This window comes from Clarias gariepinus, chromosome 13 (assembly GCF_024256425.1).
Source record: "Clarias gariepinus isolate MV-2021 ecotype Netherlands chromosome 13, CGAR_prim_01v2, whole genome shotgun sequence".
Taxonomy (NCBI): Eukaryota; Metazoa; Chordata; class Actinopteri; order Siluriformes; family Clariidae; genus Clarias; species Clarias gariepinus.
The window spans coordinates 16,328,696-16,400,784 of record NC_071112.1 but is presented as its reverse complement, the minus strand read 5'-3'; the positions used below and the strand labels follow the sequence as shown (position 1 = coordinate 16,400,784).

At 37.4% G+C, this 72,089-nt stretch overlaps 3 protein-coding genes across 3 annotated transcripts in view; all 3 read left to right on the top strand.

Moving 5' to 3' along the window:
- LOC128536112 (transmembrane protein 87A-like) overlaps positions 1-4,505 on the top strand; it is a 15,495-nt gene extending 10,990 nt beyond the window's left edge. Inside the window, exons 13-20 of the mRNA XM_053510274.1 lie at positions 1-56; positions 145-203; positions 289-392; positions 1,298-1,383; positions 2,400-2,461; positions 2,667-2,728; positions 3,064-3,094; positions 3,222-4,505. The exon at positions 1-56 is cut by the window's left edge and continues 53 nt beyond it. Coding sequence (XP_053366249.1) covers positions 1-56; positions 145-203; positions 289-392; positions 1,298-1,383; positions 2,400-2,461; positions 2,667-2,728; positions 3,064-3,094; positions 3,222-3,263 — 502 coding nt within the window. The 3' untranslated portion in view covers positions 3,264-4,505. The remainder of the gene's footprint in view (positions 57-144; positions 204-288; positions 393-1,297; positions 1,384-2,399; positions 2,462-2,666; positions 2,729-3,063; positions 3,095-3,221) is intronic.
- A 2,175-nt stretch (positions 4,506-6,680) lies between these two features.
- vps39 (VPS39 subunit of HOPS complex) lies at positions 6,681-24,147 on the top strand. The gene is made up of 24 exons (XM_053509822.1): positions 6,681-7,284; positions 7,602-7,667; positions 7,759-7,823; positions 8,055-8,097; positions 8,239-8,333; positions 9,018-9,116; positions 9,216-9,308; positions 9,536-9,719; positions 11,428-11,548; positions 11,726-11,846; positions 12,151-12,280; positions 14,361-14,503; positions 14,620-14,760; positions 14,892-15,033; positions 16,422-16,508; positions 17,211-17,284; positions 18,546-18,762; positions 19,018-19,146; positions 19,250-19,352; positions 19,847-19,892; positions 20,575-20,724; positions 22,328-22,462; positions 22,830-22,921; positions 23,002-24,147. The coding sequence occupies exons 1-24, from the start codon at positions 7,212-7,214 to the stop codon at positions 23,081-23,083; spliced, it is 2,631 nt and encodes an 876-aa protein (XP_053365797.1). The 5' UTR covers positions 6,681-7,211; the 3' UTR covers positions 23,084-24,147.
- Positions 24,148-33,022: 8,875 nt separating this feature from the next.
- On the top strand, positions 33,023-71,767 carry galnt16 (UDP-N-acetyl-alpha-D-galactosamine:polypeptide N-acetylgalactosaminyltransferase 16). The gene is made up of 15 exons (XM_053510386.1): positions 33,023-33,373; positions 39,902-40,083; positions 41,752-41,850; positions 41,971-42,038; positions 46,832-46,897; positions 48,083-48,204; positions 54,700-54,787; positions 55,047-55,131; positions 55,651-55,754; positions 58,124-58,250; positions 58,337-58,429; positions 58,554-58,637; positions 58,756-58,879; positions 61,136-61,252; positions 70,102-71,767. Exons 1-15 carry the CDS (start codon positions 33,164-33,166, stop codon positions 70,243-70,245), a joined length of 1,713 nt encoding a protein of 570 aa, XP_053366361.1. The 5' UTR covers positions 33,023-33,163; the 3' UTR covers positions 70,246-71,767.
- The last annotated feature ends 322 nt before the right edge of the window (positions 71,768-72,089 follow it).

Here is a 72,089-nt window from a genome sequence, read left to right as displayed (position 1 = left end):
GGTGAAGCTCTCATTATACCGGCACTTCACCAACACACTCATCTTCTCTGTTCTGGGTGAGTTGGAATTCTGTATGTCCGAGTTTCATTGAATCTGTATGAGACATCATGTACATTATGCTCTATGTTCTGTTTATATGCGCAGCTTCAATCATATTCCTCATATGGACAACCAGACAATTCAAGTTTGTGGACTGTCAGTCAGTGAGTAGCACACTTGCTTGGCTGTGATATTAAGAGAAACTGTGTCGTTCTGCTGAAAGATCTGAAACCGTTTTTGTTTGATCAGGGCTGGAGAGACCTGTGGGTGGATGATGCTTTCTGGAGGCTGCTCTTCTCCACCATCCTGCTAGTCATCATGGTGCTGCTTCGACCCTCTGTCAATAGTCAAAGGTTAGAAGAATGTATTGAACTTAAGCATTAGAAACTACTAACTCACGTGAGGAAATCTAACAACAGCAAAGAATTTTAAATGATAAAAGCATCACAACATGTGGTTCTGATCAAATGCAAAGCTGAATACAGCGAAACCTTTGATTGCGAGTAACGCGGTTTGCGAGTGTTCCGTAAGATGAGCAAGTCTTAGTTTACGAGTGCCGATTATTATGTATCACGCATATGCTTCTTGTTTTAATGCCGAGCGTCACGTGATCACAACTGAACCAATGATTTTTCTCTCTCATGTGCTGCGGAATTGTGGGTAATCGTCTTCCCTGCTGGGTCTTAGTACGCGTCTCTTAATGGTATAATCAACATCCGTGCACGCATTTTCTCCCTCAGCCTGTCGTTATGTGTGTGCGCTTGTAATTTGACTCTCTCTCTCTCTCTCTCGCCTTTAGTGTGTGGTGTTTGTGAACCGACACAGTGTCAAATCATGCCTGCACACATATAACAATAGGCCCAAACACACACACATACACACACACACACACACACACACACACACACACACAGCGCCTGCATGGATAAACGCAAACACTTATCTGTCGGAATTTATTTTTCCTTTTTTTCATTAGAAGGTTAAAAACCATTTTCTCCCTCAGCCTGACGTTATGTGTGTGTCCATAATTTTATGGGAAAATTTCTCCCTCAGCCTGACGTTATGTGTGTGTGTCCATAATTTTATGGGAAAATTAAATTTGGTTTACGGGTGTTTTGGAATACGAGCCCACTTCCGGAACGAATTATGCTCGTAATCCAAGGTTCCACTGTATCTGGTTTATAACAAGCTTTCTAATTATTTTAATGACTGCGTGATTGTATCTGCTTTTAAATAATTAAATATTTCCTTTACTTAGATTTTCTCATTCTTCACTTATTGATGATGATGATGACGATGATGATGATGAAGAGGCCAAGGAACCTATGCTAGATGAAGCCTTTGGTAGGGTCATTATATTTATAAAGATCTTTATCTAATCACAGTAACAGTTAAAAATTCTAAAAACAACATATGTTTTTTTTTAAGTCTGTGCACATTGTAGTCTCAGGCTGTTCTTGGCATACTTGTAAGGAGTGCAATTTTTTATGTATTTATTTATTTTGCTGTTGTACCCCTTTCTACGGAGCCCCTTAAGGGACATGGTTGGGGGGTGGGGGGGTTATCTGAAAAAAGAAAAAAAAAGAACGGAAATGGGACGCAAAAACGAAAACTGGAAAAAAAAGAAAAAAACGGGACATGGGACAAAAGGGCAAGGGGGTGGAAAAATCTTTTGGGTAAAAAAATCTGGGGGAAAAAAACAGGACATGGGACGCAAAAGAAAAAGAAACTGGAGAATAAATGTAAAAAATCAAGCGTTACTGATTTAGTTCAGCAGGTGGCTAATTAAAGTTACTGTACACGTGCATTGTTAAATAGGCATGGAGAGAATAACTGAGTTTTACTTTCAGCTTGGCCTAAAATATAAAGACATTCAGTTTGTACATTTTTTTTATTTTTTTGGGCAAACTGAGTTGCCTTTGAGCTTACCAAGAGCAGTTTTTTGTCATACAATAACCCTCCTCGAACCAACCTGGCCATTCTCCTCTGACCTCTCTCATCATCTAGGTGTTTCTGCCAAAAAAATAATAAAAATACTCAGTGGATGTTTATGTTTCGTAACATCATTCTGTATATGCTGTGTTGTGTATACTGTTGGGTGTGAAAATCCCAGGAGGTCAGCAGTTTCTAAAATTATCACACCAGCCTGTCTGGTACAAACAGCCATGCCACCTAGAGGTGACATTTTCCCCATTCTTATGCTTGATATAAAAATGAATTATGAGAAGTTTGTTCCCTGAGGGATTTTTCCCCAATTCAAAACAACATAATGACTGCTAACTGATGACTGAATTTAAATTATGGAAATAATTATTTGGAAGTCAGGTTAATTATAATCATGTTATATCTTTCATTTTCAGAGGGAATGAAAATGAGAGGAGCAAAGTCTGATGCAAACAGCAGTCAGAAAGCAAGCAAAGAGGTGAGAATGACATTTAATTTCAGTCAGGGTATAGAGTTGTGTATCCTTTATCAGTATTGTGTTTGTAGAACCCTGACCCAAATTTGGTTTATTATCCACTATCTTCCAAATGACTAGGACACAATTTCATGTTTGAATAGCCTTGGATTTTACCAAACCTTTAAAAGTTATGTGTTGTCATTAAGTCATGATGTATCACCTATAGAGCTGCCAAGATGAAGACCTAAAATGGGTTGAAGAGAACATTCCTACGAGTGTAGTTGATGTGTAAGTAAACATTCATAAATTAGGCTGTGTACAATAAGTAGCCTTCTATATCAAATATAAATGTACAAGAGGAAATGATGCTGCAGGATTTCTTCTCTTCCTAGCAATTTTTTAGTTCTAAAGTAATGTCTTTTTCTACTTTATGTAGAATGTACATAGGATGTACAAGAGGTTTTAAATCTTATATCTTTACCTGTAAATTTAATTTTATGTTTTATTAAGCATTATAGTAGCGTTAACTTCATCATTATGTTGCGTTCCATAGCTTTTTTTGCAGCACAATGCTTTTATTATTTTGTATGCATGTTCATGTTGTACATGTCCCTTTTCTGCAGAGCTTTACCTGTGATGTTGGATGACGAAGAGGTAAAGTGATTAATGTTTTTCCATGTCTCATGATCATGTTTTTTAGCTTATTATCAGACATTTTCCTACTAAATCATTGGTCAAAAGCATGCTGTTTTATTTACATTGTCTTTCTTCCACTTCTCAGGAACTTCTCAAAACCAAGATTGAGAGGTCCAAAATGGAATAGAACAGTAGCAAAAGAAACATTATTGGTATTTCATCAGCATAGCTAAGAACTTTTATCAAAAATATAAAATGTGATTTAATTAAGACCAATGACTATAAACAAATATTTATATTTTATTTATATGAGGGCAAAAAAGTGGAAACAGGTCTTAAACCAAGCTGTGGAACTTAAAATAAAGGTTCTGGAAATTCTGATTAATAATTTGTAATTTTGCCATTTACATTGTGCATCTTTAGACATGCACTGATGGTTTAACTGGGACATTATTAGAAAATTTGTCTTTTACTGATCACCTTTATGCCCATGAGTGCTCAGTTATGAAGGATGCTATTAATAACTGTTGAACCTGCTCCTATGACACTGTCCTCATAGTGAAATATTTTGCTCCTTTTTCATATTTTACCTCTCACTCAGGCATATACATGTACTTCAAAGCTGAAGTGTCGCAGTTAATACAGCTAATGGAAATACTACTGATAGTAACAACAAATTGCAATAATTAATTAGAGATTAAAGAAGTTTATTTGAAAAAATATTTATTATTATTATTATTATTATTATTATTGTAGTAATCTACTAGAGATAGGTTTCCTACATGGGCAAGAATAGCACAAAGTACTTAAAATAATATGACTTCTGTTGGACTCCGTAGCTAGCAACACTCCACTTATATGTTCATAGATGAGTTTAAATCTTGTATGAGTTTAAAAAGTGCACAAGATGCTCACGAATTGCCTTCCATGTTTAGCTGCAGTTCAGGTAATCTGAAATGGCAGCTGATAATGCCGATTAAGCTGGTTATTAATTTAGCAACAAACAAAAAAAAAGCTTATATAGAGATATTTTTTACACAACTGAAGACCATTGTTTTGTGTTATTTGTCTATATGGACTTTTTTATATTTGTATTGCCTTAACTGCAAACAGGTGACAAATGAAAGTACAATAATAAACAACATTATTGGTCTTACCGTTCTTACGTGTGAACATATTGTCCACTAACTTTCTCAGTTATCCAAAGAACAGCTGGAAACCCTATTGGCTGATGTGTTTTAGATACTGTGGATCTAAATGCAGATGTTTGTGACTGTAAGATTGTGTAACCTGTACTTCAATATTGAATCTTCTTAAAATGTCTAAGTTTGACTTTTTTTCTTGCCATGTTGATTTAAACTTAAGGTGAGTTTGGCATACTCAGCACTTTTTACATGCCACAAAGCAGGGTAACATGTAAAAAAAAACATTTGTGTTCATTATGACAGGTTTTCCTTTATTTGGTCAACCATCTGTAGCTTTGCTTTTATTTTTAAATATTAGAGCATAAGTTCCTTGTTTGATGTCATTGTGTGAATTAATGAATGGTATTAAACTATTTCATCTTTTGCCACTTTTTTTCTTGTAATTATTTACATTTCTTTGTTCTAAGGAATTTACATTTAAGTAATAATCCACTTTAAGCATACATCTAACAGCTGCTTTATTAAATATGTGTCCACCTTGTCTCTATGCTTATTGACCATTTAAATCACCTATGCAATGTATGGGTGGTTTTTACAATCTGCATGGGTATAATTACTGACTGTACTGTAGCACTCCTCTGGCACATTCATCAATGTTAAGAGACACCACAGACAAAAGATACTTTTCAGCAAACAAATGACACTGCTGTGGTTTTTTGTGTGTGGTACAATTATATGTAGATGCAAAATTATTTACTGATATTTTAGCTGAGGCAGTCCTTAAGCCTGCAGCCTTCAAAAATACCGGATCTTATCCTCTGTGCTTTCACTGCCATATGTTTACTATCAACATGGTTCTCAAACTAGGGTGCAGGAAGAGTAGACAAGGGGTCTGCATTTTCCTTTAATAAAAAAATAATAATTAGAAGTAACAAATAGTAATTATCTTAGTTGTAAAAGGGTACTTTAAAGAATGGGCCTAATTTTAACATCAAAAATTTGAAAAACAACAAGTATGACACGTTGGCCTCGCACCTCCAGGGTTAAGGGTTCGATTCCCGCCTTGGGTCTGTGTGCGTGGGGTTTACATGTTCTCCCCATGCTTGGTGGGTTTCCTCGAGGTTCTCTGTTCTCCTTCCACAGTCCAAAGACATTCAGACTAGGTTAATTGGCATTCCCAAATTTTCCATAGTGTGTGTGTATACTCTGCGATGCGTTGACACCCTGTTAAGGGTGTACGCTGCGTCATGCCCCAAGTCTCCTGGAATAGGCTCGAGGTCCCTGCAACCATGTACACAGGACAAGCAGAATAGAAGATAAGGATGCAAAAAGTTTGTTTATATGATACAAAGTCTAAAGCTATGCTTGATGACCACTTTAATGGGAACACCTGTATACCTAGTCATGCATTCAGTTATCTAATTAGATAAATAGTGAATGGTGCAATAAAGGAAAAACATCAAATTAGGCACTTTTATGGATGGAAATGTGTTACTGAGTAAAGGGATTAAAGAGAAATAGTCAAACTTGTTTCAGCTGATAAAGGCTACATTAACTCAGATAACCACTCTGTATAATTGTAATGAGCGGAAAAACATTTTGAACTTTGAATGGGCAACATGTCAAATCTCGGGACGGATGGGCTACAAGGGCAGAAGACTGTATCAGGTTCCATATCTGTCAGTCAAAAGCTGACGCAGCTGCTATGAGTACAAGCTCAACATCAGCCTGAGCTGATGAATCTTGAATTTGGAGGTGGTATAATGCTGAGGGTAATGTTATATCGGCATGCTTTGGCCCTGTTCATTCCAATCAATTATCTCTTGAATGCCTACAATTATTATTGCTGACTCCTCTCTCTCAAGGCCACAATTTCCCTATTATTTTAAAATGGCTCGTTCCAGCATCATGATATTTTTTCAACATCTTGTAGAATACAATACATGTTATTGTTGGTAGTCGCCACAGCAGACCACCGTTCTGCATACAACTTGCCAGAGGTTTTACACACGATGCCTGTCTTGGCGCAACCCTCCCATTTTATCCGGGCTTGGGACCGACACCACAACCAGTGGCCACATCAGCTGGGAATCGAAACAGGGCCTTCCGCATGCCAGGTGAGAACACTGCCACTGAGCCACCAATGCCCATCTTGTAGATCACACACCATGAAAAACATTTTTAATGTTGTTTTAAAAGAAAAGTTTTCCTAATAAAGTGTTTAATGTTTAAAAATAAAAAGCACTTATTACCTAAATTTAAAAAAAAACAAAAAACTATAAATTATAATACAGATTTCTATGAATCTGTTTAATTTAAATGCATGTCGCACTGCAAGGTAAGGGCCCTCAGTCTGCGAACAGGAAGGCTTCAGATCCTCTGCACTGCAACACGAAATTCAACCCTCGTGACCGACCACTCAGGTCACGTGTCTGTCACGCTGCGTGAAGCATCCCGGAAGTGCTTTAATATTTTTTTAAGGAAACAGTTGCGCGAGCAGTTAGTTAGGTGGATAAACAAGTGTCAGAACTGCTATTCGTCAGGTTGACAGTTGTTTATTATTAGTATTTGTGGACACGGACAATACTGCCACGAAAATATGGGATGAAATAGGTTAATTCGCGTGAGCAGTGTGTTGTTGACAGACAGCGGGGCTGTGGTATTATGGCAGAGAGAGAGAGAGAGAGACAGTAACGTTAGCTAGCTCGCACTAGCTTGCCTTTATCGACTCCCTGTTCGTGATATATAACTTCTTAAACAATTTGGAAAAGACGGGACAATGGTTTGGACGCTAACTAACGCAACTTACGTCACCGAGTTGTATAATGTATAGGTTATCGAACTACTTTCACTGAGCTGATGAGGATTTAGCCTTAAAGGAAGCAATAGCTTAAGGAAAAAACAGCAAGAGTGCTTCAGAGATTGCTATTTTGTATTTTTTTTTTTTCATTTGTTTAAAGAAACTAAACAGTGTTGTATGAGTCATCACAATGCATGACGCCTACGAGCCCGTGCCTATTTTGGAAAAACTGCCCCTCCAGATCGACTGCCTGGCGGCTTGGGGTAAATATAACTTTGGTTTTTTTATATATATATATATATATATACCCAGTTGTTCATGTTTTTTGCAATTGCTTGATATCTCTAAGGTTTTAAATGACCTCTTTCGACCAGTAGCACAAGCCAACTTCCCCTATTCATACTGGAATGGGTCGTTTTTATTTAGTGCCTGGTGATTTTAAACTCAATATCATCTAAAAGCTTTGCAGTTCAGGATTGCTGTAATTATTTATTCGTTGCAGCGAACAGTATTATCTCATTTGCAAATTCAGTCATATTGGATTAATGTCATTTCACATTTCCAATTGTTGTTTATTCAGAGGACTGGCTTCTGGTGGGGACTAAACCCGGTCATCTCCTCCTCTACAGAATCAAGAAGGATGCAGGTTGGCATTTGGTTTATTTGCATTTGTTCCTGAAACTTTGTGCATGTACTGAATTAATTCCTTTATTTCATGGCCTTTTCACATTTCACAGGCACAAACAGATTTGAAGTGACACTAGAGAAATCCAACAAGAACTTCTCCAAGAAGATCCAGCAGGTATCCACAGTTCTCCGTCTACATGACCATGATAATTTAAATGCATAGTTCTTTCTAGATTGTATTGCACTAAAGCAATGAAAAATCATAAAGTGAAAAAATGTTCATGATACAAGTAATGTCCACTGTGTCATAATGAGTCATTTTCTTGTTGTACAAGTTATTTCATTACTGCTATTGTTGCATAGAAAGTGTGGTGTCTTTAAATTAATCCTTTTTTTCTCCTATCAGCTGTATGTTGTATCCCAGTACAAGATTTTGGTCAGTCTTTTGGGTAAGTTATTTTGCTTGTATTTTTCTTTCCTTTTTTTATCTATAGAGGTTTAACCAGATTCCACCATTTAATTATGAAAAGTGAGTGTGCATGCTCTTAGTAAAGTACCAATGTTATATTTTTGTTTTTTTTTCCCCACAGAAAACAATATCCATGTCCATGACTTGCTCACATTCCAGCAGATAACTGTGGTATCAAAGGCCAAGGGTGCAACACTTTTTGCATGTGACCTGCAGGTATGTAAACAGAAATTGGTTCACTATAACCAACCAGAAGTCTTGAGTCAACCCTCATTTCCACATATTAAATAAAAAGAAAAATGAAGAAAAAAAGCTTCACTTTCACGCACTGCAACATCCCTGAAGATAAAAACAAAAATTGGTTTATAAAAAATCTGTTCCAACCATTCAGCATCACTAGTATACTGTACCAATTAGAGGCTTTTTATGTTTATGAATTATTTATAGTCACTGTGAAGCTTAAACAAAAAGCATACTTCTGAAACTGGATAGGGACTGAACTCAAAATGAGAGCTAAAGACTTGCCAAAAACAAGAGCTAAGAAACTTCAGGATTCCTAAAGACTATAGAAAAATACAAGAAGTCTGGTTTTTTGAAAGTGTAATATGAAGAAAGGGTGTATTGCTCAAGACTTTTGCATAGTACTGCACATTTGAATCCACCCCTTCACTATAATCACCCGTATTACCTTAAGAGCCAGGCATCATATTTATTTTAGTAAAAAGTAGCCTGTAGTTCTGAAGAGTGATATGATCTCATGTAAGAAGGAGTACTGTACTGTTCAATTCCAGAATAATTTATGAGATAATATTTTTTTCCACAATTTTATTGCAGTACACAACAGAAATAAACAAGACATTACTGCTGAGACTAATGTCAAAATTTCTCTGACACTTGTAGCAGTCTAGCTCAGGGGAAGCTAAGTTGCGGATGTGCGTCGCTGTTAAAAAGAAACTTCAGCTTTACTACTGGAAAGACAGGGAGTTTCATGAGTTACAGGTTTGTTGATGAAATTAAATCACTGCACAGTTTAATTGTGGGTTTATGTGTAAAGAGCTGCTTTAATCAAGAACATATACTGTATACTGTGTGTTTCAGGGAGATTTTGCAGTTCCTGATATTCCTAAATCCATGGCTTGGTGTGAAAATTCCATATGTGTTGGTTTTAAGCGTGACTACTATCTGATTCGGGTAGGACTAAAGAGTGAAAGAAATAATTACAAGTTACTAATATGTATAAAATGTAAAATGTCAGCGTAAGCTATCAGAACAGATTTGGTGTTCCTTTACTCTTTAAATTGTAGTCTGCATGTACACAAGTCATACAATTAATTTCCAAAGCTTACCTGGGATGCAGCACAGACAAATTCCATCAAGTCTTACCTGCAATAAATATTTTCATTTTTTATTTTTCCTAGATGGATGGACGTGGCTCAATTAAAGAGCTATTCCCAACAGGGAAGCAACTGGAGCCACTGGTGGCCCCGCTGGCTGATGGGAAAGTAGCTGTGGGTCAGGATGATCTAACTGTTGTCTTAAACGAGGAAGGAACCTGCACACAGAAGTGTGCCCTCAACTGGACTGACATCCCTGTTGCAATGGGTATGATACAGACATGTTCCACCTTTTTCCCTCTTCATTTTTCTGGAAATATTTTTTGTTCTTTGTTTCTAGTCAAGTTATACACATTTCCTCCCATAATACCCAGGAAGTATAGACAGTCAGGTCTAAATGTATTCGGACAGTTACACATTGTTTATATTTTTTGCCTGTATACACCACCACAGTGGAATTGACATGATCCAAGCAATATGTGGTTTAAGTGTAGAATTTCAGCTTTTGTTTAAAGAGTTTACAGACATATTCCATTAACAGTTTTGCATTTATTTAAAGTACCTCAAGTTCCCCGGTCTGAAGATAATTGGACAACTGAATGAAAAATGTTTTAATGACTAGCTGTGGCCTGTTTCTTATTAATTTCATGACAAATTAAGGTGAAAAAGCTCGGCAACAGCAAAATGCTGGAATGGAAAATTCCATCCTGGATGAAGGAAATCCTTTCAAAATATGTAGTGTATCAGGAGACACCTTCATGAATGTAAATACAGAGGGTTTACCTCACACACTGGTGCCACCTGAGATCCAAAAATCCAATAGAGAATGGTTTTCACTTACTGAAGACAAACCGAAGGCAGAAAGATTCAAGTAGCTCAAGAGAGACTTCAAATCAGCATTTGATGTCGTATAAGTGTTCCAAACCTTCTAATGTGATTGACTATAACATTTTTGCATCCAAGCATTAAAAAGCATTATCCTCATATTTATAATTGTTTGTTTGACCAAATACTCCTGAACCTGTGAAAATAAACATCTTCAATTACAGATGAGCGTCTACACCTGAATCTTGATTACATTAATGTAAAATTCATTTTGGTGGTGTTGCTTGCCCAATGAGTCCAAACTACCTTTTGAAATGGAAAAATATTATCCCAGCTTTTGTAAATTTTTGAAGACTACGTCATATTTTATGCCATACTTGTATCCAGGTTGCAGGCTCAAAAGTAATCGGACAACTGAATGATATTTATTATTGGCCAACAAATTGTCATTTTGATTGCTTCATGTAAAAATCATTGTGGTGGTGTTGCTTGTCCAGTGTGATTTTTGTATGTAATTCCATTTTTTTTAAATGGGAAAAAAACTTTTTTTTAAAGATAACTTTGTCCAAAGTATGCTTTTGAAAGTGAATTCACACTGGTTGTGAGTGCCAACAGTGCATGAAGCTACAATGTCATAAAAGCAATATAAAAATACAAAATATAAAACATATTATGAATTAGGGAAAAAATAAACTAGTACTATATATTTAGTGGTTTTTTTTCTACACTGAAATATCGGAAATACAGGAAAGTAAAAAGCCTTCATTTTCTTCTACACAGCATGTACAAAGGCTCTGTTAAAATCTCTGGCTCTCTCTGAAGCAGGCATTATGTTATGGAGACCTGCCCATTCCTGGCTTCAAATGGATTTTCTGCCCCATGGGACCAGGGGAATTTTATATTCACATAATGCCTCCATGTTACTCACAGACATGGACATGTTTCTAAGAGAATTGCAGCCAGGAGTTGTCTTCACAGCCACGCCTTAGACATTTTTTCTGTAGATCATTTGTCAGCTTCAGTTGTTCTTTGTTAAATAAGTCTATCATGGATATTGTGTAATTTTTAATCTGTCAAAATCTGAAAAGCATTTGTCTAATTAATAGTATGTTTGCATTCTCACACATGGTTTTGTTTCTCTGCACTTTCAGAACACCAGCCTCCTTACATTATAGCTGTGCTGCCACGCTATGTGGAGATTCGCACCTTTGAACCAAGATTATTGGTACAGAGTGTGGAGTTGCAGAGGCCACGCTTCATCTCCTCTGCAGGGTGGGACATTCACAATTTAAAATAAATCTCCAACATTTATTTTTGAAGACATTGATAACGAATTTATTCTGAAATAATGGTGGCATCATTTCTGTTGCATTACTAGGAGTTGTGACCAGCCTTAGGGTGACACATTTTTAATGTCTTCTTTATGCTAACATGGCTCTTTGGTTGCAGGCCCAATATTGTGTATGTTGCCAGCAACCATTTTGTCTGGCGACTTGTGCAAGTCTCTATAGCAAGCCAGATTCGGCAGCTCCTACAGGACAAACAGTTTGAGCTGGCACTTCAGCTAGCGGTGAGTTATTCTGTCACAATTATACTGTAAACATCTAGAATAAATATCTAGTAAACAGGACAGGACTGTGACCTTTCAGTGACCATCTCTTTCCTAACCACTTAAGGGTCATTTTAAATATGCCTAAAAGAAATAGTGTTTAGATTTGGCATTTTATGAATGTGTTATTTGAAACATACTGCTGATTTTAAAGAATCAATTTGTCATTCTCCAGCACTTTAGTGCATTTTAAAATATTTTCTTTTAGTGTTAGAATCACATTTAGCAATGCACCTAGTATCATCTCCCTTTTTTTCCTGAGCAGAAGATGAAGGATGATGCAGATGGTGATAAGAAGCAGCAGATTCACCATATTCAGAATTTATACGCCTTCAATCTCTTCTGTCAGAAGCGTTTTGATGATTCTATGCAGGTGTTTGCCAAGCTGGGGACAGGTGAGGAGCAGGTGTATGTCAATGACAATGTCCTCCCAAAAAATTTAACTTACTGTATTTTAGACCCCAACACCAAATCTAGAAACTAAGAGCAATTTCTAAGCATGTTATGAAACATGAATTAAAAATGTTATGAATCAGGCTTTGTTAAAACGTCTTTAAATGTGTGTATTATTTTGCTAATGGCAAGCACAATACTAGTTTTCTTGTCTTTTTTCATAAACCAAGGTTTCCTAAATGTCCTAAAAAATCATTGCATATGAACCATGTTCTATGTTGTTTAACAAATTAACATTTACATGTAAATATTAGAACATAAACGTTAAAATTCCATTGTCTTATATTATTAGGGCCCAAGCATTATGACATCAGCCCTATCTTGTCAAAGTGTATGAAGTGCGCTTTAGTTATCCTAGAATTTTTTTTTTTTTCCCCATTCATTTGGAAAAAAACTTTCACAACTTTCACATTGCATGTTATGGGCTCAACTTAACAGTTATTTTGTCAGTCAGTTATTTTGTGTCGTTTGCAAAATGTACCTGAAGGGCCTATGTGACATTAAAGATGCAAAATTGCGGAGGGATTTTTAATATCTCAAATGGGTCAGCTGTGACAATGCATTAAATTTATGCCATGAAGTGGTTAATAATTAGTAGTTAAAAATAGTGTAGTGCTTTTTTTTATATATATCTTCTGGGGTTTTGTGGAAGTCTAAACATGAAATTCCCCTTTTTCTAAAACTATGTCATAATGGTATTGGGATATCCCAGAAAGACAGCGGGCCCACTGGCCCAGGTGGCGATGGTGCAGTAATACTTTTGGAGAGAGTGTACACCTATCTAGAATTCAAAATATGTTTGTAAGATTGTTTGCAATGTATGCATTTTTCAGAGTCAGAGGTTTTATGGCTCTGATCTAAAGATAAGTTTATGAAAAAATCAGTGCTGTTGTTAATCGCAGATTTATTAAAAAAGAAGAAAAACTGAAATATCACATGGGCCTTAGTTAGTTAGACCCTTTGCTCAGTATTTAGTGGAAGCACCCTTTTGATCTAATACAGCCAGAAGTCTTTTTGGGAAAGATGCAACAAGTTTTTCACTCCTGGATTTGGGGATCCTCTGCTAGTCCTCTTTGCAGATCCTCTCCATTTCTATCAGTTTGTATGGTACAGTAAACGTTGGTGGACAGCCATTTTTAGGTATTTCCAGAGATACTCAATTGGGTTTAAGTCAGGGCTCTGGCTCGGCCATTCAAGAACAGTCACAGAGTTGTTGTGAAGCCTGTGTGCTTAGGGTCAACCTGGAAGGAAGGTAAACCTTTGGCCCAATTTGAGTATGAGGGGGAAAAAATGAACTTAAATGATTTTAGCAAATGGCTGCAATGTAACAAAGAGTAAAACATTTAAGGGGGTCTGAATTTTTTCTTTACCCACTGTGTATATAAACTAAGTAGAAAAATCTATGTTTATACATATATATATATATAATTCTGTCCACACGACCTAGGTGTTAAAGATCTTTTGTCCACATGAAAACGCAAAACGCCCTGTTAGGTGCTGTGAGTAGCAGTCCTAAACAACAGGGGGTCACTCGGAACCCTAGACAAAATATTACCAGTTCCGCTATGTAGAAGTCTGACTCTCGTTCAAAATCACCTTCGTTGTCTGCAGGGCCACTGCAAAAAATACAGTATCCCCATAAACAAAGCTGACGTCAAATCAAGGAAAATTACACAGACAATTCTCAATTTAAAGAGGTCAATTCCGTGACCTTATCGGCACACAAGGTGCCATTACAAGAGGCCAAAATCCTTTTCTCCTGTCCACACAACACCACTGTAAACGGACTTCAGGAAAATCTTCACTTCTGAAGGAGTTTTCCAGAAACTTTGTTTTCAAGGACCAAAACTGCGTTTGCAGGTGGATGGAGGGCCAAAACACCAGACAAAAATCTCCGTTAAAAAAAAAATAACAGCTATGTGTGGATATGGCTTAAGAGATCACTAAAAAGTCTCAAGAGTGCAAGCCCCATAAGCACATTGGTAATGTTGTTGATATGGAATGCCATGTTCTTTATTGCAGACCCAACTCATGTGATCGGGCTGTATCCAGACCTACTGCCCTCTGAATACCGAAAACAGCTGCATTACCCAAATCCTTTGCCCACCCTCTCTGGAGTAGAGTTGGAAAGGGCACACCTGGCTCTCATTGATTACTTAACACAGGTTTGAAAACACAGAGCCCCCCACCGCCCCTCTCCACAGGCATTATGAAATCTTGTTGATGTTTGCATTCCTTGTTAATTTTATTTTATTAACAGTCTTTTATTTTAATCACCCAGAAACGCAGTCATTTGGTGAAACAGCTGAATGACTCAGACCCCTCCACCACATCCCCACTTATGGAGGGCACACCTACAATCAAAAGCCGCAAGAAACTTCTTCAGATTATAGACACCACCCTGCTTAAATGCTACCTCCATGTAAGGGCACCTACACAAACACCACCTGTACAAGGCTGATTTGATCACCTTTGGGGCCAGACTTGTGTGTCCTTGGGTTCCACAAAACAAAGTTAGGTTCTTGTGTGTTTATTACTTTGTTCTGTTTTTAGACCAATGTGGCCTTGGTGTCGCCGCTACTGCGTCTAGAAAACAATCACTGTCATGTGGAGGAGAGTGAGTATGTTCTGAAGAAGGCACACAAGTATAGTGAGCTCATCATCCTCTATGAAAAGAAGGGCCTGCATCAGAAGGGTAAAATTTTTACATTGCACTCACAAATGTATATCTTTAAGCCTAAAGCCTAAATCTTGTATAAGCCTAAACCTACTGTACCCACACTCTGTAGTATCTAAATTTGCCTGTTTTGCTCTGTTAGCCTGATTACATGGCCAATGTACCACTGCCAATAAACATTCACAGGTTGCAGCTTTTATACCCAACCTTGATTTAATTAAGCAGAGCTGAAAACCAATAGCAAAAAAAAAAGTATAAATACCTAAAGATCAGGAAAAACAAAATAAGAGTATGTCAGAAAATTAATTCATTAAGTCTTGTGTATGGTTTCTCTGTATTCATGCAACAGAGCACTTTTTTAGTTCATTTTAGTTCATTGGAGGTAAACAGTCAGGTTGTTCTGTCCTTTGAATTAACTAGGAAAAATAAACAGTCTTATTACCCCTACTCCCACCTGGAGCATCTCATTGCTGTGACACAGTCCTCAGAGTTGATCTCTAGCACTCTAGTCAATGCTTGTGTTTGCACCAGGTGTGCCACGGCTTGGTTTCCCAAAGCATTCCAGAAGTAGCTTTTTTGTCCCCCTTCATTAAAGACACCTAAGCTATTTTTGCCAGAAATCACTTTTGAGACCCACCAATCATGACTCTTTTTAAAACATTTTTTTTACACAATTATAAAAACAGGAATACACACTATAGCACACCTGGTGGAAACACATGCATTTACTCAAATGGAACTAATTGACTCCGACAACCATGGCACAGCTGGAACATGTTGCTTCCACTCTGGGTGGAAATAAGGTTACAGTAAGTGACTATTGCCATGAATTGAGGTCTCTTAAATTTCTGTCACAGCAACTCTTAAGAGACAGTATGATGGTGTAAGCAGGATGTACAGTATGATCCCATGCAGATGCAAATATTTTGTAATAATAAATATAATTTATTATTGTCTTTTTCCTTTGGCAAAAACAGTGTGAAATAAGATTTAGTGGTTTAATTGGATGTGGTTCCACACTGCTGTCCAACCCTGTTTGCTCCACAGATGTTTAACATTTCTACATTACTCATGAAGGCAGAAGCATCTTAAAGTTATTTGGCTGTTATTTGACAGTACTTTGTGATCATTCAGATCAGCTCATGGTTTTAATAATGCTGCTGTAGCAAGTTGTTTTAGTGACTTAATGCACTACAGAGTAGATTGAAAATATTGATCATTGTAACACCCCTTTTTTTTCTTCATTTATTGAAACTAGCCACGTTATTCTGCCTGTCGTACTTAATCTCCTATCAAGTCACTCTTTCTTGTTTGATAAAGCTTTAAAAACTTTGTCATGTCAAGTAGTGATAATGGATGAAGGAGACCTTCAAGAAAGAGGTAGTCTAATTAAAATTGTTATGTAGCTCTGCAGGTCCTGTTGGATCAGTCTACCAAAGCCAACTCCCCTCTAAAGGGTCATGAGAGGACAGTGCAGTATCTCCAGAGACTAGGTAAGTGTTCATCACTCACCACTATACATACTGTTTCATTTAACATTTGTGTTTCACATGTTTGTGATATAGGAAACATTAGCTTAGACTTTGTTGGTTAAGACAGGAACAGGAATTGGTTAAATTTACCTGATTTCCTGACATCCCGACTAGGACAGAGTGACATAAGCCCTGACTGAATTCAAGTAAAAACTGATTCATTGATAAATTTCTATCACTCCTATAAATATGAATAATAAAAATATAAATAATATAATCATAAGTTTTTTTCTTTTGTAAAAAAAAATATATATATATTATATATATATATATATTATATATATATATATATATATATATATATATATATATATATATATATATATATATGTAGATAGTTCCCTTTGAACTTAAAATGTCAATTTGTCTTGGCCCAGCTAGCTGGCAAATTAGGTCTCTAAGTTAGCTAGTTAGTTTTTTGTTAATTTATGTTGTCAATTTATGTTGTATGTAGCACCATGGTCCTGAAGGAATGTTGTTTTGTTTCAATGTGTACTAACTGTATATGGTTGAAGTGACAATAGAATCCAACTTGACTTGAGGTTAATTAATCTTCTGGTTTAGAAAACAGTATGTTCATTTCAGATTCCCTATTTTCTTTCATCTTCCCTACATTCTGGTTATCCATACTCACAGCCTGCTGCACTGTGCTTTCTCTCTCAGGGGCAGAGAATCTCGGCATTATCTTTGAATTTTCCCCATGGGTGCTGAAGTCTTGTCCAGAGGATGGTCTCAAGGTGAGAACTGTATTGGTGTTAACAGTGGAAACTTTGCTCCAAATATGTGGTGGTGTTCTTGCTACCATTTCTTTTTTTTTTTTTTTTTTGATTGATTAATTATCTTGAGTAATATTTTAAGGCAATGTAAAAATTCTTACAAAATGCATTGTGAGTATGTAGTTTGTTTCAAGAGCAAACACTATTGTAATTTATTAGGGTAATAAAACTTGATAGCATAGCGTGAAAATTTTTTTAAAAAGTTGTGGCTTGGCCTTAAGTGCAAGTCAGGTTGTCCAAGTGTCATTACCTGTGTCATGGCATGGATATTCAATTCCATTCAATTTTATTTATATAGCGCTTTTCACAATGCTTATTGTCTCAGAGCAGCTTCACAAACTTAAAAGAAAATTATGGAAATGTGTGGGAGAAAGGAAAAATGTGTATAAATCATAATGCTCAGATTGTCCCTGATGAGCAAGCCAAGGGCGACGGTGGCAAGGAAAAACTCCCTGAGATGGCAATAGGAAGAAACTTTGAGAGGAACCAGACTCAACAGGGAACCCATCCTTATTTGGGTGATGATGGATAGCAGGAATTTTATGCTGACACACTGTGTTAGGCAGCTTGAAGTTCAATATAACAGAAGATGTCCAAGTTAACATGTAGTCCAGTTCAGTTTGACACCAGGATGAGTCAGACAGGTGCATAGGGCAGAGGGGATCTTCATCATCGAGAGCTTGGGAGCAGCATGTGTATCTCCAAACCATCATTAAGCAGAATCCAGCTGGAGGTGGTCCTTCTCTGGATGCCTCAGGATCCTCGCTGGGTTGGCCTCTGTCTACTGGAGCTGTGTAGAATAAGAAGGATGGGTAAAAAAAAAAAAAAAGAACAGGTGAAAAAGAATTAGCATAGTTAAAATTTATTATATTTGGAGCACTAGATTTGCACTAGATTAGAGAGTGTGAATTTAAATGTATTGATATGAATAAATTGTATACTATGGTTTACCATGAATAAAATTGTATAAAATTGATAGTGAATAAATAAAGGCACTTGCTTGTTTTGTCCGTTGTGTTTGAGCTATGAAAATTGCCAGCTTTGCCAAAAGCTTCTGCCAGCGAATAACTAACACTGGTGGCTTTCTGTGGGAGTCCCTCACTTTCCAGTGATAACATGTTGGGGCCGGTGATGCAGATAGTGTATGAACATGGGATGTGATAACAAGGTAAAAGGTCACTGGAGCTGCTTTTTTACTGTCTCTACTATGTTTTTCCAACAGATATTTACAGAGGACCTAACAGAGGTAGAGGTGCTGCCCAGAGACAAGGTGCTCGACTTTCTGAAGGAGGGTTTTAAGGAGCTAGCTGTGCCCTACCTGGAGCACATTATTCATGTGTGGGAGGAAACAGGCCCGGAGTTCCACAACGTGCTGATCGAGCTCTACCTGGAGAGAGTACAAACTCTGATGAAAGAGTATCTCAACTCTCTGCCTGAGGGTGAGAGCTGTTTGTTCGCTGATAGATAGCGTGCTCCTCTAACAGACATGAGATACTGAATGCAGGTGAAACTGTGACTACTTCTGTTTTTTTGCTCAAGTATAAGAGGAAATGCGTTTTAACTTCAGTTACATAAAACCTTTGTTGCGTTACAGTGAAATGAGCATTTTGTATGAGGCCTTCAGGAAGTATGGAAGCCTCTAGCAATGTAAGTTTGTTATTCCCAACATCATCCTCCCTTATAATTGTAAATAGGTGTCCCAGCTGTGGCTGCAGGAAAGGAAGAAGGAGAACTTGGAGAGTTACGAAACAAGCTGTTGGCTTTCCTAGATATTTCAACATGCTATGAGCCAGAGATTCTCATCAGTAACTTTCCATTTGATGGTAATTTAGTGCTTTAGCCTTTGATCTAGAAGTGATCTTTAATGCACTGATAATGAGCCAAATATAATGTGTGTCACTCTTCCGATGTCCCTGTCTATCTCAGGTCTGTTGGAGGAGCGAGCCCTGCTTTTGGGCCGCATGGGAAAACATGAGCAGGCACTCTTCATATACGTGCACATACTGAATAACACATACATGGCTGAGGAGTAAGTATGCCTCAGGGTCAACATACTGTATGTCTGTGGCTGTTTTCCTTCCTAAGCCAAATGAAATTGGTCCTTTTTTTCAACTTTATGGCCAAAAGTACATATGTTGGCTGAGCAAAATTACATAAATATATACCTACCTGTTCAGCTACTCTTATTGTTCTATATTTCTTCATACATTCTTCATATATTTTCTATATTGTGTATTTTTGTTGTACAGTTATTTTATTTTTAACTTTAATTTTTATATTTTATTTTATTCTTTTCTAGTTAAATTTACCCTTTATTTTAATTTTCATATTTATTTCCTATTACTATTCATAGTCTTCTATTTTTAGGTCACGAGCAGTTGTCTTAGCATTTCACTGCATATCGTACTGTGTATGACTGTGTATGTGACAAATAAAATTTGAATTTGAGTAAAATTTGAATTTGAGTAAAATTTAAATTTATCTAGTTTCATGTGACTAACTGTGTGTACATCTCCTTTTTAGGTACTGTCACAAACATTATGACAAATCAGTAGATGGAAATAAAGATGTGAGTGTCTCTCTGTGAAAGCATAGATGCATCACACATTCCACGTACATTCGTGTATATTGCATCTTCTTTACATCTACAGTACATCTTACTGTACATCTATCATAGTACAGCAGAACCTTGGGTTGCGAATAACTTGGTCTGTGATCCGTGTGCGTGCGTGCATGCGTGCGTGTAGGAAAATAGTCCTACACAGTAGCCACCCCTCCTTCTCTCATCTTACACCAATCACAATTCTTTTCAAAGGTAAAAGTACAGGTTAATTTGTTTCATTTTTACTTTATATTTTGTATTAATCATTTTTATATGAATGTTTTGGGTTGTGGAACAAATCATCAGCCTTTCCATTATTTCTTTTGGGGAAATTTGCTTTGATGTATGAGTCCTTTGAATTACAGGCACGCTTCCAGAATGAATTATGCTCGCAAACCAAGGTTTAACTGTACATTTGATCTAATTACAACATCTTTCACACACTTTGGCACATGTGCCTCAGCTATTCTCACACCATAATTAACTGCTGCCACTGATTAATTTGATTTATTATTGTTTAAAAAAACTTTAAAAAGCTTAAAAAATGCTAGACATCAAATACATGATCTCTGTCTGGAAAATAGTCCTAAACATTTTTTCTGCCTCCCATATCTCAGAGTGATTAACTGCTCCTGCCTCCTCTGTGCAGGTGTATCTGTCTCTCTTGCGTATGTACCTGTCTCCTCCAGATGCACACTGTCTGGGTCCTATAAAGATGGAGCTGTCTGAACCCCAGGCTAATCTTCAGGCTGCCCTGCAGGTCCTTGAGCTGCACCACAGCAAGCTCAACACTACTAAGGTGAGAATCCACCTAGCCATTACAGTGACGGATGTTATAGCCAGGCTTTGTCTCATGGAATGTCTTGGAAGTGTGTTTCTGCCCCTCATTAAATATGAAAGCCTTGTGCCTCCGAGTGGCGCAGTGGTAAAGTGCTCGCCCTATCATCCGGAGGTCGCTGGTTCGAACCCCGGGTGATGCTGTTTTCCTCTCACAGCCGGAGGCACAGAGAGAGCTGATTGGCCGAGCTCTCTCAGGGGGGAGGGCTGAGAGGTACTTGCGCTCCCACATTAGTCACGGCGCTACAGCCAATCAGGGGCGTCTGTGAGCTCGCGCACACGGAAGGAGCGGCTAGCGCTTTCCTCCGAGTGTGTTACTCCGCCCCTAACGGTGCGTGAGCGAGCAGTTCGAAAAGATGCGGTCGGCTCGCGTCACGTGGTTCGGAGGAAACACGGGATAGCTTTCGTCCTCCCGACTGAGTGGTTGTAGTAGCCTTGATGTGTGTGGGAGCCACCTAGTGACGGGGAGTAATTGGCCACGACTAGATTGGGGAGAAAATCGGGGAAAAAAGAATTGGACAGGACTAAATTAAAAAAAAAAAAAATATATGAAAGCCTTTTATGGCTCTTCAGCTCTTTATATTTTTTGTGTCTTAGTATACTTCTTCCTGGTCCCTCAGTGCAGTTGGAACTGATGCAGTGATAATTCCAATATCTGATATTTTAATAAGTTATGATCACCCTCTGCACAATAAAAAATCAGAATGATGTGCAACAGAATACGATTGCTAAAGCTCATGAAGTGCATTAGCTCTCAAGTATGTGTAGTTCAAAATACAGAGCATGAATCGGCCTCGAAAGGCGTCCTTGCTCGTTTGTTTTATATGATGTCGCATTTATTTTGTCTGGCTGCTCTACAGAGGCCAGGATCAGCAGGGCCACGTGCAGGGACAAACCGCAACTTTTGATGTCAAATGAGAGAACCAAGTTCTGTACCCAGCTGTGCTCAACATGTGTAGACTGTAGAGCCACAAACAGTTGAGCCTCATCCAGCTAAAATTAAGGAGCACTCCAGTATTTTACAAGCTCATTTATGTGTATAATTTTCAAAGTAAATGTATAGTTAATATGTGAACGATAACTTTGACATCCATTGTTTGGTCAAATTTACACTGTAATAAGTACCACTTTATTAGGAACACCTCCACGTTCATGCTGCAATAGGTCAAAAACTTTACATTCAATTATTAAAATTTGGCGTTAAATTATTATAAATGTATTTTCTTTCTTTTCTTTTTTTCAGTTACCATATCAAAATATTTAATTTCTCCCACTTCGTGTTGTTTTCAGTTTGAAGACTGGACAAGGTGAAGTCATGTGACTACACATGCTGTTTTCTTAAGGGGACAGTACAAAGACACACAATTGTGAAAGTATTAACAGAACTTGAGAAAAGGGGGGGGGGGGGTCTTTTTCTGGTCTTTTTCCAGTCTTTAAGTATCCGGTTGCATGAGCCTGTGCCCTCTTTAGCCTCAGATTCTTTTTTTTATTTATTTTTTTGGCTGACAGCAGTGATACTTTCTGCTGTTGTATTAAATATTATATATTTTTTTGGTTATCATTAGGCGATAAACCTGCTTCCAGCAAACACTCAGATTAAAGAGATCCGTGTGTTTCTGGAGAGTGTGTTGGAGGAGAATGCCCAAAGGAAACGCTTCGACCAGGTGCTCAAGAGTCTGCTGCAGGCTGAGTTCCTCCGGGTAAGTTACTAGAGCAATTGAGAGACACACTACTTAAATAAGACATGGATGGTTCTGTCTTCTGTGTCCCAAATTTTTTTCTTTTTCAGTCAGAAGCTGTTTTGAGCACATTCTGGAAACGGAAATTGTTTTTATATCATAATCTAAATCAGGGATCTTCAACTCCAGTCCTGGAGGGCCAGTGACAGCACAGATTAGTGATTCTTTTGTTCAAACACAGATGATTCTCCTAGTCTGTTAATTACCAGGTTCATTAGGCATGTTTAGGTGTTACAAACTGAGCTAGACACTGGCCCTCTAAGACTGGAGTTGATAAACCCTGATACTATTTTCTCTGCCTCTGTGTTTTTTTTTTTTTTTTTTTAAGGTCCAAGAAGAGCGAATCTTTCATCAGCAGGTGAAGTGCGTCATTACAGAAGAGAAGACCTGCCGAGTGTGCAAGAAGAAGATTGGAAACAGGTATGTTTGACGTCATTTTCTTATTTTTTCCCCAAGTGAATATATTAACAATATTACATATTTGTCTTCCATTTAAACAGTGCCTTTGCCAGGTATCCAAATGGTGTGGTGGTGCATTATTTTTGCTGTAAGGATCGCAGTTTGTGTCCCACAGAGCAGTGAGATTTCTCAGCTGGATATACTCAATGCACACCTTCATCTACTCGAAATGTTTTGTGCTGCACAATGGAAGGAAGTCTCAGTCTGTGTCTTGAAGAAATTAATAAGGATTTTGACACAGGATTGTGGCCTTGGAGAAAAAAAAAGTTACGGTACTTAACTCAACTGATGACTTCTTAGCCCTGCACATGGTTCTGAATTGAGACATTATTACACTGAAGACATAATTGCTATTGCACTCCATTTGTAAAGATAATTAATTAATTAAATAACACATACTGTAGATTTATGCTTTCTTGTTTGATGTTGTGTCTCCCATCCCCTGATATTTTATTTACTTTTATTTTGAAGCTCGTTTCTGTTCAGTGTTGTCACATTGTGTCTAAAAATAAAAGCAACCTGTGTTTTATGTGTTAAATCTGTTACGGTTGTGTTTTAGCTCATTAACATGCAGACTGTCATGCTGAGTCAACGGTCATATTTGCTTTGGGATGTTCTGGTTGTAGAAGGGAAGCCAGACAGATTTTTTTTTCTCATACACTTTTTGTAGTTTTGCTCCAATATACAGAATATTATTAGTTTGTTTTGAACATAATGAAAAAGTGTAGCAGACTATTTTTCCAGTCTCTACGTGAACAGGCCGCCTTTAGTTCGTGATTTCTGAAGCATGGCAGTTTTGGCTTCTACATGGCTTTAATTTATTCTTACTAATGAACAATGCAAGAAAATAAAGCACTAATGATTACAGTGGATTATTACACATTGATGTTGCTATAAATGTTGGTAATCTCACATGCGCAAAAGGAGTCCTTTGGGGGCACCAGCTGTATAGCTTGTTCAAATGTGTGCTTGGAAGTTTTTTATTAAATTTCTTGCCATCTTTCATAAATCTTCTCCTTATTATGATCGACCATGACCTAGACTGTTGTTCTTGAGAGGAAAAGATAATTGTTTTTGGTTCCAAGCAGTGTAAAATTTGAGGTGCGTGAGCATTTAATGTATGCATACTTCAAATATGAACGAGGAGATGCATTACTGCTAATAAACATGTTTCCTGTCATGTGCAATGTGGTGTCACAAATATGCTTTTTTATGCATTTAATTTCGCTTTTTGGTTCCATTTAGGCCCAATCCAACATAAACTTTTTAGGTTTTTGAAATTTATATTACATTGGTTATTAGGGATGGAAATTGCTATGGGCAACCTGATACGATGATATCACGATAGGTATCAATTTATTTTGTAGTGCAAATCTGTAAGAATTACAATGTCAAATTTATTTTAAAAAATATATATATATATATGTATTCCAATATTTGGCAACAAACTTTTTATTTGGCAAATAATTAGCTCCTGCCACACTGATTGCAATGTGTATACTGTAGTTTAGAGCTTACTGCCTGTACGGTTATAAAGGAACTGCAACACGTTTCCATCTCAAATGCATGATACAGGCATAATTTATAAGTTAAGTTTAAAAAATTGATTTTAAAGTGATGATAAATGAATTGACACACAAAATGTCTACTGGTTATTTTATAAAAATGCTCAAATTTATGAAGAAATCCTAAATTCTTTCTAGCTTATGCTTTACACTCATGCAGCTTATCAGTGAAAGTCCCAGAGTGAAGCTTCTCTGGATTTGATTTCCTTTTGAGCAGATATTTCAGCCTGTATGTGTGTGTGCATGCATGTGTATGATGGTTTCCATTACATCATTCTTATTATTTCACCAATGAGATCTTGTAATATAATAGTTCTATCACAACTAGTCATCGCTGACTGTGGCATCCTCAGGTACACCCAGAAGCTTTGCAGCAAATGATGCCATTATGTATTTCATCATATCTACTGAGCACGGACTGCAGACCGCAGTGGAGGTTAGCACATTAGGTACACTCTTCACCGTTATTTATATATGCATATAAATATTTGTATATATATTTATATATGATGCATATTTAGCCAATCACGATACATAACTAAATACCCCCCCCCCCCCATATCTACTGGTTATGTTATGAAAAAGCTAAAACTAAACTTGTCTATTAATGTGTTCAGATAATATTTAATATTATATAAACCATATGGATGGATTCACTGTTCTATTACGTCAATGTTGTATTTGCAAGGACACCTCATTACGCACACCTACTGGCAAAAGAGTTCCCAGGGATAGGATTTTTTTTGTGTGTGTGTGTTTTCTCTTTTCCAAAAGCACTTTTATTTCAAATGCAATTTCCTGTATCATCTGCTCAGTCACTGACTTTAAGCAGCTAAAAATCCTTTTACTCCAAACTGGGTTGTGTTTCCTGAATGAACTTTCTCACTATGAGCTGAACTGAGCAACAGGACCTGGCGATCGTTGCTTGTGTTCCCAAGGCAGAACTCTCTTACATACAATACATGAGTCACAATAAAAAAGAACTACTCAGTCTAGAGAAAAAGCCTCCTCTTTTTTGACCTAGCTCAGATGTTTGTTAGATCAACATCATCTTGGTCAGCTGTTACATTCGATTACATCATTCAGGCCGTCTATAAAAGATGGCTATGTGGCTATGTGATTTTTCCACTCATGAGGTGTGGACCCCCCCACCCCACCCCTCCTGTTGTATATGGTCCTTGAAACCTTCTTGGTCTAGAAGTGTCTTATAAGCAGGGCAGGAGTTGGAAGGACTATACGGTGTTCCAGCTGTCTGGTGGAAAGTTGCTGGGTGGAGCGAAGTGGCCTGCAGATGCTACATTGTTTTTGTGCCTTGTCATAGTGTGCAGAGTTCGTCAGTATTAATCACATATAAAAAGTCCTGTTTTCTTGAAACCTCACTCCTAATAGTTTTCCCACCGCTAAAAAGTTTAATCTTTGACTACATCCACATGAATGTTCAGGGTAGAGGGTATTAATCTGTACTGAGTATACAGTGGTGTGAAAAACTATTTGCCCCCTCTACAAATGGCAAAAACATGGAACAGTGGTGAACCTTCCTAGGAGTGGCCGGCCGACCAAAATTACCCCAAGAGCGCAGAGACAACTCATCCGAGAGGCCACAAAAGACCCCAGGACAACATCTAAAGAACTGCAGGCCTCACTTGTCTCAATTAAGGTCAGTGTTCACGACTCCACCATAAGAAAGAGACTGGGCAAAAACGGCCTGCATGGCAGATTTCCAAGGCGCAAACCACTTTTAAGCAAAAAGAACATTAAGGCTCGTCTCAATTTTGCTAAAAAACATCTCAATGATTGCCAAGACTTTTGGGAAAATACCTTGTGGACCGATGAGACAAAAGTTGAACTTTTTGGAAGGTGCGTGTCCCGTTACATCTGGCGTAAAAGTAACACAGCATTTCAGAAAAAGAACATCATACCAACAGTAAAATATGGTGGTGGTAGTGTGATGGTCTGGGGTTGTTTTGCTGCTTCAGGACCTGGAAGGCTTGCTGTGATAGATGGAACCATCAATTCTACTGTCTACCAAAAAATCCTGAAGGAGAATGTCCGGCCATCTGTTCGTTAACTCAAGCTGAAGCGATCTTGGGTGCTGCTGCAGCACAATGACCCAAAACACACCAGCAAATCCACCTCTGAATGACTGAAGAAAAACAAAATGAAGACTTTGGAGTGGCCTAGTCAAAGTCCTGACCTGAATCCTATTGAGATGTTGTGGCATGACCTTAAAAAGGTGGTTCATGCTAGAAAACCCTCAAATAAAGCTGAATTACAACAATTCTGCAAAGATGAGTGGGCCAAAATTCCTCCAGAGCGCTGTAAAAGACTCATTGCAAGTTATCGCAAACGCTTGATTGCAGTTATTGCTGCTAAGGGTGGCCCAACCAGTTATTAGGTTCAGGGGGCAATTACTTTTTCACACAGGGCCATGTAGGTTTGGGTTTTTTTTCTCCCTAAATAATAAAAACCATCATTTAAAAACTGCATTTTGTGTTTACTTGTGTTATCTTTGACTAATAGTTAAATGTGTTTGATAATCAGAAACATTTTGTGTGACAAACATGCAAAAGAAAAATAAATCAGGAAGAGGGCAAATAGTTTTTTCACACCACTGTATATTCAATAGTCTCATCAAATCTGATTTGATCAGATTCGGTTTAACCAAACCAAAGACTGATTGTGCTACAAAATGAAACAGCTTAGCAAGAGAAAGTATTATTATAATTATCAATGAGCACCCAAGGCTCATCCGAAGGCCAGCCTGTCTGTCGATCCCACAGAAAAGCCAATGCACAGACTAACATGTCCGATCCATGACGGCTGTATGGCCCTGCAACCCACAGCACCCAAAGTCCAGATCCACTGCCAACATCTTGGTCCCAGACACCACAACACACCTCCAGAGACCCCAGAGAGCCACACCTTAAGGGGTCAGAGCCCCCCTGGTGACACAAGGGGAACTCGAGAGTGGCTTTATTGTTAATGGTTAATGGCATGATTAGTGTATGGTCACCATTTACACAAATTATGAGCTCATTAAACAATTTTTTTATTTTTTAAAACTAATCTTAGATTTGAAAATTTTTTGGTTTATCTGCCAGTAGAATAAATAAATGTAAATCTTAAAACAAGCAAAAGTATTAATTCTCTTATGTATAATTTATGTAATTTTATATTAGGAATAGTAGATCGATCTGGCTATTTTCTATATATTTTCATTGTTTCACTGTTTTTTGCATTTTTTCTGCAAATATTGTGCACAATCTTTCATGCATGAATATCATGTTTGATGAAGAAGCCATGCCTGCTCAACAGCCAGGTGTAAATTAGGTCAAAGATCTTAAAATTCTCCTGTGGTATGGTAATCTTGGTTGCTGCCTGAAACATTTACTCAGTTTTTAACTTTACCTTGCTGTTTTCTCAGTACTGGTCTTTTTTCCCCTGTTGTTGTTTCCTGATGCTATAAGATACTGCATAGTTTATGTATTTTATTCATACTAAACCTACTAGTTTCATAGGGTTTGCCCATTTGAAATCCGGTATTAACCTGCGCACTGTAAGATCATGGATTATATGATTATATTGCATAATCGTTTGCAGTGTGACATGCAAAAAAAAAAAAAAAATTATATATATAAGTATAATCCTTATACAGGTACTGATATTGCATGATGGAAAGTAGTCTTTATAATTACTGTATTGGAAATAATTGATTGCATACTGTATATCTGGATACTAACAGTTATAAACTTTATAACGTCGCAGTATTAATTCCTGAGCTGGTATAAACTGGCTAGAAGATCTAAGCTTTCCCCCAGCACAATCATAACAATGGATTTTTGTTAAATCAAACTCTAGGACAAACACACAGCGTGATATAAAGAAATGACCTTAGGGATGAATTCTTTCTAGCTTAGGCTTTAGACTCATGCAGCTTATCAGTGACAGTCACAGAGTGAAGCTCCTCTGGATTTGATTTCCTTTCAAGCAGATATTTCAGCCTGTTTCTGTGTGTATGTGTATATGTGTGAGTGTGTGCATGTGTGTGATGATTTCCATTACATCATTCTTATTATTCCACCAATAAGATCTTGTAATATAATGCATGGCTCAAGCCTATTAGTTCCACTGCCAAGTTAGTGATGGATATTTAGATATTTGCCTCAGTTCTATCACAACTAGTCATCGCTGACACTGTGATATCCTTGGGTACACCTAGAGGCTTTACAGCAAATCATGGTACTACGTATTTCATCATATCTACTGAGCACAGACTGCAGGCCGCAGTGGAGGTTAGCACACTAAGTACACTCTTCTCCGTTATTTATATACAGTATGGTGCATATTCAGCCAGTCTTCACTTTTCTCTATCTACCGCCAAGACTGCAGAGACTCACAATAACCTTTTTGTACTGGCCCAGACATCCTTCACTTCAGTTTCCTTTTGAAATTAAAAACCCCTACATATAATTCTTTTGCGTATTATGACTTTTTCAAATCATGCGTTTCCATTTTTGTGGATGTCCATAAAACTATGGAACTTATCTGTAATAGTAAAAATAGAGAGACGAACATTGTGTACAGTGTTTGTCTTTGCTTCCTGTTTCTTTTTTAAGAGTCTGAAATGTCATGAGTGCTTCCCTAAGGGATTTTGGTGCTAGTGTGATACAGTACATGGTATGTTTGAGCCTCAGAGAAGGCCTTGGTTTGAAAAGAACTGTGACCATGAGTAGCAATGTGGTGTAAAAAATTGTAAAAATCCACACACTCACTCTCCATCATTGTCTTTTATGGCCATTTGATTTTCTGTATGACTTGTCCATAAAAACGTGATTCCAAGATCATGTGTCTGTTAACACCTGACCATTGTGTCTTCATGTATCCTGTGGACTGAATACTGCTTTTTCAATGTAATTGTTTGGCTTACAATAAGACGCTGCTTGACCTTCTCATGTAAGCATTTAGCAAAGCTAATAAGTGCGCTAAATGAACCTGGAATGAAAAAGTACGAGTGTATGATTCAACATAGTAAAATTACTCATTAATTGTGAAATGACTCATGATCTTATAAGACATAGAACCGGTTTCTGTGGAATAGGGATATGTAAATTTTTTATGAGTGTATATTTATTTACATCTTAATATACTGATTGTTTATGAGCTATATATTTATATATATATATTCAATTCAAAGTGCTTTTAACAGTTGACATTGTCACAAAGCAGCTTTACACAATCAAAATAATTATTTAAATTTGTATCAGATGTAAACGTGTATGAATCAAAATGATAAGACTGTCCCTGATGAGGACGACGGCGACAGTGGCACGGAAAAACTCCCTGAGATGGTAATAGGAAGAAACCTTGAGAGGAACCAGACTCATTTGGGTGAAACGGATAGCAGGGTTTGATCTGCATCATTCTGTGTAATACTGGAAGTTCAGTATAACAGGAGATGTGTTTAAGTTAAAATTGAGTCCAGTTTGTTATTGGGGGCTCAGGTAGGCTGTAGGAAATTCCAGTCCTGAACTATCGAGCAGCTGAAGTCACAAGTCCTCAGAGAACAGCTGTTTGCATCATCCAAGAACAAGACTGTCTTCGTGGAAAAGTGGAACCGTTCCCAGTCACTACATGCATCCCAGGGAGACCACACAGGGCATCCATGCAACGAGATCTCCAACCATATATATGAATATATATGAATATGACGGTTTTAGCATTTTTGATTTATTGGTTCAGTATTCTGGGTTAACGATCTGTTTTTCAGAAGGTTGAAAGGTCACTTCCCATCCCTGACAAGTCACTACTGCAAGGCCATTAACTCTAAGGGCTCAAATGGTTCAGTGCTATCTGTCTACACTATATGGTATTTGGTCAAACCTGCAATGACATTGTATTCAAATACATATACGTCAATATGGAGTTGGTCTCCGTTTTGCAGCTATTACAGCTTCCAATCTTCTTGAAAGGCTATCCAAAAGATTCTGGAGTGTTTCTGTGGGAATTCATGCCCATTTATTTTGTAGAGCACTGCCGTTTTTGGTTCATCCCAAAGGTGTCTTATGGGGTTGAGGTCAGGGCTCAGTGTGGCTCAGTCAAGTTCTTCCACACTGAACCCATTAAACTATGTCTTTACTTTGTGCACTGGGGCACAGTCAAGTTGGAATAGAAAAGGGCAATGCCCAAATTGTTGGCACAAAGTTGAAAGCATAGCATCAACCAAGATGTCTTGGTATGCTGAAACATTACGTTTGCCATTCACTGGGGATACGGGGCCTAATTGAAACCTGAATTCAATAATTAACAGGTTTGGACAAATCCTATTGTCCATATAGTATGTCTAGCTATCTATCCGTCTCTCTTCAGCCTTTTGTTAGGCATCTGGTGCTCAACTTTTATGCTGGAAGAATGTTTACTGTCCAAATACAGCAGTCAAGTGTCACCCATGATCCAAAGTTAACAAAAGTTGTCACTTAGGTCTCTCCAAAAGTAATTCATCTTCTTTTGTAAATAAGGAAACAGTCTTAGGGCTTTATCTAATTCTTTATATCTAAAACACACATTGGATTAAAAAAGAATTGATTCTGATCCAACCATTCATTTATACCATGCTGTCAATGTTTAACTTTCATTGGCAAACTTAGTTTGTACTAGATTTGATGAAACATTTAAGTGGTATTACTGTAAAATCCCTGTCAGAGAAATGATCTCATCTGAACAGAAATAAGCCTAAAAGAAAGCACTTTTGGACTGTTGAATTATCCCACTTGCTCGAAGAACAATGCTAGCCTTTATTTCAGAGAAGTCTTTCTTAAATATAAGACTTTCAAACTGTAGTGCCTAATGTGAAAACACAGCTACATACAGTACAATCTCCTGGTACTGTACATAAAAGATTAATGTGAACAGGCTGAAGTTCCCACCAGTAATTTATCATTAACCATTTTGTATTAATATGCACTTTGCTCACTAACTGCTGGTTGGGGTTTTATTCATGCTTTGAGTCTGTGTGTGTGTGGAGTTTGCATTTCGTCCCAGTGCTTGGTGGGTTTCCTTCTGTGTTTACAGTAGGTTTTCCCCCACAGTCCAAAGACATGTGGTCTAGGTTAATTGCTATTTCCATATTAATTGCCATGTGTGACTGGGGTGGGAGTGTGTGTGGGGGGTTGGCCCTAATTTCCATGGGATAGGCTCCAGGACCCCGGTGACCCTAAGCAGTATACTGTAGGTAAAGGATGGGATGGTTATGTTTACATCACAATTATATTCATAAAAGATTATGTATTTATATTTTACTATTTAGATGATTATACACCACGTCCTCCTTACTTACCAATAAACTACAGTACACCGGAATATGAATTTACTGTCCATGGGAAATGTGGAATGATCATGTGGGTTTCTTCTGGCTTCTCTGGTATCTTCTCTCTGTCCAAGAACATGCAGATAGGTGGATTAGGCACCCCTTGATGTGAATGACTGTGTAAATGTGTATGTACATGGTTACCTGTGATGGCTTGGCAATGTTCCCAGTCCATTTGTGGAGTTAAAAGTTGTTAGTGAAGATAAATAAATGCACAGTAAGTGGAACATAAATTTTAAAAACATTTAATCATATTTAACTGTCATTTTAATCAACAGTAAGATAAACAGCAAAATATTTATGATTTATTTATGTTCAGTAGAATAATATAATGCCAACAGTATGGTGACACCTGATCCTCCTTAGTGTTTATGCTGTAGCATTAGAATCTTTTTTTTAGTGGATCATCGTGCAATGCAACCTTAATAAAGACATGGTTTGTCGAGATTGGAATAAATCACACCCTCGGCCCTGGATACTGATGTATCTTTATAGTCTGATTTGGTTCAGTAGTTTTCAACTGACCAATTTGTTTAGAATCTGGGCCTACAGTTAATGCACAAATTAGATAACATTTACAAGATAAAACACCTTGCTAGTCTAGAAAAAAACGCTTTTTTTTGTATTTGTCCAGTGGGATCCTGGACATGGACAGGACCCCATCTATAAGGAAGGTGCTAATGCTCTGCATTACTGATCAGAAGCTCAGCGGTTTGAGCTCCAGCCCTTGTCGCTGTTGGGCTCTTGAGCACGGCCCTTAACCCCAGTCTGCTCCAGGGGCACCATATACCGGCCGACCCTGCACTCTGACCCCAGGCTACTGACAAAGTTATGTAAGATATGAGATGTATTCTAAATTTCACTATTACATTCTTTACATGTCAAAATAATATGAAGGTGTTTATTACACAGACATTTGTCTATTTTCGTTTATGTTCAAATAAACACACCAATCCAACTCTTGACCAAGCTGGTCTAAATAGGAGTCTTACTGGGAGTCAGTATTGTGTGTGTGTGTGTGTGTGTTTAGCTGATAATCGCTTTGTGTGGAATAGAGCAAACACAAACGCGTCGGATGACTCGGCGGCGCTAGGACCGCGCTGCAGCTTCCACAGTGCAGTCCACTCCATCAGGCTGGGAAGCTGTGTGCTGCGCGAGGCATCTCCGCACTCGAGTCCTTAGAATAATAAGGAGACGCGCTTGACCGGGGACGGAGCCGACACGCACCGGGACGTGCTGAAGCTCCGTAAGCCCTGCTCCTTATGGACACTCATCATGCGCAGGATTAGGGCCAACGCCATCGCCATCCTGACCGTCGCGTGGATCCTGGGCACCTTTTATTACCTGTGGCAGGACAACAAGCCGCGCGCGAGCCCTTCTTCAGCGTCTCAGGCGCGCGCCGTGGGCGTCAAAAGCCGCGGGCCAAAACCCGCCGTCTCGGGGAGAGTGGACATCCGGCGAGAGGACAGGACTCTTCCTCTTATAGTAAGGGGCGAGTGGACAGTGACGGGGTTTTACATTACCGCATTGCTTTAATTAAGCCGCGCGCGCGCGTGTCTGTGTGCGCGTGTATGTGCATCTTGATCCCAATGTGTCTCTGCATCGCACAGTGTTGATGGATGGTTTCCTCATATTTGAGCGTTGTATATCTTGTGAATACCTTAATCCCAGTCATGACAGGTTTGTATAAAGATGCAGGTTCGAGTGCTAATCAGTGCTCTCTTTTTTCTCCACCTCAGCTAAACATAGGTATTTGGGGCAGTCCCTAGGGCTAGAATAGAGCTAGAACAGGGGTGCACAATTTGCTTAAAATGTTCCTCTGGGCTCTGATCATGTGTGCTATATTTCCCAGAACTGAATCTGCTCATAGTTATATGAGGTAAGATAGAAAGAAGGAATCACCAACCTGCAGGCGTCCAGGAGTTCCACAGAACACACTCATCTCTACAGCATAGCTCAGCTGCACAATAGTTTTTAACACACTGTTTTTAAAATTAAAATGGCTTTAGATAAACATCACATCTGATGCTATCTGTATTAAGTCGATACTGGCTGGATCTATTGGCTCAGGTTTGTCCAATCCACTAAAATATTCATGTCATGAATGTGTGTGTGTGATGTTGACTAGCACAACACTGATCTTGCATTAAACATGCAACCCATCTTGTGGTCTTACAGCCTGCTGTTGTTGCACTTCTAATGTTTTGTGTAACTTGATGCTTTTAGAGTGTTGACTTGGTTACCGTCATGATGCCTGATGTTGTGTGTGTATTGAAAATGTTAAACAATGTTATTGGTGCATCACTAAATCATTTGTCAATAAGACATTCTACCTGGTTTTAACTCGAGTGATTAAATTTGTAAGGGTTTTCATTTTAGAGCTCCAAAAGAAACACTAAGGTGCATCATGTATACTGTACAATTTGTACTTGCTGAACAAATTGTAAAACAACTTGATTCACAAGTTATTATGAATAACATTAAGCCTACTGTTAGAACAGTAGTATATATATATATATATATATATATATATATATATATACACACATGGCTTGAATGATGGTTGTTGGATGAAGTTTTGAATGACATGTTGTCCAAGATCAACCCACATCTTTTGCACTGAGATTGTTGGAACGAAGATGTTTGCGAGCTATAGAAACACACCCGTCGTTTAGTCTGCGCTTGACAGTTGGATGCGAAATTCATCAGGTCCAGAAGAAGAAACAGTTTACTGAAAAAAAAAAAAACGTTTACACACTCTCTTTGCTGACCGTATTTTAAACCCAGATGACAAGTGAGCAGATAGTTTATAGTTTTGTCCCTCACTTTGACAAATTGACTAGAGGTCTGTGTTCAATGTTAACGATCATTTTATTTATTAAATTATGTTTATAGCACACGTGGAAATGCAGTTCCATGATGTCTCAATTTGAACAAAAAAAGGTGCTCATGAAACTTGCTTTATTAAACTATGTCAGGAAATCTTATACAAGATAAAATGAAAGAATCTACACATGGGTAGACCAGGCTTGAAGTGAAATAACTCATTCAGGAAATCATATGTGAATTAGTTTTAAACCCTGCCAAAAGAAATCAGTAGTTTAAATGGAGATGGTTGCTATGTTTATACGCGAAAGGGAAACAGACAGCGAGAAAGAGAAATTGTACTGAATCCTGTTTCACCACCACATCCTTGAGCTCCATAGCAACAGAGCAGCTCTCTCTCGCCACACCATAAGCTGCATGCCACTGGGACTTAATGTCCACAGTTCAGCATGACAAAGAATATCTATTAGTCAAGCGTACAGTATGCTGATGTGTGTTTACCTAAATTGAAATGTACTCACCGTTCATTTTAATAGGAACACCTGCTCATTTATTCTGTTATCCAAAATCATTCACAGCATTCTGTGTAAACTCTCCGGACTGATTTTTTGTGTGTGTGAAATTCCCAGTAAATCAGCATTTTGTAAAATACTTAATCTGGCACCAACAATCATGCCACGGTTAAAGTGAGAGAGGTCACACTTTTTTCTTTATTCAGATGTTTGATTTGAACATTAACTGAAACTCTTGACCTGCATTTGCATGATTTTATGTGCAGTGTGTGCTGCCACATGATTACATAATGGAAAAACTGCCTAAATGTACAGGTGTTCCTGTTAAAGTGGACAGTGAGAGTATACACTCGCTTTTCTCTAACTAATATTTACTTGCTCATGTTTAATTGCCCCACTCTCACTTTTGTGCGTTTTTCTAGAGTAGAACAAGTTTACTTTGACCTAGGGGTGGAATGCATTATATGATTCTCTAATATCACACATTTTATGTTTTGATTCTCAATTTGGTATGTTATTTTTGGCTCAGGGTGTAACATTCTGAACGAAGTTAGAAAGCAGCAGATGGGTTGTTATTTCTTAACAGCTAAGCCCCAGTATAACTCACTTTAGATAAAATCTGATAAATGAATAAATCAAAATGACAAGGTTTTAACAATCATTTAACATTAAAAACAAAACTGACAGGATTAATTAATTGTTTAAATTGTGCTGTAATTTTTCAAAATTAAATTATCACTTTATGTCTTAAGCTGTTTATTAAAACAAAATCTTACAAATACTGTCCTATCTCTGATGATGGACCTTAAAAATACCAGTTTCACAAAACGGTTGTGGCAATACTGTTAAATGCTTTATTATTATTATTATTATACAAGATACAGATGTAAGTATCGCACCCCTGCATCAGAAGTGCTGCGTATGTCCTAAATACATGTCATCAGAATATGAGGGTGGAGTGTCTGCTAAAAGCTGACAGATGATGAGGTTAGTGCCCATGCTGTGCATCACCCGGTCTTGCCATGTGACTTCATTCAGAGCTGTGATCCAGATCGGCATGTCATCTCGTTTAATAAGATATGTGTTCACAAGAGCCAAAGCAGCACTTGTAGGACACGATCGTCCTCTCAATTTAGCCTGCTGCTTTGATATTTGATCTGCCTTTTTAGATTTGGCACTGCAGGCACTGCCCTTAAAATGAGATGAAATGGCCTTTTACTTCCTATCTTGTTCTATTCTAAAGGACACTCTTACACACTGTCTGGTTTATGGCCTCTGGTTAACAGGACTGCGTTGCCAAAAGAGAGCGATTTTGTCCTTGTGCAAGAGCCTATTTCTGGTTTTGTACCTTATAAATATTCCCTCACAGCAATTAATTTGATTTTCAATTTCAGTGCAGACTAATCCAATAAGAGGTTTTATTAGATTTGTGACTCTTTGTTTAGCGCTGACTTTTTTTTTTGAGATTTTGAATATCTTTTCTTGCATGTTGTTGAAACACCCATAGTAACCATAATGCGGTAGTTACTGCACTATCGTGGATCCTTATTTTATTAATGCCTAATATGTATTCACAAGGCTGATGTTTCTCATAAACTGTTAGTTTAATATTAGTGGTACAGTGGCTAGCACTGTTGCCTAGCACGTCCAGGGGCCGGGTTCGATTCCTGCCTCTGTGTGCATGGAGTTTGTTCGATTTCCGCCTCTGTGTGCATGGAGTTTAAATGTTCTCTCTGTGTTTGGTGGGTACTCCGTTTTTTTTTTTCACAGTCTAAAGCCATGCAGATTAGGCTAATTCGCATTCCAAAATTGCCTGTAATGTGAGTGTGTAAAGGATTGGCACCCTGTCCAGGATGTACCCTACCTCATTCCCTAAGTTTCCTGAGATAGGCTCCAGGCTCCCCTGCCACCCTATATACAGGACATAACGGAATAGATAATGAGAGAGAGAGAGTGTCAATTTATTATTAAATATATACTTATACATGATTTTTTTTCTTAACTTCTTTTTTTCTTTGCTTTTGGCATGGTTCATTTCAATGCATCATTTGCATTTCTGCTGATCTGATAGTGCTGTATTGCATCCTTAATTTATTTATTCTTAACAGACTTTTTTGCCCTGGGGATTTAAATTAGTTTTTGGATTAAAATGCACATTTTAGGTGGAATGATGGAAAGAAATTGGAATTCTAGAACCGAGAACACTCATGTGTGCTTGATTTGCTGTTAAGGTCAGGCTTGTTATCTTTCCTACAGTATGTAGTGAGGCTTAGATGTTTATATTGCATTGAGCAGCTCTTTACAGTTTGTAGATCTTCACTGTATATAAAGTGTACTTAAGTAGCTTGCTCAATGCAATATAAACGTCTAAGAGCATGTGAGGGTTTATGAGAAATATTTCATCATAGGATTTCATACATTGAATTTTTATCGAGCTAATCAGTTGCTCCAGAGCATGAATCAGATTTTTTTCACTGCAGGTCAAGGATTTTTTTATTATAGAATAAAAGAATTACTTAGGGGTTTTTTTCTGTCAGGCATTATAAGTTCAGGTTTTGGTAAATCGGATTTACCTTCATCCTCTTCTTGACCATCATGAAGCAGTTTCTAAAGTAACCTCTGTTCTCAAAACTGATTCATTTTCTGTCATTTAGAGCTCTTGTACAGTAAATCCCACTTGCTCGAGAGACCAGGTGTTCTTTACCTAAATTAATCTGAGTGAAACCTGTCAGTACAGTGAGGGCTTGCAGTCTGCCTGTGCAGCTATTATCTGACATTGCAGATCTTGCGAATTCATGGGCAGATTCATCTCATTATGGCTATTTTTGCACACGCAGCATCGCACATTTGCATAAGCATTAAAAATTTAAATCGTTTAGAACATTACCGCATTTGGCATTCTGTTTAGCAATTTGTACGCCCAGTTAAGATGCTGAGCGTTTAATTCTGTCCAGATGCGCTGTGCTCAGTATCTTAGGATAAAGATCAAACACCATATGTGGATCAGGACAGAAGAAGGAACGGACCATCTATGTGTCCCTGTGACGCCAGATGAGACGCAGGGATGGTTCCAGCCTTTCATGATGGTCTGTTCTTTTATAATTTGTAGGATTACGAATAAAAAGTATCAAATTCTTTTCTTCCTCCCCTGTAATGGAAAGTGAAGTCATAGAGTTTGGAAACGTAAGTTAAGCTTTTCTCGACAGATCGTTAATAACAGCAAATTGAACAATACTGCCTATTTGGTTTTCTCCATCACTCCCTTTACACACACCCTCTTAATCGTGCTGCCTTCATGTCTTTTCATCTGGCAGCTTATTATGCGTTCCTGCCAATTTAACATCATTTGCCATGTTTAGATAAACAATGAAAACTACCGATATAATCACTATAGCTTAAGCAGCAGAGTACATTTAGATAGTCAAACCTGTACAGAATAATTATAGTTATTACTATATTTTCATTGTTAATTATAATTAAATAAATGTAACAGCAGTGACGAATGACGCGATTATTACATGGCATTACAAAGACATGCTACTGTTACTCCGACTCCTTTTGAATTGCGTCATGTTTTGTGTCACATCATAGAGTGCAAAACAGCTCTGGGAAAGTTTAGAATTCAAACTTGTCTTTTTTTTTCTTTTTTTTTTTTTAAAGCCAGAGATTCTGAGACAGGGATTTCTCACACATAGTGTAGGTCACACTTACACGTACAGTTACTGCTGTTAATTAGCTCCAAATGCATCTGCCCTCTTCTGCCTACTAATGATTCTAATAACTGAAATATATCTTGCCAGGGATGACAGAATTTCATGTTTTTTAAATATTTTTTTCACCAGAAAGTTTCAATGTTGCCTTTAACCCGGCCTCGTTTCTTTGCTCTTAAGATTGCTTTTGACAGAAGAGATGCTATTGGCATACAGTAGTATTAACTGTAGAACATATAGATGCTGGACAAGGACTGAAATAATTTATTATAATAATTTGTTATAATAACTGCATCATATAGGTAATAATAATTATAACAGTAATAATAATAATACTACATTAATATTGTTAATCATTTATTATTAAGTGAAGTAAAACCTGATTTGAACATAAAATATTTGGAATTTAATTAATTTTTGCTCCTGTTTACATAAAAATGTTTTTTTTTTATTTTTTTTAAGAAATTGCATTACATTCAGTGCTTCCTCAGTTACTGTTAGTGGACGTTACAATACATTCTCTCCTCACTGATTCTTTTTATTTGCACCTCTGCAAATATCTCTAAATTAAACCATCGTCTTCACACAGAAAGACGTTTGGCAGAAGAATTGTACTGGTATTCATGTAAGAACTATATAAGGATATCTAGACAATTTAGTTGGAAGGGAAAAGTCTTGTCCTCATATGAGGACATTTAGGTCTCAAGGGGCTAACCTACAAGGAGACATCTAACAAATCATACTCGAGTTAATAAGGTGTTGTAAATGCTTTGGACAAGTTCATGAGGTCTAAGGAAAGGTTAATAAAAACCTGAAACATTTTAAAGCTTCACTTTAAGATGAGTGATGAATAGAAGCATTGCTCTCTGCTCCTCTGTCTGCATGTCCTGTTTTCCAATTCTTGTGTTCTGTTGTTATCTCTACCCCTTCCGCTCTCCCCCTCTGTTCCTCTCTCTGTATTTAAGGTGACCCATCCTCCCCGAGCCGAACATCACGCTCAGCTGTTGGGCGGCTTTGATGAGAAAGCCTATTTATCCAGTAAACAGCTGAAAGCAGGGGAGGATCCGTACAGAGAGCATGCTTTCAATCTGCAGGAGAGCGACAGACTGGGAAGTGAAAGAGCCATCAGAGACACACGACACTACAGGTAACCTGTATGCACTCTGTCACACACACATACACATATAAATGGTAAGAACTTGATCACACAGTGACGATGCAGGAAATTCCTTCAAAAGGTGTTATTATTATTATTATTATTATTAATAATAATAATAACATAAAAGAAGATAGGCTACAAGTGCTTATTACACCTAATACTACAATAACAATACTATGAACTACTACTAATACAATTAAACTAATATTACAATAATTGCACAAATAATTTTTTATAATAAGGTGAATATTACAACTACTTGCACAAATAATTTTAATTCATAAATTGAAGTCGCAATATGGACACAGAAAGCTGCAATTCATTACAGGAAATGTGTGCATAGTCATATTTGCATGGAATTTATGAAGAGTTTGTCAATAGTTTAATTTTTAATGTTTTTTGTTAAAATACTTTTGAGGTGTTAAATAAATATTGTCAAACATCCTCCTACTGAGATCATCTGTGCCTTTATTTGCTCTTAGTTAAATATTGCAGTTTGACATATCAGTCAAAATAATTACAATGTATTTTTTTATCAAATCCTGCAGCCCTAATTTACATTCACAAATAATTTATGATTTAAAAACGATCTAGGAAAAATAAGGAAACAATTAGCCCATTGTATGTATGTATGTGTGTGTGTGTGTGTGTGTGTGTGTGTGTGTGTATATGTGTGTGTGTGTGTGTGTGTGTGTGTGTGTGTGTGTGTATTGTACAAGAGTCAAAAAATTATCCACACTCGAGTTATATTGAAACTTCTGTCGCTCGACGCTTATTCTGTTGACAGTCTTATCAGTGCTTTTTGTTCAAGCCTACTGTCTCCCCAGTCACTGCCAGACAGGTATGAACGTGTTACTTCAGTTCATTTGTTACTGTGGTAAAAATTTTAATGGATGCCCCACTAACGATTTTCACAGAAAAAGGGCAGCGTGCAGTGATTTGTTTTTTGTGGTCTGAGGGTGTTACTGCTCTCGAAACAACTCACGGAAAAGCATAAACAGAAGCATTTTGGATATCTGCAAGTAAAATTTGGACCTAAACTCTAAGGAAGGTGAAAGTTTCTTAAAGAGAATCATTACTGGTGACGAGACACGGATTTATCACTACGAGCCTGAGAGTAAACAGAAGGGTTTGGAATGGAAACATCCTCAATCGTTGACCAAGAAAAGGTTAAAAAGTCAACCGTCAGCTAGAAAATTGATGCTTACATTTTTTGGTCATTCTCAAGGGCCAGTACTGGAACATTATCAGGAAAAAAAAGTTCAACAATCATTAGCGCGCATTACAGAAAGGCGCTCATTGAAGAGCTGAAGCCCAACCTTCGGATTAAATGCAGAGGACGGCTATCCAAGGGCGTTGTGATCTTGCATGACAATGCACTTCTACACACTTCGGCCCACACTTTCGACACTCTACAAAAACTTGTTTAAGCATCCTCCCTATAGAGCTGATCTCGCTCCTAAAAGTTAATAAAAATAAATTCTACAGGCTGAGGTTTGACACTTTCTTGTATACAGGGATTCCAGGAAGACACAGATGAGAGAATAAAAAACTGTATCTAAGCAAGCCATGGTCCTAGATTCCAAGTACAGTTACCACAATGTACTCTCATGGAGGACTGTACAATCACACACACACATGTTTGCTACCTTTCAGATGTGCCTCAGTGACATTTGACCCTGACCTGCCCTCCACCAGCATCATCATCACCTTCCACAATGAAGCTCGCTCCACCCTATTGCGCACCGTTAAAAGGTAACAACAGATACATGCAGACTGCAATGAATAAGTACTTGTACTAATACAGCATGTTAGCGATGTTACTTTCAACACATGTACACACACACACTGTCCGTCCCTCCCTCTCTCCTTTAGTGTATTAATGAGAAGTCCACCCCATCTGATACAAGAAATTATTCTTGTAGATGACTTCAGCTCTGACCGTAAGTTCTTTTCTTCCATTATATTTACATCCTCTGGCTCATGCACACATGCACAAACACACACACACACACACACACACTTGCACATAAACAGAGGGATATACTGAAGTGATTACATTTTCTACCTACGCCCTGGACATTCTACTTTTATTTAATGGATTTCTAAATGGATGACTGGATCTCACGGTACCATTACAAAAATATAAAACACATTGAACTCTCCTCTAGTCATGGAAAGATAAATAAGCTTCATTAAAGGCAGAGTGCAGAAAACCCAGGAGAGTATACCGTACTATTTACTCAGACCAACATGCACGGATAAGAGTGGCAATGAATTAACTAGGATCTCGGCCTCGGAGCAGCTGTGGGAAAGCAGGAATACGACCGCGATCCAATTCTTCTATTAGTCATGGAGAATAAAATAAGCTCAATCATCTGAGCTGAAGAACTAGTGTAATTGTTTTCACATGTTATAAATGTACTGTTGTTAGGTTAGGAATCAACATATCCTGTTTAACAGATGCTGATGAGCTCAGTCTGACACTCTCTCTACTACAGTACGTACCTATTGGATGCATGTATGTGCGTCTACGTGCCGCCCGATCTGTCGTTTCTGTGAAAGTTATTTACAGGGTCGAGTTGCCAGCTCAACGCCGATTGTATTTGAGGGTGCAACAGGGGCAACCCACAGATACTGTACTCGAACCGGGGACTCGAATCAGGGACATCCTGGTCAGCAGTTCAACACCTTAACCACCAAGCTACCCCTGATGCATGCACACACTTAAACACACTGAGCGATTGGATGCACTGACTGCTGGTATTTATTATAGGCTTATATTGCAACATAGTTAGTCATATGTGCATAATTGTGTATCTGATTGAGTGGGTGTTTGTTTATTCATATTCAGTTTTGCTTACAAATGAGCCAGAAAGCTGTTTCTGTTAGCTTGGCTCTGTTTACCGCTCAAGTAAGAAGCCAAGCTGGATGTGATAGTAAGATTCTGCTTGCCAGGCCTAGTGCGTGTAAGGGGTTCATTTATATTTGCAGCATTTATTCAGTGTAAGTTTATACCGTCGGGCAGGTACGAACACAGCAAATGCACTTAACACTTTGTGGGTTAAAATAAGCAATCAAAGATAACACAAAAGAGAGTTTTTAAATGCAGTAAGAACAAGATTGAACATGTGAACTTTATACTTTGATCTCCACACATGCTTTGTTTACCTTCTGAATCATCATTTTGCAGAGCAGTACATCAAAAGGCTACATACTGTATACACTGTCTGGACCAAAAAGTCAATATTTCAGAATGGTCAAATTATCTTGCATCAAGCAAAGAAAACAACTATGGCATTTTGAAATGACTGGAACTGGGTTAAGAACCCTTTAACGTACGGTGTTATCAAAACCAGAAGGATAGTGCTGAAGCATCAACTTTGTGTGGTTAGAAAAAGATCACTTAAACACATGGTAAAGTTGCATGGTAAAATATAAGCAGTAAAAACTGTAGCTAGGTTTAATAGTGTAATTAAAATAATTTCCATAAGCACACAATGTGATGAGAACTCACAGGATTAGGACCTAAACAGCTGTGAGGCCGAAGGAAAACCACTTGTTAGTGAGACTAATCAGAAAAAGGCTACGATTTGATAGGGAGCATAAAGTTTGGACTTTGAGTTGAGATGAGTTCAGAATGACACTATTCTAGAGCGATATGCACGTCAAGAGAGTAAAAAAGGAAGAACATGAACGGATGTACCCATCATGTAGTATAGTAGTCACTGTACAAGCCTCTCCAGGGAGTTTTTCTTCCCTGATGGCGCAGGGATATTGTAGGACTTAAATATCGAAAGAATGGTTCTGTGAGCATGAGGAATTATTTTCACACATGAACTGACCCTTATATTGTGTTGTGCACTCAAAGCTAAGGGTGACTGAATGTAATCTTAGAGTGTATGGCTTTGTCTTTACCCAGGCAGTATATTACTAGCGTCCGTATAAAAATGCAGGATGGCAGGATCCAAAAGTCTCAATCCAAAGGCTGTATATAAATTACGGAAAATGCATGTTGTATTATGCAGAGACGATTTCCTTGTTCAGTGCAGCGATTGTTCTGAAGAGAAAAAAAGGGTGGAGTGGTGTTGGGTTTGGTTCTGTTAGATTTTTCTTTTGTTAGTGTTGAAACTTGGGTCTTTTGGAACTGAAGTAAAAAGAAAAATATAAAATTTCATACAAGAAAAAAAATACCAATGGATCCAGAATTGTATTAACCCTGCCCTGTGTATAAAAACGCATTTGCATACGTAAAAATATTTTTGTGGATTCTAAAATCCCTTGTTTAAATACAAGCTTGATTAAAAATAATATTTAGAATGCTCAATAAAAATGGATTCTTAGTACACTTTCCTTTCCTTGCTCTAATAATAATTTAATATATAGACCCTTGTAGAGCTGTACGAATAGCTGCGAGAGAATTCTAAGGGCATTTGTAGGATGTAGAAACCGAAGTTTAAATCCTGTTAAGACTAGTCTTAATCCAGCAGCATGATCACTGTACTTGATATAAACCTACTGTACATGTGACACGCAAAGAGTTCTCCAAGCAACTCGATGGCCTTACAGTTTAGTAATGTTGACACATTGCCTGCTTTAACATACACCCTGAGATCTACATCAGTCTCTCTGGCTGTTTGTGTCTATGTCAGGATGTCTCTTATTCCAACTGTAACATACTTTTACAATGGAAAAATATGACATAGATAATACAAGTCTGTGCAGGCATAGGTGCGTGGTATAAAGTGTTGCTGTCAGGCATTATTCTGCATTTGATAGTGTACTGTATATGAGAAAGTACGCTTGACTTTTGCCTTCGTGGTGATCCAGAGCTTACTCTTCTCCTCACCACCTGTCTGTTGTCCTTACTGTGCTTGGAGCAACATTAAAAGTAGAAAAGTTTTTTTTTAAATGGATGAATAAATAAATGGCAATAAGGTTATTGTAGAAAAATCAGATGTATCATAAATCTTTAGCAGTGTTCATTTTTACTTTTTAACTGACAGAACTATTATATTTTCATCATGTTTATAATGTGCATACATTTTGTTACAGAACACATAACAGTATGGATAATTATCATATTTATTACAGTATTATAAGTCCTAACCTTTCCATATTCTGTAAAAACTAAAATCTAGAATACCCCACTATTATAATTTAATTAATAATAAGAGGAGGAAGAAGAAAAGGAAGTATTATTGGTCTACATCAAGAAAATAAAACATTAAAATTGTTGGAATTGGGTTAATAACTGCCCAGAGGTAAACCTTCAATTCAATTCAATTCAATTCAATTTTATTTATATAGCGCTTTTAACAATGGTCATTGTCTCAAAGCAGCTTCACAAAAAAAAAATTAAAGATTTTTTTTTTTTCTAGAAAAGAAAAGAAAAGAAAATATTTGGAAGTGTGTATGTGTGAGAAAAATGTGTCTAGATAATAATGAAATGAATGAATGATGAATGAACTTCAACTTTGTGGTCTGATGTGGAGACAAAAAAATGGATGGCTATGATTGTAGATCATATAAAATCTTTGTGAAAATGCATTGTAAAAAAAAATGGTCAGAAGAAATTACAGCTATGTTTCATAGTGAAATTAAAAGCAATAAGAGCTCACAGGATTGGGACTAAACAGTCCGGATGTACCTTATTCCAGAGCGTTGGGCACATCAGGGTAAGAATAGTAAAAAGTGACCCACTCATCCTGCACAGCGCTTACTGTACAATGCTTTGGAGGCAGTGTTATGATCTGGGGTTGCTGTAACTGGTTGGGTCTAGACTCAACCAATGTTACATGTAAATAAAATGAAGTCAGCTGACGACCTGAATGTCCTGAATGACCAGGTTATCACATCAATGCAGTTTTTTTTTATAATGACAGTGATATTCCAGGATTAAACTTGTGAAAGAGTGATGATGAGGCCACCACGCTGTGTGCTGTAATCAAAGACAAAGGCAGTCACACCAAACCTATGCATCTAGACATCTGTTTTTTTTATGTTGTTCATTGTTTGCATTTCAGATGTAATTTTTTTTTGTAGATGACACACTTAGCACAGACTGTTACATTTTTTTTATTTAGGCTTTTGTTATGGGACATTTTTTGTTAATCTGTAACATATTTGTGCATTTTAATAATGCGTTTTAATCATAGGCCTCTATAATTATTTCATCTTGACAGGTGGATGTATCAATTTCTTTTCCTAAGGCTTGGTAATTTAAAGTTAATGAGTTGCTCTGTTCTATCAAAATCTAGAAACATTGATACCACAGTCTGGAACACGTCCATATGGTGGCATTACACTGTGCTATTTTGGGAGGATTGTATTAACTTTGTGTTCTTTTTTTTTTTTGCCAAATGAGCGTTTAGAAACAGTTGGTGTATTTTAATGAGACAGCATTTCATAAGCATAATGCGTGTTTCTATAGACTGATTTCATATTCATTAAATTGAAGAGGAAAATGTGTATTGATGCTGTTCCAGCTTTCTGAAGCTCTTCGTCTTCTGCTGAATTTGTTTAATTAGTAGTTTATCTGAATTTGGAGCAAGTAAACATTATATAAAGGCAAACATAACCAAATATATGTGGAAATAGAATGCATATGCGAGCTGCATACCAGCTATGCAGGATGAGTTTTAAGGGTATTATTTGTGTCTGTGTGTGTGTAGGTGTGTGTGTGTGTGTGTGTGTGTGTATTTACTGAGTAATCTGATGGGTTTTTTGTCCTTAGCTGAGGATTGCCAGCTGCTCTCGCAAATTCCCAAAGTGCGCTGTCTGAGAAATGAGCGACGAGAGGGTGAGTGTTCAGGGTTCAGAGCTTTTTTTTTTCTCTAACCTAATGATCATATCAAGCACTTCTTTTTGGCATAAACATGAATTAATATCAAGTATGGGTAATTGTGCCAGCTTTTTGTACATAGTCAGCCAAAGAAATGTACTGTATACACACTTCAGGAAAATAAAAAAAAGTTAAAAATTAATTTAAAAAATTTAATTAATTGATAAACAATACATTATATATTGATGTATATTATCGGATAATAATAATAATAATAATATTGTAAATATCATATTAATATAATATACATAATACAACTTTTCTTGTCCTATAGTGTGTATAAATTTTTTCGTTTGACTCTGTGTATTCATGTAATGAGGCTTATTATTAAGTGTTTTCAAAACCGCAGAAGATGATTGCATTCATTTTTTTTTTTTTACTGTCAGCATTTTGGCATTTGTACAAAGTATGTAACCCTGAAACCCAGACTTATCAGTAAATCTGAAATTCTGCCATTCAGGTCTGTATGTAAGATGTCTCGCCATTAGACTTTAGTGCTTTCATTTCTTGATTGTCAGTAGAAATGTAGAAGGATGTAACTGGATCTGTGTGTTTGGCCTTTCAGTCAGATGACATTTGGTGTTCTAAGCCGAAAACTTGGCTGTTTGGTGAAGTTACCAAGAATGTACTGAGCTCCATCAGCCTGGAAGTGATAGCATTGGAATCTTTGGCCTGACTTTAACCCCTTAAACTCGTTGAATTTGTTGGTGTCTTCAAATTTACAGTACATTCTCTGGTTTACTGCAATTAGTGAAAGATTCCTACACTGAGGCATTGATCCTACACCCCAGACAACCCACCCACTGTATGCAGGTCAGCTCTCAATCCTAGTTAGGAAATGGGAGGAGAGCATGCAGCGTAACAAACCTTACAGATCAAATGACTCAATGTTTTTGAAAAAAAAAATGAACGATAATAATAGAAAGATAATAATAGTTGCGTAACAATTTGCTTTAAGGTGAACAAGTAAAAAAAAAAAAGTGCTTTGTTTTTAAAGGGGTCATTTCTTTAAAGGTAATGAAAATACTTGTTTTTGAGACTATATTATTGCTTTTATTACTTTCCAGGAGACAGAGCAAAAGATGTTTTATGAATGTTCCAAAAATTGCCTTTTGGTGAAATGTTGTTTTGTGCATTTGGCAGGTTTAATCAGGTCACGGGTGAGGGGAGCCGGCGCTGCGTCAGCTTCTATCCTTACCTTCCTGGACAGCCACTGTGAGGTGAACACAGACTGGCTCCAGCCAATGATCCAGAGAGTCAAAGAGGTAAGCGCTCATAAAGACTGCAGTCAAAACTTAATGTTTAGTCTGTGTAGTCCACGTTATGGATTTCAAATGGGAAATTTGGTAGCTGAGACAAACACACACAGAACCACCCACCTACCCACACACACACACACACACACACACACACACATGTTGTACACTGTTGTATAACAGTGACAGATGATAGGACTTTAACATTTTGTGTGTTAGGAGTCATTTATAATTCACAACTGGCCACAGTCCAGCATGGCTTTCAGCAGTACTTCCTGAGACAGAGTGTGAAAAAGAGCGAGAGAGAGAAAGAGGAGGAGTATGAAGGAAAAAAAGTGAGAATGTATGTGCGAATGAAAGTGAGTGAGAGATGAGTTTCATGCAGCTGCTTCAGACAGCCTCAGGCATTCCCCTTCTTTGTCAATGTTAACTAAATCACCAGGAGACCATTATCCTCTCCAATCTTGTTCTCTAAGAAAATAGCTCTAATGCAAGACACTCAAGATATGATTTTTTTTTCTTCTCTCTTTTTTTTTTAGCACATCTCAATGGTAATTTCATTCTTTTGATAAATCATCTAATATCCTCCACCCTGTAGCTAGACCACCTCTTTAATAAACACACACACGGGAGGAGGCTCTTTCCTTATCTTATATTCCTCCATTTCATTTTGTAACCCCATACAGATATAAGTGTAGACTGTGAAGGACGAGGACTCAGCACACGCACAGCTGCACAGAGTTTTCCTCTTGTGTAAAGCTTGTTCATAGTATAGCTCGCAAACCTGATGACGGTGTACAGGTCCGATTTAGGGATTATGAGCATTAAGGTCTTGTAAATGGTGTTGTCATGCATGTGTTGAGGTGCTTAAGCTCTCGTGTGCTTGTCCTGATTAATCCAATCATTGTAAATCAGCAGCAGGCCAGGCCTGCGAAGAATTCCCATGGCTCTGAACCATGAGAAAGTTAATGAGCCATGGTGAAAACTATGCTTGGTCTCTAACCAGTATCCACACATAGAGTCTGTCAGCAGAGCTTTTAACTCCCAGTCAAATGGAAATATGTTTTACCCGACATCTATGCACACATATGGTTGTTGGTCTTTTGGCTGCTCCCGTCATGGAGTCGACACAGCAGACCATCCGATCTGCACAACAACTTGGCACAGGTTTTATTATCTGGTGTGACGACACTTTGAGAACCCTTTAGCCTCAGGGACATTTTGTGCAGTTTTATTAAGAAATTACCTACTAAGTTTAATAAAGAATCCTGCAGAACCACCCACAGTTCTTGCAAGGACTGTAACTGTTGCACTTCTTTTTTTTTGGATACAGATCTCAGCAGCTTCCATTTTTTTGTCTGCAACATGGTTGCTTATATATATATATTATATATATACATGTTCTGCTCTCTTTTCTGGCATACAAAGATTTTATGCTAATGCTGGGAAATCAGAAATGTGTTTGTATACAACAATCTATATTTAGTATGAATTCCTTTATTCTGTAAAACTGAGAAAGACATCTGCAGTACTCCATGCCTGCTTAATTGCTTCCTGAAGATCATGTACAGAAATTTGTCACCTAAGTTCACAATTCATCTGAGAATTCCCACCAAGTCTTAGACATTTTTATGCAGAGGTGGACACCCTGACTACAGAAAGTAAAATTTCTGCCACATATTTCTTCCATTCTTTAACTAAACTAGATTATTCTAATTAGCACAACTCTTCAGCCTGATAGGGGAGAACGAATTAATGACATCACCTGAATACCCCTATGAATATCTCTATAAATACCACAGGTAGAAGATTTACATGTAATCCATGTTTAGTAAAAATCGCCTAATATTGGAAGTCAAAGAAACACTTACTTTGGAGACTGATTTTAGTCCATGGAGTTTGTAAATTGCCCTCAAAGGCCCTGATTTGATTAAAGTTTGTAAAGATTTGCATTATAAAAGCATGTGCATACCAAGAAAGATTATTTTGTCCATTTTTAAGTATATAAAAAAGGTGGTTTGTGTGCAAATTCATAGATTTAACACCTACAGTGTCGTTTGTGTAATTCAGTGTAATCCAATCTTCTCAAAATGCATATATTAAATTTGTGGAATACAAAACAGTGCCATTTACTAAGTCTGAACAATGAGTTCAGATAACACAGTGTCTCAATAATAATTTAATTCAGTAAGCATTACATTAAATCATACTAATCAGTTATTTAAATGATGTCTTAAGGTTGGTTTCTTGTTTACCTCATTAACATAATGAACACTGATGTCTAAAGGGATTTGTTTTATGTTCATAATTGTGCATTGAACAGTTCCTTAATGAGTCTCGCCATCGTTAATCCTTATTATACACTTTGGCAGTTTTACTCTTTTGGGAGTCTCTGAGCAGCTCCGAACACAATGCAGCATGTAAAAACAAAGAGTGTGTATAAAATCCTTATTTACATATTTTTTATGCTTTCTTTGCACATTATGTCATTCAGGCCATTATTTTTTTTGTAAATTAGTCACAACACGCCAACTAACTGTTCTCAACACTTGGCATGTTTGCAAATCAGGGTGAAAATCTGTATAATTCATTTTTGGTTATGGTGAAAAGTTTAAAACTGCTTTAGTTTGCATTGGAGTTTGTAAGAAAGAGCACAGGGATCCAGATGTTTTGTGCACGTCTATTTCATAATAAAACCTTTATTTGAACATCCATTATAAATAAGTTTTATAGAAACAGGTTTTTTGTTCTTTTTCTTAATAAAGGGAAACTCATTCATTGTATTTGCACAGACAATACAAATGTGCTAGGCATGAAAAAATGCAAAAGCTGCTTATACTAGAACATGATTGACAACTTCGAGAGTGACAAAAGAGGGGAAACATAAACAGTTTCTGAGCAACATTTTTCTTTTTGTTTAAAGAACTTTATTAATTCAAGGTAAATCTTATTGCTTGCCAGCTGGTGCAGCTGTGTCCCTGTGCTGTCTCAAAACCTCTCATATTCACAGTTCAGCAGGTTCAAACAGCTTACAAAGGACCGCAACTTTTAATTGAAAACACTTGTTGCCTTCATCATCTACTCTGTGTATATAAAGTACATTAACATGGTCATGTGCAGTAATTCCACCCATTGTTTATGGTTTACATACTCATACATGCTCAAAAGTTTGGAGTCGCTTGCAGATTTCTTTGTTTTTGGTTAGTGATTTTTTTTCTACGTTCTACAGCAATACTGGGGATTTCAAAACTATGAATTAACACAGATGGAATTAGGTAATTATGTAACAACAGTCAGTTGTTATTTCAAGACAAGAAGGTCAGCTGTTCTGGATAGTTCTTGCAAGAACAGTATTGTCAAGTGCATTTGCAAAACCCATCAAGCACCATGATGAAACAGCTCTCATGAACATCTCCCAGGAAAGCAAAGCCAAAACTTACCTCTGCTGCAGAGGAGCAGTTCATTTAGAGTTACCAGCCTCAGAAATCACCTGTTATCAGCACCCTGCAATAGTGCTGTTGAAAGAAGGCTTTACAGATAATGAGTAGCAGATACATCTTAACATCAACAAAAGATATTATGACAGTACATAGTTTGGACGCCTTTAGCATTGCTGTACAATGTAGAAATAAATAAAAATCAGGAACCATAGAGTTAGAAAGTGATCCCAAACTTTTGATTGGTGGTCTATATACAAAGACAAATGCACATTCGAGAATTCAGTGGTGCAAATACTACAGAAACTGCACTACAGACAATAAAAAGTGATGTGATCAGAAAAGTCATTCTTCACCATATTTTCCACATGCTGGCAAATACATCTGCGACACGCGCCAAGAGATTGGCTCAGACCTGATTGCTCATTTCCTTAAGACATGTAGGCATTTTTGGGGGCATGTTTTAAGTCAACCAAGCTCACTGCAAATCACTAGAAGTTATCTTGACCGATCACCTTCTGAGAAGAGTGGTCTTTTTCAGAACAACAATTCCCCATTTCACAGGGAAAAGAAGCTTACCACATGTCTTGAAAAAGATTAAATTGGGGTAAATTATATGCTATGTCCTTCAAAGTCACCAGTTCACAACCCAAATGCCCATCTGTGGGTTATTTTGGACTAACATGTTAGGAAGCACTCTCACTATCGACACGAAAACACCAATTGAGGAAATAGTTTTTAAAAGATCTTTTGGTGTTTATCTCTCAGGACAGTTTCAAAGACTTGTATCCTCTGTAGCAACCAACATTAAATAAGTTCTGGGGATTTGTGGCAGCTTATCATCTTACTAAGACACTGTGGGTTCGTTTTTTGTTAAACTGTCACCCAGATGTCGATCTTCCTCCCATATGGGTTCTCATGGTTGATTGCATAAATTATTCAGGACCATGGACAGATCAAGACAGGGTTAATGTTCATTGAAGCCCAAATGGTTAATCAAGGTTTAAGCAAGCGAACAGATGTCCACTTTACCATCACCAATACCATAAAGTTTAAGGATTTTCAACACTTTTCTTACCATCTTGCCAATAAGAATGATAATGTCATTTCATTATCTATCTTTCTATCTATCTATCTATCTAGCTAGCTATTGATCGATTGATCGTATGTATGAAGTCCTAAATGCAAATAAAAGAAATGCAGAAATGGCCTCTTTTACCAAAGTGATGAATGTGATGTACTAAATTAAATGTTTAAACAATGTGTGCTCACGAGTCAGTGCAACCACCCCCTGGGGAATATCTCAGGTAATTACTTTTTTTTGTTGAAACACAGGGTTTATGGCAGCTTCATTGCTTATGGATACATTTCCTATTTTTGGTTCTTATGAGCTTCTGGGTAAGAGCTCCATCTCACTGGTGCATGCATCAGCATAAAAGACTATACAGACTACAGTATTGAGGTTGCTGTGGGCAATTTTGTCTTAGCTATTTCTGTATGATACTGCCACAGTGTTGTTAGTTCTTACCAATGAAGGAATTTAGATTATTTGTGTTTAACTAGCTGAAGTACTCAATGTTGACAGGAAAAGAGTTTTTAGAAACAGCTAAGAGGTTAACGCTTAAAATAAGCTAATCAGTTTTAATGTAATTAGGGATATTATTTCAGGTGGAAGCCCATGTAAATGTCTGCTTGTCTTTCTGTACATCAGTTACCAATATAAAGAAATCTAATTTAGTAACATAACTTAAAGGTAAGTTACGCACCTTGTTTACGCTAAGTTCTACTTCTTTCATCGCCTGTCGAACACGCTCTCACAGATTAGAAATTGAAGATCGGATAAAGGTGAAGTTTTCTCTGTAAATTAGTCCAAGTTCATTTATACAGTACTACTTCAGCTCTGTTATTTCAGCTGTGAAAATATTAAGTAAAATAATTAAGTAATAATACCTCCCTTTTTTTGAAGTAAGCCATGCTGGGTCACGCTTTCATTTGTGTTTTGTAAGGATTTGAGCCACTTGTAGGTGCATTACAGTTGTTTCTGTGGTTTAAGCACTCTCAGTCTATACACAGTAAACTATTGCATTGATTGGCTCTGTTGAGGGACGGGTATAGCCACTCCCACCTCGAGGGCACAGGTGCTAAATTAGAAAAAAGCGCTAGATGATGTTACTTATTCTGGCACATGACTGGTTCATAGCTTCACTTCTACTCAACATTTTGATTTCATTTATATTATATAAATGACAGGCAAGTACCCAAGTTCTGCCAAAGGTTTATTAATTTCTGTCCAGCCAGTTTTGCATGATGCTGTGACAAAATTTAGCTGGACAGACATAAATACAGACAAACAGACATGCAGACAGACATACAGATAGAACATTTTCTCAGACTGGTTTTTGGGTCCTTTGATGTATGAAATGTTAAGATGTCATTGAAAGAGCGAGTTCTGACCAGTGTACAGACAAAATCTTTATTTTATTTTTATTTTATTTAAAGAGATTTTGAGAAACACTCTCAAAAATTAATTCTGAAACTCATCCTAACAAGTTGCTGAAGTTTAATGATGCCTTCATAGGTTTAAAATCAATGCCTTCAGCTTGCCAGCACGCAGATACTGAATCCAAGTGGATCGTGAGCATGCGGTTTCTCTCGGGTTTGTGGCTATAAGAGATATCATTAATTGCAGAAAGCATGAGCATTAAATACCAGTCAGTCTGAGTGCAAAATATGAGTGACAGATTGTAATGCATCCTTATAAAATGACAACCCATAAATCTGAAGCATCTTAAAAGCTTATTTGCAAATGCTGGGAAGGCCTTAAAGCACATATTAGTGAGCTCAGTAATGTTACAACCACCCAAAGGGATTACAAAGGGAACGATACAGCTCATATTGCCCTTATAGGTCAGTAGCTAGCTGCTTGACTAACCTGTTTGTTCAGTTTTATCACGGTTGGCTTCTTGGCATTTGTCTCATGTTCACTGATGAAAACCTTGACTGTTTGCCACTTATGCATTTTATTAAAAGATTATGAATTACTGATTTTCTTTCTACGTCCACTCAGGATCATACTCGGGTTGTCAGCCCCATCATTGATGTGATCAGCCTGGACAACTTTGCTTACCTGGCAGCGTCCGCTGACCTTAGAGGAGGTGAGGGCAGGATTTGTAATCTCAAAATACATAATTATCTCTCTAAGCAGCAGAGCACATGATAAATATAACATACTTAAAGAAATGACATAGAGAAGTTTTGTGTTTACTGCTAATTACTTCAATTGTCTTAGTCTAGTCTTTTACCAATGGTCTTAGGTTATTGGTTATTATTAGTTAATAGGTTTATAAGTTAGTAGGTAAGAATGGGTTAAAGCCTAAACTGACTCCTGCTTGCTCTCTCCATTTCTGACTGCAGGGTTTGACTGGAGCTTGCATTTTAAATGGGAACAGATTCCTATTGAGCAGAAAATGGCACGAACTGATCCAACCCAGCCAATCAGGTGAATCTTTCGATGCCAGAATGTGTTCCTGTCGACATACTGCCCCAGCATATACTTCTTTTCCTTATCGCAGAGTGCATGATGTGAGAAGGATTATCTAATATATTACATGTGGCCTGTCAGTCAAATTCACTTTTGTATACATACTGTTATGAATACATTCAGTTTTAGTAAAGAAAATTACAAATGATGTAGAAAGTAGTGGAGAAAGGCAATGCAGTACACTGAGATACTGTATTTTTACTTGGAAAATAGGTGCATGTAGTATTTTCAGATACCTTGGGTGTGTAAATAAAAAGAATAATAACACATTTTGTACCTATATTTTGTTTCTTTCTAAGACAAATGTTTCAGTAACAGAAACAGACAGGAGTTTTAGACAGTTTGTGTGGTTATTTCATTCCGCAGTTTCTTCATATGCCTGTTTGTTAGAAAACAAGAGTGCAGCTTGAGTGTTGTTTACACACTGAAGCGTAAGAAAGTAATTTTCTTACTCTTTTTCTCCTCTTATTTTTATAGGACTCCAGTGATTGCTGGTGGAATTTTTGTTATGGACAAGAGTTGGTTCAATCACCTGGGCCAGTATGACACTCACATGGATATCTGGGGTGGTGAAAACTTTGGTAAGTTTATTTAGTGCTGAGTCTAGAGAGTAATAGAGGGAGAAAAAAAATATGTTTAGCACCTTTGGCAGAGGTGGCACGGTGGTGTAGTGGTTAGCACTGTCGCCGTCTCTGTGTGCATGGAGTTTGCATGTTCTCCCCGTGCTTAATGGGTTTCCTCCGGGTACTCCGGTTTCCTCCCACAGTCCAAAGATATGTAGATTATGCTAATTGGCGTTCCCAAATTGCCCATAGTGTGTGAATGAGTGTGTGTAAGTGTGTGTGCCCTGTGATGGATTGGCACCATGTCCAGGGTGTACCCTGCCTCGTGCCCTAAGCCTCCTGAGATAGGCTCCAGGCCCCCGCAACCCTGAATACAGGATAAAGCGGTATAGAAGATGAGTGAGAGAAAATTTTGGGCAGGTTGAAAACTCAAATCCATAATAATTAAAGTCGGTAACAATTGTCAATGCCAAGAGCATAGTCAAAAAGACAATATTACACAGGGATAATTCATATTCAGAAATCAACCAGGAGACATAGCGCATGGAAACCTTGAAAACAAACAAATGACACAAATGCACAATAATACTTCTCTATGAGACATGCACACAACACAGGATATAAACACAGACGGATAGTGGACTGAACACAACACATCTGGATGCAAAGTAAACTAATCATAGAACAGAAGCAGAGGCAAACCTAGCAATATAAACCAACGTGAAATCAGCAATCACACTCTGATCCAAGGCACACAGCGAGAAATAACATTCGTGACAGTACACTATATACGACTTATTTTTTATGCTATTACAGAAAAACGATATACAATTTTGGGGAATTGGGACACTACTGTTATGACTGTACTAAAGGACAAGAAAATATTTGTTCTGCTTTGCGATTGCTAAGAAGTGTTTCCAGGAGCCGTTACCTGTAGCACATGCTCATGTTCTCATGTTCTGCCTGCTGTTCTTATGTCTGTAGAGTGAACATATTATTCAATCATATAAAGTATGATACAGTTCTATGTTTTATGAGGATGTGAAGTGTGTTTTTTAAATATCATTTTTACAGTATATCTGTATTTTAAATTATTCTTCATCTGTATTTGAAGAGAGGTACATCTGGAAGTGGTGTGTCATCTCTCTGTTGCTTGATGACTTGTCTAAGGGGATATTTCAGTTTTCAGTTAATCATCTCACTGTCAAGACAATGTTAAATTTATTGGAACTTCAGATGTCGCAAAATATGCAACCGTTCTTTTTAGTCTTTTGAAGCTGGCTTGTGCCAGAATGGATAAACACAATGCAGATCTCTGTGTGTGTGTGTGTGTGTGTGCTTGGGTGTGTGTGTGTGTGTGTGTGTGTGTGTGTTTAGAGACCTCTACTGGCTGAATCTCAAACATATTTGTATGAATGTTTCCAAAATGTGATGCAGTTATTCCCAAGTAGATACATTCTCTACTAACCTCAGTACTAATTTATGATCAGAAGATAAATAATCATATTTTAGTCATCTCCACTGATCCTAACCTTTAAATCTCCCAGAACCGACTGGTAGATCAAGGCTTGAACTCTTCAGTGCATTTTGTTTCTACTGAATACCTTTATATTACTGAATCATTTGAAGGAATAGCTAAATCGTATGAAGAGTAGAGAGTTTGGGTCATATACAGTACAACTGTTCTAGGATCTGTATGTAAACGAATAATGTTCATTTTATTTATTGTATCTTAGTATTGTACTGCAAGGGAGTACCATGCAGAAAGCATTGTGTGGAGGAATTATAGGACTATAGGCTGTAGTTTATTCTCTTGTCTTCAAGACATTTATTGTTCACCTACCCTGATGAATCTACTCTTTGAATGTACTGTATACTATATAGTATGTTCTTTATTTTTGTTATGCTTTATCCTCAGTGGATAATTTTACTTTTATTATCACCGTTCTGCCTATTCCGTCCATCATGACTGATCTCTGTCCTCTGTTTGTTCTCCCCACAGACACATTCCTGTACTCTAACTCTAATGCAGTAGCTGTTATCCATGCTTGAACTTTGCTTCAAATAATACTCTGTTGAACTTAACCACTACGCATTGCCAGACATAGCTTTACTCCCTATTACCGTACAGTAAATCACCTAGTAAAAAAAAGAATAACTGCTGGGGCATTATCTCACTGAGTCACAACGTGTATGAATAGTACTTATAGTACATTAAAGACATTATTAAAGGCGATTCAAATAATGAGCAGACTTTGGTTTATATATCTTCTAATTAACCTTTATCATCACACCACAGTTCATTTAGGATTCGCCCACATTTTACTTCTCCGTCCCTAATTCTGTGACTCGTGTCCTCACCATTTCTTCCTCTTCGGCTCTTACAGAGCTGTCGTTCCGGGTATGGATGTGTGGAGGCAGTCTGGAGATTTTACCCTGCAGTCGCGTAGGGCACGTTTTCAGGAAACGCCACCCTTACGACTTCCCAGAAGGCAATGCTCTCACCTATATAAAGTGAGCACAATCCTGTTCTCAGTGATAATATGTACAGAGACTTTATTTTTCAGTGTTAAATTCCTGCGTGTGTTTGTGTGCATTAGGAATACACGGCGAGCTGCGGAAGTGTGGATGGATGACTATAAGCAGTATTATTATTCTGCAAGACCATCTGCTCAGGGAAAGGCCTTTGGGAGGTCAGGCATTTATAATTTTTTGTTTTTGGTACGGTTAGTCATGGTTTATTATTGTGTACACATTGTTTTACTTTGGAAAATCTTTGTTTGTTTGGCCCATACCATTTTCTTCATTTCTTTTCAGTATCGCTGATCGACTGGATCTGAGGAGGAAGCTGAGCTGTAAATCTTTCCACTGGTATCTGGAAAATGTGTATCCTGAGCTCAAGTCAGTCTCAAATACCTGGTCATATTCCTTTTAAAATTAGAATAATATTTAGTAGACTAGCGGATGCATTTGATAAAAAACATTTTTTTTAAAGTTTTTGTCATTTTGTGTTTGTTAGGATTCCGGAGCAGAAGGGCACATATAGTCTGCTGAAACAGAGTGGACTCTGCCTAGAAAGCTACAACAGAGACAGTCTGGGTCTGGCTGAGTGCAAGAGCGGCTCAAGTATACCTGCCTCACAGGTGTGTGTCCATGTCTGTATATGCAAGGGAAACTTCACTCATTGTCTGTACCGCTTTATTCTGTATTCAGGGTCGCGGGGACCTGGAGCATATCCCAGGAGGCTTAGGGCACGAGGCGGGTTACACACTCTGGACAGGGTGCCAATCCATCACAGGGCACACACACATACACTCACTCACGCTACGTGCAATTTGGGAACGCCAATTAGCCTAAATTGCATGACTGGGAGGAAACCGGAGTACCCGGAGAAACCCACCAAGCACGGGGAGAATACAAACTCTGTGCCCACAGAGATGGGAAGCGAGCCTGGCTCAGATTCGAACCAGGACCCTGAAAATGCAAGGCGACAGTGCTAACCAGCAAAGGAATTTTTATTTTTAATACAAAAACTGTAGCTTTAAAAAGAGCTTCATGTATAGATATAGCACAATCTGAATAATAAATTGATAAAACACGTACACACACAAGCACACACTGATCTGCCATTACATAAGAACACAAAACATTATGCTTAGTTTTGTGTAGATTCCAGCATAAGGAAGCTATAAGCAGATCTGTTGGGTACTGTGGGTTGCAGGGTGAAGGGTGCAGTGTGGACCTGTTTGTCTGGCGATCACATGGCTGCTTAATCGAATTGGGATCTTAGGAGTTTGGCGGCCTGGGGCTGTTTGCCTACAGTGTCCTGTAAGTAGAGGTCTCATGGTGAATTTCTGTCATGACTGTCGATTAGTTTTTTTCAATAAGTTGCACTGCATTGGCCTTTTTGAGGGATCAGCTGAGATGGACTGGCCTCTGGTCCCCCGTGGCCATGTGTGAGCCTTGGATCCCCATGATCCTGTCACCAGTTTACTGTAGTGATGTGTATAGTTGCTAATCAGTGTGGTTCAGTTTAGCTTGTGTTGGTGTGGATTTCACGGCTGCTCGGTGTGAACAGTCAGATCTCTAAGTTGAGAAGATGTGAAGCAGGAAATTGGGCAAGCATATGAATATTATAGACTTCAACAAGGAGCGAATGGTGATAACTAAAAAGCTGGGTTAGACAAACTCTAATGGCATGTCTTCTGGTGTGTTTTTTTTATCATCATGTGGGTGGCTGTGTCTGTGTATCTCTTTTACCCATGCAATAGATGGCTCCACCATGGATGCACTGTGAGAATAAGACAGTGTGTTCTGGGCAATGTAATGCTGAAAACTCCTGGGTCCTGGCATTCATGTTGATGGTACATTTCACATGTAACATCTTCCAAAAAATGTTTTAGGGTCGCGTAATCGCGTAAAGGGATTACTACGTAGACCAAGTAATCCCTGAGGGGAGTGGCCTCTTTCTGCAAAATCATTCAGTAATTGCTTGAGGAACATTGAGCATTGGTGGGATGTGCTTGGCCAACAAGTTTAGACTTACAGGATTTATATGTTTTGCTGCTAACACCTTGGTGCCAGAAATCACAATATACTTTCAGAGGTCTGATGAAGTCCATGCCTTGATGGTTCAGAGTTGGTTGTGTGACACAAGACACAAAGGGACCTACACAATATTAGGCGGGTGATTTTATTGTAATGGCTGATCAATGTGTATCTGTATGTGCGTGTCATAATTTTATCACAGCACAGTTGAGTGCAAAGTTTTCATCCCCTCTTGGTTCTGTGTGGGCAAAAATAGGCATGCATGCTGCCACAAAATGTTAAACCAAGATATATTTAAATTCATTAATATGTATTTTCGTTCCATAAACACTTACAGGGACAACAGAAATATTAGAATGACGTATATTTTTGAATAATTATAATTTAAAGTTCCATTCAGACTTAAAAAGGTCCATTTTATCTGAAACCCAGCTGTATGCATCAGTTCTTACAGTGTTCAGAGTATTGTTGCTAATAATTACCAAGTAAAAAAAAAATCCCTGGCCAAAAGTTTGTGGACACTTAACCACTACATTACACTACATACACTTAACACTACATCTATATGTGATTTTTGAACATCCCGCCTTTGCTGTTATAATGACCTTCACTCTTCTGCCCATTCAGCCCTAGTGAGGTCAGGTCACTGTGACTTTGGAGCTCACTTTGTGCACAAGGCAGAGAGACTCTTAGTTCTAATCATATTCTAGACAATTGTCCGCTTCTAACGTTGTGACACGAGTTTGGGAAAGAACCAAATGCGTGTATCCACCAATTGTAACCCTAAAGGTAATATGAAATATATATATATATTTTAAATCTCTTTTTCATTGTCTTGTTTTTTTGTTTAGAAATGGATGCTGGTTGAGCCACAGATCCGCCAACACGACCTGTGTTTGACTATCACAGCGTACTCCCCTGGGTCAAAGGTCAGACTGGAGCCCTGCAGCCCTAAAGAGTCCAGACAGGTGAGGACATGAACATCAGGGACACTTTCATGAACAGTAATGCAAACTAAAATGCATACACATAGAACACTAATTAAAATGCACAATATATTTTAGTTATTACTTTTACTCTTTGGTAGAGAATGTTTTAAGTCTGTTAGTTTGACTGTTTCTTCATGATTAATCTTTTGTGGACTGATGTTTCACTATTCTATTAAAGTGTATCAGAGCTATATCAGTGTAGTGTTTCTGTTGCTCAGTTGCTTTCGGCATAAACACATCAGCAATAGAAGCTGTAGCACTCGAGTCAAGACACAAAGGTGGTCTGTGTTGCTTAGCAACTAGGGATCCGTGAAAGAAACAATAGTTTGTATTGTCATTAGCCATTTCCTATCTGGGGACATTTTTGCTCCCAGTTCAAAGTGTTTGGTTTAAAATGTAAACCCTTGTTTGTATTCGGCTGAAAGCATGAAGGATGAAAAATGACATATCTGCATTACTGATGTCGTGTATGTTATCATGGAACTTAGTGTCTGCAAATCAGCAAAGAACTTTTGGCAGTCAATCACAGGGGTGATTTTTTTTTTTCTTTCCAATCCAGCAGGACCTGGAACTCATCCGAAGCTGATTTATGTAATTAAAGTTTGGCGCAAAACGAGTTAGAGTGTATGCATCTGTGGCCTTTATTTTCAGTGAATGTGGTTGCATCTTGTGCTCAGAGTCGTTCAGATCAGGGTTATGTTGATGAAAGCTGACATTAAGGCTTCTTAGGAGTTATGGCTTGGTGCACATTATAAGACAGGGTGCAGGATGTGTATGATGGCTATGGTTATGACGCGTCTCAATACGATACAGCGTTTTGTATCTTCAGCTGTCCGGTTTCAATGACCCTTCGCCCACTGTGGCCTCATTGTTTCTCAACCTGGCTGAGGATCTGCTTCAGGATTAGACTTATTCTGCTCTCTGAAATGCTTTTCTGCTTACCATGCTTGCAAAGAGCATTTATTTGACTTACCGTAGTCTTTCTGTGAGCTTAAACCAGTTATCTGGCTGTTCTCGCATTAAACAAGACGTTTTCGCCGTACAAAAGTTTAATTAAAATATGTTATCTATAATAGACAGTGTAACCTCACAGACAAACAATATCACTTTTATTTGTACTGTCATGGGAATAAATCTACCTTTTTCCTTGTATGGTTCCAAAAGCTGTGCAAAAACAGCTAAATTATTAATGTCCTTACCAAAGAAAAGGAAATAACTCCACTTTGTGCATGGATCATCACTCAGTTTCACATCATTAACTACTGTCTTTTCTCTGTCCTAATAATTCTCAACTAATCAAATGGAACCTCATCCATCACTCTTCAGTTCATTGCACAGTGCTGATCTCTTTTACTCTCTCACACACTCCGACCTGACACATTCCTTTACTGCGGATCTGTAAGTGATTACTGTGCTTTACACTGGGATGTAGAAAGATGTGGCTTAACTACAAACTGTAAAGATGTATTTGAGGCTTACTTAAAAATTGCTTTATTGGATGAGAGGACTTCCGGTGGCGCGATATGGAGTAGACGCATTCTCTTGAGCTCTATCTGACCTATCCTAATTTTCTCACCCATATCATTTTATTTGTGAAAAACAATAAGAATTCAGTCGCGCATAGTTCAGTGGACAATGACAAAGCCAAATAAAAATAAAAAAGGCGATAAAGTCGCAGAGGAGGAAGAAGCAACGACGAAAGCGAGCGAGGGCGCTAAAGGGGTAGCTAGCATTAGCTCCCACATGGTACTAGTTAGTAATGAGGATATCATGGGCGCTATCAACACTCTCAGCGCCAATATGGACAAGAGGTTTAATGATGTTTCAACTTCACTTTCCACACTGAAAAATAAAGTAGAAGAAGTTGTTGTGCGAGTGGAAGGAATCGAACAAGCGGTGAATGCACACGATAAGCGAATTGAGGCCTTGGAGCAGTTGTGTTCAAAGTTGACTGCGGAGTCGGCACAAATGTACGTAAAATTGGATGACTTGGAATCAAGATCTCGTCGCCAAAACATTCGGATAGTGGGTATAAAAGAAAAAGTGGAGCAGGGACAGCCAACCAGGTTTGTTGAGGCGCTGCTTCCAAAGCTTTTGGGAGAGGATAATTTTCAAACACCGGTACGGGTGGATCGGGCGCACCGCAGTTTAAAACCGGCGACTAATGGCAGACCAAGAGCAATCATTGCCAGGCTTCATTACTATCAAACGAAAGAGCTCGTCTTGCGTTTAGCCAGGCAGAACCAACCGCTGATCTACATGGGGGCGAGGGTATCAATTTACCCAGACCTGACAACGGATACCCTAAAAAAACGGCAGGTGTTCAACAACATTAGAGAGAAATGTAGAGCGATGAAGATACGATGTGGCTTTCTTTTTCCGGCAAGATTCATCGTAACCGTGGGTGACACCACCGCAACGTTCGAGGCTCCAGATGCGGCAAACGAGTTTCTGAGCGACAAGGTGGTGGAATGGTCCGGCGGCAGTCAAGAATCTTAAAAATTTGAAGTTTTGAATCATTGATGGGTTCAGTTTTTTGGATGATGCAGAATGCAGAAGAATGACAAACTGAACCTTTACATATTATCAGACTGATTTGTTCCAGATACTGGGGTGAGAGTTTATGTTTTTCAATATGATATTTTAAAAATAGTTCAGAGGGAGGTTAGAAGAAGCATGTTTTATTTTTATTTTTTGTTGTTTCTGCTTCGTTGGATTAGCGTCGCGAGATGGAAACCTACATTGATAGTACTTTAATGTTAGGTTTAAGTGAAAAAGAGCGGAGTCATGGACTTGTTGGGAGTGCGGGGGAATGTTGGAGTTTTAAGAGGGACTATGCATTAATTATTATGTTGGCTAGCGTAAACTATGTCGCTGTATAATCTGAGTTGTTCTGAGGGCACTTTATCAAAAGCATTTGTTCAATGGTTATAACTATGAGTAACTCATCTGAGGGGTTGGTTAGATTCTTAAGTTGGAATGTACGGGGGTTAAACAGCCCATTAAAAAGGGGGAAAGTATTTGCACATTTAAAGACATTTAAAGCAGATATACATTTTCTCCAGGAAACACATTTAAAGAAAAACGCACAAAGATGCCTTCGGCCAGCCTGGGCCTCCCAAGTATATCAATCTAATTTTTCAACAAAAGCTAGAGGTGTCGCCATCCTTATTAGAAAGAATTTTCCATTTATACATGAAAAAACGATTTCAGATCAAAACGGAAGATACATTATGGTTCAAGGGATAATTAACCAGATTCCAGTTACACTTGTTAACCTATATGGTCCAAATTTTGACGATCCAGGATTTTTTACTAAAGTAATTGAAGCTATTCCAAATTTACAAGACACAAATATAATTGTTGGAGGTGACTTTAATTGTGTCTTAGATCCAATTCTAGACAGACAGCCAAGTCAGTTAAATATATCAAAGTCTTGTACAACTATTAATAATTATATAAAAAATCTCAGTATAGTAGACATTTGGAGAGTACTTCATCCCTCTGACAGAGACTACTCTTTTTTTTCATCTGTGCATAAATCTTATTCAAGAATTGATTATTTTTTAATTGACTCCAAATTAATATCTATGGCTGTTGCTTCAAAGTACCATAATGTGTTAATATCGGATCATTCCCCACATTCATTGGATTTAAAATTAGGCGTAATTAAGGGAGAATACACATGGCGAATGAATAACAATTTATTAAAAGATACGCGCTTCTGTGATTATCTTAGGGAGAAGATAGAATTTTTTATTTCTACTAATGACAAAGGTGATGTTGGTGATGCAACATTATGGGAAACTATGAAAGCTGTATTGAGAGGAAACATAATAGCATACGAGGCAGCAGAAAGAAAACGTGAAAAAGGTCAACTGCAGAAAATTGAAGACATGTTAGTACAGTTGGAGCAGGAATATAGAGATACACAAAATTCGGAAGCACTTAACAAAATTGTAAAATTAAAATATGAATATAATGTGCTTATGTCTAAAAATGTTTTAAAAATGCTCAATCAAGTTAAACAAAAATATTTTGAATTAGGAGATAAGCCGCAAAAGTTGCTTGCTCGTCAGCTGAGACAGGCCCAAGCATCTCGTGCTATTCATTCAATTAGATCCAATAGTGGCAGTCTCATAAGTAATCCAACAGATATAAATAAATGCTTTGCTAAATTTTATGAAGACGTATACCGCTCTCAGGACAATGCAACTGCAAATACTGTAATAAATTTTTTAGCTAACTTGAATCTTCCCAAATTAAAAGAAGATGCAGTTAAACACTTAGATGCAGACATAAGCCTTAAAGAGATAAACGGAGCCATTTATTCTTTTCCAAATAATAAATCTCCTGGTCCAGATGGATTTACAATTGAATTTTTAAAGAAATTTAGTGACATAATTTCCCCCCTTCTTTTACGCATGTATAAACATAGTGCTGATCATTTTGAATTTCCTCCTACTTTATATAGAGCCAATATAACTTTAATTCCTAAACCAGGGCGGGATCCTCAATCAGCGGCATCTTACCGTCCCATTTCTTTGATTCCAATAGAAACAAAACTTATCGGGAAAATACTGGCGAATCGTTTGAAAAGTCATATTTGCTCTATTATACACCCGGACCAAACAGGGTTTATGCCTGGGCGATATATGCATTTTAATTTGCGTCGTCTTTTTAACATTTTATACGCCAAGCACAGCACAGATACAGTCGTTATCTCTCTTGATGCACAGCGTGCCTTTGACCAAGTGGAATGGAAGTATATGAGGTCTGTCATAGAAGCGTTTGGCTTTGGACCAGTCTTTAGGAGCTGGATTGATATTATATATGCTCATCCAGTTGCATCTGTAATCACAAACCAAGATGTATCTTCTCCCTTTAAGATATGTAGAGGAACGCGTCAAGGATGTCCACTATCGCCTTTTTTGTTTGCAGTCCTCATTGAACCGTTAGCAGTAAGTATTAGGCAACATTCTGAGATTTATCCTGTAAATATTAAGGGTCTCCCTCATTATATTTCATTGTATGCTGATGACATCCTATTATATATTTCTAATCCTCAAAAGTCGGTTCCTGCGGTTTTGTCTTTAATTAAAACATTTGGGACATTCTCTGGCTTTACAATTAACTGGGAGAAGAGTGAATTAATGCCCATTGTAGCTAAATTTGACCCACAATTTCTGAAATCCACACCTTTTAAAATAGCATATAATTCATTTGTATATCTTGGAGTTACAATTACTAAAGAACCCAAATATCTGCTTACGACAAATTGGCAACGAATGTTAGATCAGCTAAAAAAAAATATTGAATTTTGGAGAACACTGCCCATGTCAATGGCAGGAAGAATTAACTCAGTAAAGATGATAGTACTTCCACGATTTTTGTACTTCTTTCAGTCACTCCCTTGTTTTATCCCACAAAGTTTTTTCAAGCAACTGGACATGATAATTGTACCCTTTTTGTGGAATTATAAAAATGTGAGAATATCAAAGAAGCATTTATGCAAAACTAAAAAGGAGGGAGGGTTTGGCCTGCCACAGTTCAAATATTACTACTGGGCAGCTAACTTAAATATTTTTGCATGGTGGAAAAAGAAGGCTTCTGATCCAGATAAAGATCCGTCTTGGCTTAGAATGGAGCAAGAATTTTGCAATAGGACATCTCTTGCTGCTCTTCTTAATAGTCCTATTAGGATTGACCCAACCTTATATGATAATCATTTTGTTATAAAAAATGAGCTGAAAATCTGGAAACAGATTAAAGCCTATTTGAAGGCTCCCGACATGTACTTAGATAGTCCTATATGTCAGAATCATGCCTTTACCCCTGGTTTTCTTGACTCAGGTTTTACGCAATGGGAGAGGAAAGGCATTAAAAGAATAAAAGATCTGTATATAGATGGGACATTTGCCTCATTTGAGCAATTAAAAAAAACCTTTAACATTAAGATCTCTGAATTTTTTAGATACTTACAAGTTAGAGACTTTGTAAAAAAACAGATGTCAAATTTTAATGTGATGACAGAACACAATGTGCTTGAACAAATTAATATGTTTAATCCTTTAAATCGAGGGGCTGTGTCATATTTCTATAGTATTCTGTTAAAACATGAAGTAGTAGATGAAGCCAAAATTAAGCAGGCCTGGGAGATAGAATTAGGTGTAGAGATTGATTCAGACAGCTGGAAAGAAGGCCTTGAGAATATACATACTTGTTCAATTAACGTAAGGCATAATTTAATTCAGTTTCAAACCTTGCATAGGTTATACTTATCTAAGGTAAAGTTGCACAGCATTTTTCCAGAGGTATCTCCATTTTGTAACAGGTGTAAAGTAGCAGAGGGATCACTAACTCACATAATATGGTTGTGCCCTAAACTACAGGAATATTGGGAAAACATATTTGATTGTTTCTCTAAAGCATTCAAAAAGAATATTAAACCATGTCCACTTTTAGCTATAATAGGGATATTTAGTAATTTAGACATACTTTATAAATATGAAAGACGAGCTATATTATTCGGTATGACAATTGCCAAGAGGGTGATTTTAAGAATGTGGAAAAGTGAATTTGCACCCAAGTTCGAAATGTGGGGGACAGATCTTGTAAATATGCTTGTTTTGGAGAGGTTGAGGTACATCAATAATAATAATAATAATGACAAATCTGAAGTATTTGACAAAACATGGGGCCAGATTTTAGAATATCTGAAGGTAATTGATGTAATGCATGTATAGTCAATGACCCTTGTTGATGACGAGTTATTAATAATGGAGTGAGAACAGAACCCATTAACAATGTATTTAGAATGGTGCCTAAAGTATTATTTGACAGCCAATAAGTCAAGATAATGCAGGATAATTGCTTATTATTTTTATTTTATTTTCTATTTTTGTACTGTAAATAATTGTTTTCATTTTATTTCAGTGTACATACACAGGACTAAGTGACTCTATAACATTTACGAATTTGTATCCTGCTTATGCATTATCTGACTAGTTAAATTATAATTAGCCTTTGTATGCATTTTTCCCTCTGTGTTCTGTTGTTCTGTCATAGGTTATTACATTTTTTTTTTATTATTATTGTTATTATTATTATATATATATTTTATTATTATTATTATTATTTTGTTATTGTTGTCTTGTTTGTTTTGTAAAAATGCAAAACACTAAAATAAAGGATTAAAAAAAAAAAAAAAAAAAAAAAAAAAAATTGCTTTATTAAAAGCAAGAAATATGTTTTGTTTTGAGACCTCAGGGAATGTGAAACAACTCTGCAGTAGTACATTTTATAGTACAAGTTATAAACAATGTAAATGTATCCTAATGACGCCCTTCTACCCATTAGATTTTACAACATACCCTATATATATTATATATACGGGTCAGCCAAAAACTTATACATACTTAAGGAAAAAAAGAAAATAATTTTTTAAAAAGAAAAATAGTATGATGTATATCATATTAATATAATATTAATAATATTATTATATAATTATCATAACATATATATATATATATATATATATATATATATATATATATATAATTTTGTATTCAAATATTGATAATATTTATATTTATTAATAGGTTTTTCTTTTCCTTCACCTTCTAATTTCATGTTTTTTCCTGATTTTTATTGTAAAACAATGCTGAAGGCATCCACAATATGCAATAATCTCCTACGTATGCTCTATATATAAAGCCTTTATTAAACGGCTCTAATCTGAGGTGCTGTAAATTGGTGATTTCTGAGGCTGGTAAATGAACTTCTCTGTAGCAGAGGTAAGTTTTGGTCTTGCTTTCCTGGGATGGTCTTCATTAATGTTAGTTTCATCATCGTGCTTGATGGATTTTGCAAATGCACTTAACAATACTGTACAATACTGTTCTTGCAATACTTTTCTTGTTGTTCTTACCTAATATTAAAAATTTGTATATATATATATATGTGTGTGTGTGTCTGTGTGTGTTTGTGTGTGTGTGTGTGTGTGTGTGTGCGTGTGTGTGTGTGAATAAATTGAAATGTTCATGATATTCACCATATATATTTTATCTGGATCTACATTTCCTATACAGAGCAGACATTCCACTTGAATGTGTTGGAAACAGGGACAAGAAAACTCCGCAGAATTACTGTACATAAATAACCTGCCAGATTTTCTTTTTTTCTAACTGCACCTAAAAGAGTTGACCATTTTAAATGTAAAGCTTTATTATGCCTTGATTTCATTTTACCTGTTCCTTTATATGAATCTAAATGAAAAGATTTCTGTTTTAGCTCCCTTTAGTCATGTTTATGGTAAAATCAACAGAACCAAAGGTCTGTGATTGTGAACTGAGCAGCAGATCCAAGAGAAATTGAAAGTTGCTGTCAATATTAATTAAAAGTGTGTTGTTACCATTTGAGGCATTCATTTTTTTTCCTCAAGCCAATCAACCTTTTGATTGCAGAGCAATGTTTTTTTCTCTCTATAGATTTAATTCCTCAGCTTAACCAAAACCTGCTGTGTCAGGTAGCTGCCAAGAAACCAACACACACACACACACACACACTCACACACTTTTAAACACAGGAAATGACAACATTTGTACTTTGGTACAAACAACACACTAAACACTCACCTTACCTTTCCCTCCTACCCTCAGGTTTTATTGCAGTAACACGATGGTTATAAAATTGTAAATTGCTCGGAGTAGATGATCTCATTTTATTTTATGAAGCATGCAATATTTTCCAGCTTCATGCAATGACGTTAATCTCTGTATAGTTTCATGACTAACCAGTATGAGTTTTATTATATTTCTGTCCAACAGAGATGGAAGCCTAGAGGTCCTGCACTGCAGCACTTGGTCAGCGGTTTGTGTTTGGACAGCCAGCCCCCAGCCGGCCCCCCAGTTATCGTGCAGTGCCGCCCACAGATGGCCAGCCAATCCTGGGAGCCTCAGCTGGTCACCTGACTTTGAGCCGGCAGGGAAAAGGCGAGCGAGAGGGAAGGATTTTTAGGAAGGTCATCGAAGCTTGCTGTGCTTTAGAGCCAAGAGGAACATGTCTGCACGCTGATTAATTTAAAGGTGCTGCTTTGAGACGAGTAAACCATGGCTGCGTCTAAAAACCATTTCAGCACCTTTACATCCTTTTCAGTCTCAAATAGAGAATTTCATCTTTGCAGGCTTCTTCTATTTAGTCATATTTGGACCTGGTTGAGGTTTACAACTTACTCAGATTGTCTGTGGCTTACAGGAGAAGGTTGTAAAATTATTTTTCCTAATGTTTTGCTTAAGTACTCAAAGGGAAAGACTAGTTATGTATATTTATGCCTTTTACTGCCTTTGAGAACAGCCACTGAGCCCCCGCCTGTACAATATCATTGCCTCATGTAGGTGATTTCCTAAAGCTCATTATTAAAGTCAGTGTTTCTCCTAAAGCAGCATTATTAAATGTTTATACATTTTGATCAGTTGACGCCTAAATGAAATTCTTAAAATATAATGCATCTAGTGTACATGCTTTAAAAAGACGTTGTCGATTTTCTTTGTTTATTTTTCTTTCTCTTTTTAATTTAAGATCTGTGCTTAAGCAGTTTTTGCAAAACAAGCTTCACCGACTTTGCCTGGTCCAGCAGGTTGTAGCGTAGCATTGATGCTTTGCGATCTTTGATCTATGGTCAGTGACATTGTTTGGATTCCTGATCTCTAAATTGCAGAACATAACAAAGGAAAGCAAGCTCTGCAGAGTTGAAACATCTGAGAGTTGACATGTGAATGTAGCAGAATTTGAAAGTAATGATTTGTATAAATCCAGGCTAACCAATTCGTTTAGTTTAATGTTAGATAACTCACAAGTTCTTAAAACCTATTTACAGTTCTGCATGCTACTGTGAAGCACCACAAAAAGACATGTGTGATGTCACATCCAAAGACCCTGTTTTTGTTTGTTTGTATGTTTGTTTGACATTTTTGTAAATATTTAAACTTGTTTTTTGCAATCATGAACAACATGAGCATTGTTGTGAGTTGAAAAAAATAAAGTCTTTAGCCCAGAAAAATCATCTTTATTTATGCTGTAAAGGATCAGCAAGTACTAGTATTATTATTGTTATTATTGTTATTATTATTATATGTAATAATGCATAATCTTCAGCCATAATCTGACTTAGTTAGGTAAAACATGGCTTTCTTTTTTATTTTATTTAGTATGTTATACTAGATAGAACCTGGAGACCTTGGTTACTTATGAGGTTATTGGTATCTTTTATAATTATTACATTTGCATTTTGCCTTAATGTGCTCTCTAATTGATTTGTTTCAGTGCAGTTTCGTATTTGACCACTAGGTGGAAAGCTATCATCAAAAATAGAAGACTGATTTAACTTTTAACTGAGCTCAAACATCAAAGTCACATCAGCAGATTCACATTCCATGCTGCAACATTTTAAGACGTATAAGAAATACTTCGGAATGTTTTGTCGAAAGTGCATTCAGGCACTTAATAAAGAGATAAATTTGTAAACCTCAGCGGTGTCTTACAGTTCTCCGCTATGAATTTTTCATTATATTTTTCAAATGTGAAAAAAACACTAATGGTGTCTGCTTTCAAATGGATTTGTGACAACTGTGGTACATCTTAAGCTTTACCACTTATTCTTATCTTCTTCTATACCCCAGTCGTTCTCTAAAGTTTACAATATGCTCAGTAAACATCTGCCTGTGAAACAAAAAATAACAAAATTACATCCCATGATTCATGGCACTTCGTCATAGTGGGCAGTTGACACATTGGTATTTAAAGATCACCTCAGAGG

Coding starts and splice junctions, on each gene's coding strand:
- vps39 (XM_053509822.1), top strand. CDS start 7,212: ATGCATGACGCCTACGAGCCCGTGCCTATTTTGGAAAAACTGCCCCTC. Junction 7,824..8,054: donor TCTCCAAGAAGATCCAGCAG/GTATCCACAGTT, acceptor TTCTCCTATCAG/CTGTATGTTGTATCCCAGTA. Junction 18,763..19,017: donor TCTCAACTCTCTGCCTGAGG/GTGAGAGCTGTT, acceptor AATTGTAAATAG/GTGTCCCAGCTGTGGCTGCA.
- galnt16 (XM_053510386.1), top strand. CDS start 33,164: ATGCGCAGGATTAGGGCCAACGCCATCGCCATCCTGACCGTCGCGTGG. Junction 42,039..46,831: donor AGATGACTTCAGCTCTGACC/GTAAGTTCTTTT, acceptor TTTTGTCCTTAG/CTGAGGATTGCCAGCTGCTC. Junction 54,788..55,046: donor GTCCGCTGACCTTAGAGGAG/GTGAGGGCAGGA, acceptor TTCTGACTGCAG/GGTTTGACTGGAGCTTGCAT.